This window comes from Thalassophryne amazonica, chromosome 14, assembly GCF_902500255.1.
Source record: "Thalassophryne amazonica chromosome 14, fThaAma1.1, whole genome shotgun sequence".
NCBI lineage: Eukaryota > Metazoa > Chordata > Actinopteri > Batrachoidiformes > Batrachoididae > Thalassophryne > Thalassophryne amazonica.
The window spans coordinates 95,541,244-95,603,919 of NC_047116.1; the positions used below are offsets into that span (position 1 = coordinate 95,541,244).

Sequence of the window (62,676 nt, forward strand, 5' to 3'; positions counted from 1 at the left end):
AGGTGGAGAGATTATATCTCTACACTGGCCTGGGAATGCCTCGAAATCCCCCCAGTCAGAGGTGGTCAATGTGGCCCAGGATAAGGGAAGTCTGGGATCCCCTGCTGGAGCTGTTGCCCCTGTGACCCGATCCCAGATAAGTGGTTGAAGATGTATGTATTCACATGGGCACATTACAGTAAATTCTAATTTTGTTTTAATCCTCCTCATAATAAATCTAAGCTTGAATAGATATGACACCATTTGGCAGCACTAATGTTCACATACGTAAACCATGTCGCTCTTTCCAGAACGCAGCAATCCCCTGAGACAGTGCCAACTCTGCCAGGCCCCTGCACTCACGGGGCGTGAACCCCACCAGGGCGGTGCCCTTCGTGTCCACTCCCTGCCTCCGAGCCAGCTCTGTGACCCTCGCTGTGATGAGGGAAGCTGGAGTGTGAAAGTACATGTGACCGCTGATGCTGAAAGAAGGCCACGGTTCATCTGAGCTCATGTGGGTAGGTGGGCTCCCCTTCACACTTTCCACATTACAGGCAATTTCCACAGTGCCCTCATGTGGCAGTGCAAGCACCTGCACCCCAGGCAGGCCGTCTGGGGTGGATTCCCTGATGGCTGTGGCAATGTTGCGTCCTATGGCGAGATCCTGAGTGTCGACGGTGACGTTGCAGTTCATCACGTATGGACTGGCCCCAACACCTGCAGCACATGAGCCAAGGGTGGAGGGAAAAATGAAATTACCAATCATCATTCAGAGATTTTAGAACCTCCTCCTGACTGATTTGTGGCAGAGAACCCTTTGAAAAAAAGTGTTGAAGCCAATGTGGCAGAAGAAGCCCTAGACATGAAATCAAGGTCTGCAGAGGAACCAATGGCAGGTCTTGCTTCAGTGATGGCAGAGCACTCACTCATGACAGTGAGCATGTTTGGAAAGGGAGGGGTGAGGGCTGGGCACTGAGTTACTGCAATCTGAAACTTCATTGCTACAGTTTGTGTGTGTGTGTATATATATATATATATACATATATATATATAGGGTGTCTCAAAAAATGTACCCCAAAGTATTTTGACAGCACATTTTCTGTATGATCATGTGGCTGAAGCAGGTAATTTTTCTCCCCCATGTACAGTTTTTAGTTGTTTTTCCTTTGCGATGTTTTAACCCTTTATTTTTTACACCACATGGTCAATGTAACCTCCTCGTCTGAAGTTTCCTAAGAAACAAATCATCCTTCTCCAGTTTTCCAGAAAACCACCGAACAAATTCAAGTCTCCTTGTCATTTGCTGGGGAGTTAGTTTCACTCTGAGACTGAATTTTGGATGGAAAGAGATGCAGATCAGCTCTTAGGATGTGCTGCACAGAACCTGATGATTTTCTTCTCTGAATTAGGGTCAACTGCAACTTTGTGTATATCATGAATGCTTGGTCTTGTTGGATTTGTGAAAATCTAGTGAATCTACTGGTAACTTGTTTCCCATGTAACAATAAGAAATATACTCAAAATGTTGGGAAAGTGTAGTGACACGGACCCACAACAGGGGGCGCAAATGATCGGACAATGAAAGAGTCGAATATGAACACTTTACTGTCGTGAAAGAGCACAACAAAAACACAGAGGATTACAGAATTTGAGCAAACAGTCAATCCACAAAGGTGATGTGTGGGCAGGCTCGAGGATAGAAGACGTCTGTCCTGAGAAGAACCGGAACCACACGATTTCCTCCGCCACTGAACCTGGAGAATATTGGAGCCGCCAAGTTCCGAGTCCCCAGGTGGCCACCGTCTCCGAGTGTCGGATCTGGTTCTGCTAGCGAGGAGCAAAAATAGTCACATGTGGGTGCGTGCACACCCAGTAACAACAATGGTGGGAATTCCACCTCCACCTCTAACACACTTGTGCAGCTCCTATCTAACCACTTATCTGGTTGGGGTGTGAAGCGAAGCCGTCGCTGATCACACCAAACGCCAATCTCTCAGATAGGGAACACCACAGGAAAGCGGCTGCAAAAAGAGTTCAGACTAAGACACAGTTAAGGCTGAGAATATTACCTTCACAGGTAGATGATATCTCGGCAATGAGGTGGAGATGACGTCCGGTTTTTATGGAGTGGAACGATGAAGTGTAGATGGATGACAGCTGTCATGAGATAATGAGTGACAGCTGTCACCCCCGGCTGTGTCCATGGCGGCAGCGCCCTCTCGTGCCTGAAGCCCGCACTTCAGGCAGGGCGCCCTCTGGTGGTGGGCCAGCAGTACTATTATTCTGAACACTACTGTGTATATATATATATATATATATATATATATATATATATATATATATATATATAAACTCACTGATGAACTCGTTCCATCTGCTCAAAGTGATGTTAATCAGTGAAATCACCTGCTGGAGTCAGCATCTGCAAAGAAAACCTGCCCCCTGTTGGCCCTTTCTGGAACACGTTAGACACCACTGATATACACTATAAATTTTATGTTATTATTACTTTTATTTTGTTATTTGATGTTTAAATGGATCACAATGGAAGTGTTTTCATTTTCTTGTGTCATCCCTGTATTTTTAACATATTTACAATTATATTATGTACTTACATTGAACTTACTAAATACGTTCACACACTGCTGGAACGGTGTGTGAGTCCAGAATGTAGTTATCAGCAGTTCAGTCAGTGTTGTTAGCTAATAGCTGTAGTTTCTCTAAAAATATTTGTTCTATCAATGTCCAGTTTTGGTGCCGTTCATCTTTGACCCAAAGTACATAAACATACCAAACAGCAAATGTGTTTATCTGATCGAAGCCAAACACACACACACACACACACACAAAGAGGCCACTTTGCTATTTTAATATATCACTGAAAACTTCATTGTGCAACTTTAACTCGAGGTCGTTTTATTTTGTACTGCAATCCGATGCCAAGTACTCGTAGTTACTGGTCACTCGGGAGGAGCTCGGAGTCGCGCCGCTGCTCCTCCACGTCGAAAGGAGTCAGCTGACGCGGCTCGGGCATCTTTTTCGGATGCCCCCTGGACACCTCGCTGGAGAAGTGTTCCGGGCACCTCCCATTGGGAGGAGGCCCCGGGGAAGACCCAGGACACACTGGAAGGATTGGGAACACCTTGGGGTTCCCCTGGAGGAGCTGGGGGAGGTGTGTGTGGATCGGGAGGTCTGGGAGGCTTTGCTTGAGCTGCTGCCATAGCGACCCGAATCCGGATAAAGCGGAAGAAAATGGATGGATGGATGGATTACTAATGTTTTAATTTCATTTTTGAAAATACTGTATTGTTCATTAATTGCATTTATATTTTTGTTCTGCTGTTTCTGTGAGGATTTGGTGACAACTGCACACACACGCACACACGCACACACGCACACACACACACACACACACACACACACACACACACACACACACACACACACACACACACACACACACACACACTTTCCACTTCCAGATGTAACTCCAGGTCAACATGGTAAATGGATATATAGCGCTTTTCTCTCTGCATCAGATGCTCAAAGCGCTTTACAGTAATGCCTCACATTCACCCCAATATCAGGGTGCTGCCATGCAAGGTGCTCACTACACACTGGGAGCAACTAGGGGATTAAGAACCTTGCCCAAGTGTCCTTAGTGATTTTCCAGTCAGGCTAAGATTTGAACCAAGGATCCTCTGGTTTCAAGCCCAACACTTAACCACTAGACCATCACCTCCCCCGGAGAAACATATGCTCAGCTCCTGGTGCTGCTACGTGACCTCCCTGCCTCGTACAAAGCAAAAATTACTCTGCTTCACTTCTGAGACCTGCAGGAATCATGTGTCCTCAGACCACAACAGCTGCACAACAACAACAACAACAACCATAATTAGTAGCAGTTTTACTGGAGTTATTGTTATGTTATTACTATAATAATAACAATAGTAATGGGTTATATTGTTATTTTTTATTATTATTAAGGGTGTACTTTCTTTCTGCTGTGTCTCACCTGTGAGTCCATATCGTGTCTGTGGTCGTGGTCCCATGTCAGGCCGGACTCCCTGAAGGTCGGTGGTCTTTCTGAACCAGCCCATCTCCTTCCTCCTCTGGGCCAGACCGCGTTGAAGCGGGGAGTCTGCCCAGCCAAACAGGAACGCACTCGTACCCAGGACACGCTCTGTAAGGCCCTCAGCTACAGCTGCACCCAGAGGGGGACACACACACACACACACACACACACACACACTACTTGTCAGGCAAGTGAATATCATTTCCTTGTCTCCTCTTTCCTGAAAATGACACGATGTCCACATGCAGAGCGTCCTGCTCCTCACACTGACATGTTCTGTTTGAGCCTTAAATATTCTGTCACATATGAGCAGTTAGCATTAGCATATGCTAACTATGGAGCATTAATTGCTAATCATTAGCATCAGCCACTAGCTGCACCAGGGTTGCGTATGCTAATGCTAATGACAGCTAGCATTTCTTTTTTAAATACAGCGAGTCAGTAGTCTGGTGTTCCATGTCAGCACCCTGGTGTGGATATGTTGAGGACAGCGACATGCTCCACATCTGGAAACACGGCTGATCCCAGAAAATGTTCACGTCTGCAGTTTTCAAAAATTGAAATTGACTTTTTACTCTGCAAATGTGTACAAATACCATAGCAACACTCTTGTTGCAACGTCTACTCCAAATGACATACTGTATTCGAGTGTCCTGTGGGTTCCACGTGGGTGCATGCACAAGCATGCCCAAATTTTGCATTTGTTGGACCGCCCATTTAAATAAAATGTCTGATTTTAATTACAAATACCTCAGCTGTCTGTGTCTGTTTTTGTCCTGTTCTCATTCATTTAATGTCTTCGTTGTCGTTGATGTCTGGTGAGTTTGTGTGCATGTTCCAGTACATGCCCAAAACTTTGATCAGGCATCAGACAGAGAACTTCCCAGATGGTTGTGTTGTCCTCTACGTGTTCGTAGTTTGCCATTGGACAACCAGCCGACGTTACGCCGCTTTCTCACCTTGACAGCGGAAAAACTGTCACAGCAGAATCGTGTTACAAACTTCACAAAGCTCGCCACTGTTACAGAACACTTCCTGTTTTGTTGCACCAGAGTCTTTCAAAATAAGAGCACATTTCAACTTCGATTCCACTACCAGCGCACACTGATGACATCATCACAGATAAGACGCAGAAGAGACGAGAAAAACATTGTGAAAACTCATTATTTTTTCTTTTTATGATGTGTTGGGGTCACGAAATTAATTTATGTGTTTAACCAACTTTCTTCAAAAAAAGGTGGAGGTGGGTTGATGCTCGATCAGAGGCGGTCCAACGTGTGGATTCAGTATTCATGATATTCAATGGCACCAACAGTGGTTCCAAAGGATCATGTATCCCTGTATTAATCGACACATACGAGGTCTGTTAGAAAAGCATCGGACCTTTTTATTTTTTCAAAAACCTGATGGATTTGAATCACGTGTGCTTGCATGAGCAAACCTTGAACCTTCGTGCGCATGCATGATCTTTTTCACGCCTGTCGACTGCGTCATTTCCTGGTAAGCAGCCTTTGTGTGGGACGTGTGCTGTGCACTCGGTGGATTTTCATTTCAAGGAAAAAGACGGAACGACTGGAGCAGCGCGACTGCATCAAATTTTGCCAGAAACTGGGCGACAGCCAGGTGGAAACCATTCAGACGATTCAGACGGCTGAAGCGCTACAAATCAAATCAAATCAAATCAATTTTATTTATATAGCGCCAAATCACAACAACAGTTGCCCCAAGGCGCTCTATATTGTAAGGCAAAGCCATACAATAATTACAGAAAAACCCCAACGGTCAAAACGACCCCCTGTGAGCAAGCACTTGGCTACAGTGGGAAGGAAAAACTCCCTTTTAACAGGAAGAAACCTCCAGCAGAACCAGGAGGGGCAGTCTTCTGCTGGGACTGGTTGGGGCTGAGGGAGAGAATCAAGAAAAAGACATGCTGTGGAAGAGAGCAGAGATCAATCACTAATGATTAAATGCAGAGTGGTGCATACAGAGCAAAAAGAGAAAGAAACACTCAGTGCATCATGGGAACCCCCCAGCAGTCTACGTCTATAGCAGCATAACTAAGGGATGGTTCAGGGTCACCTGATCCAGCCCTAACTATAAGCTTTAGCAAAAAGGAAAGTTTTAAGCCTAATCTTAAAAGTAGAGAGGGTGTCTGTCTCCCTGATCTGAATTGGGAGCTGGTTCCACAGGAGAGGAGCCTGAAAGCTGAAGGCTCTGCCTCCCATTCTACTCTTACAAACCCTAGGAACTACAAGTAAGCCTGCAGTCTGAGAGCGAAGCGCTCTATTGGGGTGATATCGTACTATGAGGTTCCTAAGATAAGATGGGACCTGATTATTCAAAACCTTACAAGTAAGAAGAAGAATTTTAAATTCTATTCTAGAATTAACAGGAAGCCAATGAAGAGAGGCCAATATGGGTGAGATATGCTCTCTCCTTCTAGTCCCCGTCAGTACTCTAGCTGCAGCATTTTGAATTAACTGAAGGCTTTTCAGGGAACTTTTAGGACAACCTGATAATAATGAATTACAATAGTCCAGCCTAGAGGAAATAAATGCATGAATTGGTTTTTCAGCATCACACTGAGACAAGACCTTTCTAATTTTAGAGATATTGCGCAAATGCAAAAAAGCAGTCCTACATATTTGTTTAATTTGCACATTGAAGGACATATCCTGATCAAAAATGACTCCAAGATTTCTCACAGTATTACTAGAGGTCAGGGTAATGCCATCCAGAGTAAGGATCTGGTTAGACACGATGTTTCTAAGATTTGTGGGGCCAAGTACAATAACTTCAGTTTTATCTGAGTTTAAAAGCAGGAAATTAGAGGTCATCCATGTCTTTATGTCTGTAAGACAATCCTGCAGTTTAGCTAATTAGTGTGTGTCCTCTGGCTTCATGGATAGATAAAGCTGGGTATCATCTGCGTAACAATGAAAATTTAAGCAATGCTGTCTAATAATACTGCCTAAGGGAAGCATGTATAAAGTGAATAAAATTGGTCCTAGCACAGAACCTTGTGGAACTCCATAATTAACCTTAGTCTGTGAAGAAGATTCCCCATTTACATGAACAAATTGTAATCTATTAGATAAATATGATTCAAACCACCGCAGCGCAGTGCCTTTAATACCTATGGCATGCCCTAATCTCTGTAATAAAATTTTATGGTCAACAGCATCAAAAGCAGCACTGAGGTCTAACAGAACAAGCACAGAGATGAGTCCACTGTCTGAGGCCATAAGAAGATCATTTGTAACCTTCACTAATGCTGTTTCTGTACTATGATGAATTCTAAACCCTGACTGAAACTCTTCAAATAGACCATTCCTCTGCAGATGATCAGTTAGCTGTTTTATAACTACCCTTTAAAGAATTTTTGAGAGAAAAGGAAGGTTGGAGATTGGCCTATAATTAGCTAAGATAGCTGGGTCAAGTGATGGCTTTTTAAGCAATGGTTTAATTACTGCCACCTTAAAAGCCTGTGGTACATAGCCAACTAATAAAGATAGATTGATCATATTTAAGATCAAAGCATTAATTAATGGTAGGGCTTCCTTGAGCAGCCTGGTAGGAATGGGGTCTAATAGACATGTTGATGGTTTGGAGGAAGTAACTAATGAAAATAACTCAGAACAATCGGAGAGGAAGAGTCTAACCAAATACCAGCATTACTGAAAGCAGCCAAAGATAACGATATGTCTTTGGGATGGTTATGAGTAATTTTTTCTCTAATAGTTAAAATTTTATTAGCAAAGAAAGTCACGAAGTCATTACTAGTTAAAGTTAAAGGAATACTCGGCTCAATAGAGCTCTGACTCTTTGTCAGCCTGGCTACAGTGCTGAAATGAAACCTGGGGTTGTTCTTATTTTCTTCAATTAGTGATGAGTAGTAAGATGTCCTAGCTTTACAGAGGGCTTTTTTTTATAGAGCAACAGACTCTTTTTCCAGGCTAAGTGAAGATCTTCTAAATTAGTGAGACGCCATTTCCTCTCCAACTTACGGGTTATCTGCTTTAAGCTGTGAGTTTGTGAGTTATACCACGGAGTCAGGCACTTCTGATTTAAAGCTCTCTTTTTCAGAGGAGCTACAGCATCCAAAGTTGTGCTCAATGAGGATGTAAAACTATTGACGAGATAATCTATCTCACTCACAGAGTTTAGGTAGCTACTCTGCACTGTGTTGGTATATGGCATTGGAGAACATAACAAAGAAGGAATCATATCCTTAAACCTAGTTACAGCGCTTTCCAAAAGATGTCTACTGTAATGAAACTTATTCCCCACTGCTGGGTAGTCCATTGAAGTAAATGTAAATGTTATTAAGAAATTATCAGACAGAAGGGGGTTTTCACGGAATACTGTTAAGTCTTCAATTTCCATACCATAAGTCAGAACAAGATCTAAAGTATGATTAAAGTAGTGGGTGGACTCATTTACATTTTGAGCAAAGCCAACTGAGTCTAATAATAGATTAAATGCAGTGTTGAGGCTGTCATTCTCAGCATCTGTGTGGATGTTAAAATCGCCCACTATAATTATCGTATCTGAGCTAAGCACTAAGTCAGACAAAAGGTCTGAAAATTCACAGAGAAACTCACAGTAACGACCAGGTGGACGATAGATAACAACAAATAAAACTGGTTTTTGGGACTTCCAACAGACCTCGTATACACACAGAACATCTCCCAAACACAGCCAGCTCATCTACAAACAAAGGGCGGCCTATGTTCTTCATATCACGTGTCTAATATGTAGAAATTGTGAGTTATAGTGCTAAAAACATAAAGAATTTTCTACACACACAAAAACATGTCATGATCCGTAGCGTCTGTCCAGAGTGACACAGACAGACTAAAACTGAGTTTAGTATGTTTGAAACTGTGGAGCGTCTCTTAAAACACAAAGAACCTACACACACACACACCTCACCTCGAGCCTCCGCAGCACAATCCTGCACTCCCACCTCCTCCCCCAGGGGGTAGATGGGTATGAGGTCCACAGCACCCATACATGGATGAACTCCAGCGTGCGTGCGCATGTCGATCAGCGTGCACGCCTCCTTACACGCAGACAAGACGGACTCTCCTGGAAGACATGAAACATTCAGTGCGGTCACAGTGAATAGTAAAGTGACCCACTTTCAGCATCTGCCAGGAAACGACTCATGAATTAAACACTGAAGAGCAAATTCTGACCACTTTAGAGAAAAATGAAACTCAACATGTTCAGTGCAAATAATTTGGTGAGTTCACCAAATAAAATCTGGTGTTATTTTCAGACAAACATCAGAAAACAGTAAACTTCGTTGGCATCGTCAGCAAACAGAATTGTGCTCCAGCACTGAAGCAAACAGCTTCACTGTGATCTGTGGCAGGAAAACCTTCCTGCATTTTATATTTAAGTGCCTGAGAAATCGTATAAAAAGGATTTTTTTTTTGTTCCTCTCTCACATACAGTCAGAACGGCAAAAAAACAGAGGTGATGATGAAACACGACAGATTCTTCTACATCACCGAGTCAACTCCCCGCTTCCCTCAGCAGAAGCTCAGGACTCTGAACTCACTGATGGACTCCACAGAGGACACGACAGTCAGGACGGAGCGGTTGTAGTCGTGGTCGATGAAGATGTTCAGTACGGTCGTCCCCTCGCGTCTAACGCCTGAAAGGTGATCACGAAAAAGATCAAATTTTACATTAAATATTTTAGGGTATAATATTGCATAAAATAAATAATTGAGTACTGCACTCATCGAGCGCAAACCTCCACCAACACCAGTTTACAATTCCACAAATTTTTACCTTGAAAAATATTTCCAGTTGAAAGTCCTGTTAGAAGTGACTTGCTAAAGTGACTTTTAGACTTTTTGAAGTGCTAAAGTGGATGTGATCAAATGTCAGAGGATGTACTAGTTCATAAACTTGAATAAAAGTTATGTTTTGCTTTTTCAACTTTTCAGTTTCTGAATTCTTTTTCAGATAATTTTCACAGAACATTGTTTGAAATGTCTCATTGTTTTTTGGCACTTCGTTTCTGACTGATATTTGGAAGACAAACAGGTATAAAATTGGAACCTCCATCAATTTTAGTGGTGTAGATAAATCCAGAACAGAAAAATGAGAGTGACTGAAGCACCTCTGACTGAGATATAATGCAAAATGTACACCAAATGGGCTTTTGAATATTAAATTCAAATGTCCACAATCTGGATCAGATCCAGATCAAACTTTGTCAGTTCATAAAGTATATCATCCTACATATATAAAAATATATAAATATGAAAGAAATTCCATCTTTTTTGACAGAGCTTGACTTTTTGTAAATTCACTGTGGAGTTTAAAAAGTTTTTTTAAAAAGGCGGCTCCTGGTCACTTGCCTTGGCTGTTATACACAGCCGCCTTGGCGACGGTCTGCACCACGTCTACTCTGCGAGCCTCAGAGATGTTGAGGAGACAGGCCACTAACCGTGAGCCGACAGAGCTGGAGGCCATGTGTCTGCAACAGGACAGCTTTTAGTTTACGCACCAAACATCATGAATGTGAGTCAAATTACAGCTGCAACAATTAATGGCTAAATAATCAACAGCTGATTTAATCTACAACAATTTTGATCATCGATTACCGTATTTTCCAGAGTAGTTGCACCTGCTATAAAACACCTCTTGAAGAGGAAAAACCCATAAACAAGTCATGCCTTTTTTCTTTAGTTTCAGCTGTTAATTTGGGATTTTTGTGCATTACTGCAGTCTATTTTTTATTATTGTCATTTATTATTTTATTGTAGTTTATTTTGTTTAATGATTTGATTCCTTGGAAAATTCTACATAAATCTCTATTATAGTTTTTATTATTAATAATGAAAGTGTGATATTATTTTTCATTATATAAGTCACACCGGAGTATCAATCGCAGGACCTCCCAAACTAGTAACAAAAACATGACTTATACTCTGGAAAACACATTTGGAGTCTTTTTTTTTTTTCTTTAATTTCAGCATCTTAAATGTGAATATTTTCTGGTTAATTTTATCAGCTGCTTCACAAATAACCAGCATAAAAGACATGTGAAGGTCTCACACTGGGCTCTGGATACAACCCAGTCTCAGACCAAGTTTGTGATGGTGTCACGAAAAGTGGCGGTAATAGAAAAATTTGGGGTGGGTGGGCACTGGTGTTATAGTTTAGTTAGAAATAGTGACTAAAACTTGACCACGTCATGAAAATGTGATGCATTTTGTGATAACATTAACTGATTTTTTTTTTTTGGTGCGAGGTGGGGGGTTAAATTTAAGGACATAACTGAGAAAATAGTTGATTGATTAATTTCCTGTATATTCGTTTTGCGAGTTGCTCTGTAATTTATGTCTGTAGCATGGCCCAAGCAGAGGGTCGCACCTTTGAGTCTGGTCTGCTTGACAGAGAGTCCACACAGTTGGTCAAAATCGGCCGCGGCCCCGAGTGTGATGTACATGTTCAAAACCCTCCGGGCGCTGTCGAGATGGGACACCTATACGACAGCGGTTCATGTGTAATCTGACAACCATCTGACTGCAATTTACATATTCTGATGGCAGCAAAACAGGATCCGAAACAATTTGAGTGCATACGAGGGAACCTCGAGATGGATCAGGCACAGCAAAGCCTGCCGGTATGACCTGCACGTGCCACGTATAATAATGTCCAATACTCCCCCCCTCCCTCCCAAGCGCAAAGGAACTGTTGAAATGTATGTGCCACACTTCATCATGATAATAATTATGAATTATTATCATGTACAGTGAATGTGGACAGCGGCTATCAAACCAAAAGCACCGTGCACTACTGTGCACAAGCCACCACAAATCTGAACAGGCTGTTATATCCACAACAGACCTTACAGTACAGATATTTGTCCATTCCTTCCCATGGGCGACATAAATAATGTGAACTATTGTCTCCATCATATCTGTATATAACACGGGCAGCTGCGCCTCTCTGTGGTGCACAGTGACACATCATTGCATACGTCAGACTATTAATGACATGGAACTGTTGTGTCAGGTCATGACAGCATGAATAAACATGAATCTCACCTCCAACAGCGGTCCAGGAGTGTTTCACAGCGCAGACGTGGATGTGGAGCCGAAACCGGCAGCCTGTGGTTAAAATCCTCTCACCCAAAATAAAAAAATTAAATCCCATGTGATAATCCAACTATCATGGTGTCCAGAGTTGCGTTGCACTCCTGAAGTGAGCAAAAAAGAAAAAAGAAATATTAAAGTTCCCTGTAAATGCTCCGTCTGATGCAGGGGATAGCATGGCACAATGCCAGCAAAGCGAAGCTGTCCAGTGGCACTAAGCATGCGCGCTCTTAGTAGCTCATACAAACACACACACACACACACACGGGTGAGTGATAACTGCTCCACACATATACGCAGAGCACACGTGCACCGCGTGCACGCGTGGAACACAGCGCTCCCTCCCACTCTGGTCCCGTGTTTTCCATCCAGACGTTTGGAGATCAGGCAGTCTTAGCGCCTTTTATGGCCGTCTGATGGCAGTCTGTATCCATCTACCTGTTGTCTACATGCGCTTTGGATGCCACGTGCAGGTGTGGACGAGGTACTCTTTACAGTAATGCCTCACATTCACCCTAATGTCAGGCTGTTGCCTACAAGGTGCTCACTACACCCGGGAGCAACTAGGGGATTAAAGACCTTTTTCCAAGGGCCCTTAGTGATTTCCGGTCAGGCTGGGACTTGAACCGAGGATCCTCTGGTCTCAACCCCAACGCTTAACCACTAGACCATCACCTCCCATGCAATGACGCTTTAGTTGAGACCAACCTACTCCAGACAGATTTAACTTCTTTTAACCAGGTTAGTCCCATTGAGATCGAAATCGTTTTTACAAGGGAGACCTGGGCAATTATAAAGTTTCCAATTCACCCAACCGCGTGTCTTTGGGAGGAAGCCGGAGCACCCGGAGGAAACCCACACAAACATGGGGAGAACATGCAAATTCCTCACAGAAAGGCCACAGGTGGGAATCGATCCCATTACTTTTTTGCTGTGAGGCAACAGCGCTAACCACTAAGACACCATGTTACCCAGATTTACTGTACATTACCCTACAATGTATATTTCTTATGTTCGATTTAAATGACATTCAAGAGATATTCAGCAACTTTGAAATGTTCTGAAGAAAACAGTGTAAAAGTAGTAACTGAGTTGTGTTATACTGGAGGGTTGGCGTCCTTAAACCATTATGTTGGCCTTTAAGTCTCTGGAGTCGCCTGACGCCTATCAGCGTAAAGGTCACACAACTGAATTAAGAGGTCATCCCATGAAAACCACCAGACTCTGAGTCTCCTTTTGAATATATGTTGAAAGTGCCGATCTCAAACTACATACCAGTTTTTAAATTGTGTTATGGGCTTAGTATAACTTGAATAATAAATAATAATAAACATCCAGCTTTTTTGGTCATTTGTGGTGCACATATTATATACACGCACCAAACACGAGTCTGACTTCCTGAAGCATTTCCTGCATTTTAATGTAAATAATTGTATATAATATTGTTGTTTGCTATGTCTTTATTATTTACTATTTATATTTGCATTCTATAAGTTATAAAAATGGTTTGTTAAACATGTTTGTGGTTTTCACAGTCAGATTTCATGTTTTGTGTCAATTTAGGTTCAGTGTGTTAATACAGTATGTTAGAATGAAAAAAGCTGTAAAGTCACACAGGTGAGGTTGTGCTGAAATAAATGACACCAAACAAGGCAAAATAAACAGTTTCTTAAGGCAAATTATGAAGGTGTAAGAGCCAGTTAATGGGGAATTCAGAATACAGAATAATAATTTAGTTTAAAAATGTTTAAATATGCTTAATTTTATTTTACAAAATTCATAATGAGTATATTTTCTAGAATGCATAACTTAGTAATGTAGAACTTTTACTGTGAAACGTAAATTTGGCTTGCACTACGTAATGCGTCATTTTAACATTGCATGTACGCACGTTAAGGTCAGATTGCAGCTAGATACGATGGAAGCAACACAGTTTTTTTGACCGATCTGTACTGAGCCTTTTAGTTTCTTCTGTAAATGCATTATTTGAGTTCTCTAAGTAAACATTATAAAAAAAAGACTTGGTTTCAGTCGAGTGATTCAAATACTGGTTAGACAAGCTGCAAAGGAGGTATAACGAACTTTAAAGACACAGAGTGCCTCTACATAAAGTCAAAAAAACTAGCTAATGGAGCCTTGCTGCCTGGATAACGCGGCCAAGGAGAAAAGAAGCTCGCACCTCGCTGAGAGAAATTAAGACTGAAACGGGTAACCCTTTGAATGATTCTCCTGGAAAAGGTAATGAAAAGGCTTCTTTATCTTTGAATGTTGTGAAGAAAAGACGTCATACAGATGAATGAAGGAGTTCGGACGAAAATGAAAGTTAAAAACCTGTCAGTAAAATTACGCTGGATCCACTTTAATTGCCTGTAACAACACGTGTGCATATCAGTATTGGATTCGGTCAGTGTGGAGCTTTTTGTGGTTTTGGACAGTTTGTTTGCACTCAGTTAGAGAAGAAAGGCAACTTTGAAGTAAGTGCTTTAAACTTTGTGCCTGCATACTGCACATTAACTCCGCGATTAGTAAGATGGCTGACGGAGATGACAGATGTGGCAAGGATAAATTGGAACAGGCGAGAGCACGCAAGCTAACCGAGAAGGGCGTGGAGGAAAGATTACGACGGTTCATAGCATTGAGGAAACGAACATTAGCAACTCTAACCAGCCAAATGAAAGAGATAGAGGCACTGAAGTGTGACACTCAAAATGTGGAAAATGTTCATCTTAAGATAGAGAGTGATTTTGCAAAGTCTCTAAACGAGTTTAATAGTCTCAATAGTGACGTTTGCAGTCTGCTGTCTGAAGATGAAAAAATTCTCGACCAAAATAATTGGTATGAACCTAAAATGGATCAGATAACAGGCTTCATGAAAACAACTAAAAGATGGCTGGCAGAAGTGCATGATTCCACAGAGGAGGAAAACTAGATGAACCTACTGAACAAGTGACAAATGAACAAGATACTGTTTTGCCCAGTGACAGTGTTTCACAGATAGGGGCCAGTAATGTTGCAAAAGCAAACTCTCATGTAAGTAACACCTCCAACACTTCACGTGTATCGTCCACACGTATCGTCAGGAAGCAGAACATGCCGCTCTACTGAAACGCGCAGCAGCGCTGAAGAAAAAACAACAGCTTGAATTCCAAGAAATTAGTATTAAAGCCGAAAAAGAAGAATTAGAACTGGAGACAGCGTTGGCTGAAAGTCAAGCAAAAATACAAGTGCTTAAAGAGTAGATGGCAGAAGTAGTCACGTGTCAGTGCAAAAATCAATCAGTGGGAACATAAAGAAAGAAAGAGTTAGCATATCGCTACCGCAACCTGCTACAATGAATGTTCAAGCACCAAGACAAGTGCAGCGCTCACGAATACCACAAGTGCCACAGCCAGTCTCAAACCAAAGTCCTAGAACACAAACAGGGAATGACATTGTGTCAGTCATGCAAAGGCAGAACGCAATTACTGAATTGCTTGTAAAACCACAGCAGCTTTCACAGCTACCGACAAAGGACATCTCTGTGTTCAAAGGTGATGCACTCTAGTTCAAGTCCTTCATGATGGCATTTGAACATGCCATAGAGCAGAAACAACAACCAAGAAAAACTATACTTCTTGGAGCAGTTTACAGATGGTGAGCCCCAAGAACTCGTTCGTAGTTGCGCTCACATGGCACCAAGCAAGGGCTACAAAGAAGCAAAGCGACTTCTGCATAAACATTATGGAGATGAGCTTCAGATCGTCAGTGCCTACATGGAGAAAGCACTCAAATGGCCACAAGTGAAGGCAGATGATGGGAAAGCGTTAAACGCTTATGCAATGTTCCTGATAGGATGTCGTAACTCTATGGAGGACATTGAATTTTTAGAAGAGATGGATAATCCTACCAATCTACGGGCATTGATATCCAAACTGCCCTACAAAATGAAGGAACGTTGGCAAACAGAAGCTTTCGACCTCAAAGAAAGACGTGGTGACAGGGCCAGATTTACTGATTTGGTGAACTTCATAGACCCCCAAGCTAAGATCGCAATAGATCCGCTCTTTGGTGATATATCAGATGGCCACTCGACCACAGCTGTCAAGACGAAACCAAAAAGGAAAGCAGTCTGCAAAAAAGGAAGTTCGTGGAAGCAGTTTTGCAACCATTGTTGTTTCTGAAGCCAAACAGCCTCAAGATAGGCCTGCCAAGGTCAAGCCTGCTAGCAGTGGTAAAGCGGTGAATGCCTTTGATAAACCATGTTTGTACTGTCAGCAGTCTCACGCTCTCGCCTCATGCAGTAAGATCAAAGGTCAGCCCCATCAAGAACGAGTGGAATTCCTGAAATCAAAGGGTCTATGTTTTGGATGTTTGATTCCTGGCCATCTCAGCAAATCCTGTAAATGAAAAACAGAGTGCAAAGAATGTGGATTTAAGCACCCTGACATTCTGCACAAAGAGAAGGATGATAGCTCCGCCTCACCAGGAAAGAATGATGGTGCTACTGGTAAAGAGGTGCTAGCCGTCGAGGTTCCCATCACACAAGAGTCTTGCTTGCTACTTCTCAGCACCATGGGCCAAGATGCAGCAGAAAAACAAAAGCTCATGAACAGTTTTGTTTTATCCGAACTGGAAGTGTGTGGGTTGGAGGACAGCATGTACGTTGAGTTGCCCAAGGTGTTTACTCACAGCAGCATACCTGTTCATGCTGGTAACATACCCAAGCAGTCAGATATCCAATAGTGGCCTTACCTCTGTGAAGTGAGCTTGCCAGAGATAGAAGCTGATGTAGGCCTACTTATTGGAGCTAACTGTTCAAGAGCAATGGAGCCCTGGCACATTATTAACGGCCAAGATGGAGGTCCTTACGCTGTCAAGACGGCTATTGGCTGGGTCGTAAATGGACCTATAAGAAAAAATGAAACCGAGAACAAATCACCTCATGCGTCTGTGAACAGAATCTCATTGGTGGAGACAGAGAACCTGTTGATCCAACAGTACAACACTGACTTCCTGGAACGCAATTATGATGACAAGGAAGAGCTGTCTCAGGAAGACAAACAATTTCTGCGGTCTGTAGAAAAGACAACAGTTTTTGAGAACGGGCATTACTGCATTGGATTGCCACTCAGAAATGAGAAGCTCCAGATGCCTAACAATCGTTGTGTGGCAGAGCAACGCATAGCGTCATTGCTCAGGAAATTCAAGAAGAGTCCTGAGTTCTTCAAAGATTACAAGGACTTCATGGAAGCAATCATTAGCAAGGGCTACGCGGTCCAGGTTCCAACACACCAACTGACCCGAGAGGACAACAGGGTGTTCTATATACCGCACCATGGAGTCTACCACCCAAAGAAACAAAGCTTCGGGTGGTATTTGACTGCACGTCCTCCTACCAAGATCGGTGTCAGAATAGTGAGTTGCTCCAAGGGCCCGACTTGACCAACATGTTGGTTGGTGTCCTCCTCAGATTCAGAGAAGAGCCTTTAGCAGTAATGGCAGACACTGAATCAATGTTCTATCAAGGTAATGTGCCAGAACATGATGCAGACTTACTCCGCTTTCTTTGGTGGCCCAGCGACAGACTGGATGAGCCCATGGAGGAATTCCGGATGGCAGTGCACCTTTTTGAAGCCACTTCTTCTCCAAGTGTGGCCTTGTATGCACTGAGAAGAACTGCGGAGGCTCGCAGAGACACTGCATCACCAGACGTGGTTCAGACAGTTCTGCACCATTTCTACGTAGATGACTGCCTGAAAAGTGTAGCCACAGATGACGATGCAGTGAGACTGGTCAAGGATCTTCAAGCTTTGTGCAGCAGTGGAGGGTCCACCTTAACAAAGTGGATGAGTAACAGCAGAAAGGTGTTATTGTCAATTCCTGCAGGGCACAGAGCCACTGAAGTCAGAGACCTGGATTTACAACACGACACTCTACCAGTGGAAAGGACACTTGGTGTGCAGTGGGACACAGAATCGGATACTTTCAATCAATCAATCAACTTTTTTTTTATATAGCGCCAAATCACAACAAACAGTTGCCCCAAGGCGCTTTATATTGTAAGGCAAGGCCATACAATAATTATGAAAAACCCCAACGGTCAAAACGACCCCCTGTGAGCAAGCACTTGGCTACGGTGGGAAGGAAAAACTCCCTTTTAACAGGAAGAAACCTCCAGCAGAACCAGGCTCAGGGAGGGGCAGTCTTCTGCTGAGACTGGTTGGGGCTGAGGGAAAAAACCAGGAAAAAGACATGCTGTGGAGGGGAGCAGAGATCGATCACTAATGATTAAATGCAGAGTGATGCATACAGAGCAAAAAGAGAAAGAAACAGTGCATCATGGGAACCCCCCCACAGTCTACGTCTAAAGCAGCATACCAAGGGATGGTCCAGGGTCACCTGATCCAGCCCTAACTATAAGCCTTAGCGAAAAGGAAAGTTTTAAGCCTAATCTTAAAAGTAGAGAGGGTGTCTGTCTCCCTGATCTGAATTGGGAGCTGGTTCCACAGGAGAGGAGCCTGAAAGCTGAAGGCTCTGCCTCCCATTCTACTCTTACAAACCCTAGGAACTACAAGTAAGCCTGCAGTCTGAGAGCGAAGCGCTCTATTGGGGTGATATGGTACTACGAGGTCCCTAAGATAAGATGGGACCTGATTATTCAAAACCTTATAAGTAAGAAGAAGAATTTTAAATTCTATTCTAGAATGAACAGGAAGCCAATGAAGAGAGGCCAACACGGGTGAAATATGCTCTCTCCTGCTAGTCCCCGTCAGTACTCTAGCTGCAGCATTTTGAATTAACTGAAGGCTTTTTAGGGAACTTTTAGGACAACCTGATAATAATGAATTACAATAGTCCAGCCTAGAGGAAATAAATGCATGAATTAGTTTTTCAGCATCACTCTGAGACAAGACCTTTCTGATTTTAGAGATATTGCGTAAATGCAAAAAGGCAGTCCTACATATTTGTTTAATATGCGCTTTGAATGACATATCCTGATCAAAAATGACTCCAAGATTTCTCACAGTATTACTAGAGGTCAGGGAAATGCCATCCAGAGTAAAGATCTGGTTAGACACCATGCTTCTAAGATTTGTGGGGCCAAGTACAATAACTTCAGTTTTATCTGAGTTTAAAAGCAGGAAATTAGAGGTCATCCATGTCTTTATGTCTGTAAGACAATCCTGCAGTTTAGCTAATTGGTGTGTGTCCTCTGGCTTCATGGACAGATAAAGCTGGGTATCATCTGCGTAACAATGAAAATTTAAGCAATACCGTCTAATAATACTGCCTAAAGGAAGCATGTATAAAGTGAATAAAATTGGTCCTAGCACAGAACCTTGTGGAACTCCATAATTAACTTTAGTCTGTGAAGAAGATTCCCCATTTGCATGAACAAACTGTAATCTATTAGACAAATATGATTCAAACCACTGCAGCGCAGTGCCTTTAATACCTATGACTTTCACGTACAAAATAAAGCTGCAAGACAAGCCAGTGACCAGAAGAGGAATCTTGTCAATCGTCAACTCCATCTATGATTCTCTTGGCTTTCTGGCTCCGGTTATCTTGCCTGCTAAGCTTTTGTTGAAAGATCTCTGTAAAGAACATCTTGGCTGGGATGAAAACATTGATGGAAAGCATGCTGAAGACTGAAGCAGATGGCTCAAAGATGTTACTTACCTTTCCAACTTCCATGTGAATAGATGTTTGAAACCCACCAACTTTGGATGCACTACTGCAGCGCAGTTACATCATTTTTCGGATGCCTCAGAGTACGCCTACGGCACTGTGTCTTACCTACTGCTGGAGAATGAGCATGGCGAGAAACACTGTGCTTTCCTTATGGGAAAATCAAGAGTGTCCCCACTGAAGAGAGTCACAATCCCTAGGCTTGAGTTGACCGCGGCAGTAGTCGCTGTGAAGGTTGACAAGATCTTGCACCAAGAACTGTAAATTCCACTGCAACAATCTGTCTTCTGGACAGACAGCACTACGGTGCTCAGATACATCAACAGTGAAACGGCACGTTTCAAAACGTTTGTTGCTAACAGAGTTTCTTTGATCCGAGAAGCAACCAAGCTCTCACAATGGATGAATGTCAGAACAAATGAAAATCCTGCAGATCAAGCCAGCAGAGGCCTGAAGGCGAAGAGTTTGGTCGAAGGAGGAATGTGAGTAAGTGGGCCAGATTTTCTACCAAATAAAAAGGATTGGCTGGAACAGCCTGTGCGAAAGAAGGAAAGCCTAAAAGATGACCCGGAGGTCAAGAACACAGTCGCTGTCCACACAGTCAAAGTTGAAGAAAGTATGGCACCAACGAACCAGCTACTTACCTATAACTTGGACTGGAATACACTGAAACGATCAGTGGCTTGGATTGTAAAGGTAAAGGATGCTCTGAGGAAATGCAAAGAATGCAAAGAGGCGTTAAGAACAATCAGCCAAACTGAAATTGACCCTGAAAAACAAAGAAAAATGTTAGAACAACATATGAAGAAATTTCAAACCAAAAAGACATCACTTACCTTGGATGATCTGGACGCTGCTGAAACAGAAATAATACAGTTCAGTCAAAGACAGCATTTTGAGGAAGAAATCAAGGTCCTGCAGAAAGGAAATCAACTCAGTCACAACAGTTTGCTGCATAAACTGGATCCAATTCTTCAAGATGACACCTTGAGAGTAGGTGGAAGACTTAACAAGTCTGCTATGCTGGAAAGTGCCAAACATCCAGTGATTCTTTCTAAACATAGCAAAGTTGCCACCTTGATCTTGACGGACATGCATCAAAGAACAGGCCACTGTGGACGCAATTATGTGTTGGCAAAATGAGACCGAAATATTGGATTCCACAAGCCAATTCTGCAATCATGAAGATCATCGGTCCAATGCACGGTGTGCCGTAGGATGACTGGTAGGTTGGTTGAGCAAAAGATGGCAAGCTTACCTGAAGATCGCCTCCTTCCAGACCAGCCTCCTTTCACGAACACCGGCGTCAATTACTTCGGCCCGTTTGAGGTAAAATGGGGCCGGGGTACTGTCAAGAGATACGGGGTAATGTTCACTTGCCTCACTCTCCAAGCCGTGCACATCAAAGTTGTTGACAGCCTTGACACGGACTCCTGCATAAATGCCATTTGTCATTTTATATGTAGGAGAGGTCAAGTTACCACCATGAGGTCAGACAATGGCATGTGGCAATACTTCTTCAGGAACGACAGAAATGGCTGAAGCCTAGAAGAAATTTCATGACAGGTGACATAGTGCTTTTGGTGGACAGTTCCTCCCCTCGCAACTCCTAGGTCATGGGGAAGATAGTTGAAACACTGCCAGACTCAAGTGGAGCAGTGAGAAGAGTGAAACTGAAGACCAAAACCAGCACGCTGGAACGACCTGTGAACAAGCTATGCCTGCTTCAAGAAGCTAGGCCAGAAGACTAACGAAGAAGGACAAGTTGATATTTGTGGACATTCTTTAGTTTAAGTAGTTTGGCTCTTAATGTTTTAAGTTTATAATTGCATAGTTTTCCAGCCTAACCAATTAGGGGCCGGACAATGTAAGAGCCAGTTAATGGGGAATTCATATAGAATAATAATTTAGTTTAAAAATGTTTAAATATGCTTAATTTTATTTTAAGAAATTCATAATGAGTATATTTTCTAGAATGCATAACTTAGTAATGTAGAACTTTTACTGTGAAACGTAAATTTGGCTTCCACTACGTAATGCGTCATTTTAACATTGCATGTACGCACGTTAAGGTCAGATTGCAGCTAGATACGATGGAAGCAACACAGTTTTTTTGACCGATCTGTACCAAGCCTTTTAATTTCTTCTGTAAATGTATTATTTGAGTTCTCTAAGTAAACATTATAAAAGAAGACTTGGTTTCAGTCGTGTGATTCAAATACTGGTTGTTAGACAAGCTGCAAAGGAGGTATAATGAACTTTGAAGACACAGAGTGCCTCTACAGAAGGTAAAACCAAAAGTAGTTAAAAATGGCCAATTATACCCTGGACCCCAGAGGTTTAAAGAGCAAATAAATAAATCCAAAATTATTTGTATAAGTTGAGCTAATACCAAAAAATGGGGTGTTAAAAGTCCAAGCCTGGCATCACTGCATGTCGAGTACTTATCTCACTCTGTTTTTAAAACTTGCTCACTTAATCTCCTGTTTTTTTTTTCTCTTCACTAAAACGGCGCCTACCGTAATACCGTAATGAAAATGTGGTTTAGAAACCAAGGCTACGGTTCAGCGGTGTGGTTCGGGACAAGTTACCCACACAACCTTACGGCTTTACCGTAATGTTTGTAAATATGTGCCTGAGGATTTGACCAGGGTGTTTTCCTATAATATCTAATAAATATGAAGCTTTTTTAGTAAAATAATGTGGTTTGTATGTCTAACACATAAACAATACATCAGGCCTTAAACTATAACTAATGGACCTCATGTGGCCCACGGGCCACCGGTTTGAGAATGAAAAAGCTCATTTGACAGACATTGGGAAGGCTGTTTTGGAGTATCCTTGTGAGTAGATGTGATGTTCGCCTCATATTTAAATATTTAATAGTTAAAGTGGTGTAATCTGACCAGCTGTGCGCACACATGTTCAAAGTCCAACCTGAAACTAAAACATAAAACAGGACATACAAAACATTCCAAGCACCTAAATATCAGTACGTAACTTTATCATACTTGCATAAAATGATTCCACTTTAGAGAGTCAGGGAGTGCGCTGTCTTCAGCTGCACCACGTCGAAAAACAGCGAACTTGCGCAAGAACTGACGTCAACACTTTAACACGTGACTCTTCAGTGTCAAGATGGTTCACTCCTCCTGCCAAACGTCTTTTGTTCCAAACTTGAGTTAATTTCCACCAGGACGAAATTAATAAAATCCCCAGTGAGAAAACACGAGATTCCGATTTGCAATGTTATTGGTCTTTACACATTATAAGATACCAAGCAAATATTCTGAAACAGTCAGAAAAAAATACTTAATAAAGTCAAATGACTAAATACGTCAAAATTTTGAGCCAGACATTTTTTTTATAAGGATTTATTTAAAATTTACTTTATCATCTCTTATTTTCATGTCAGGTTTCTGACAGTGAAGTTATTGTTGTTATTATTATTATTTACGGACTTATTACAACAAACCGTACATATGCTTATTACCCATTTTTAAAGTTGAAGGAGGTTCAGTTTGACACTAAATAAAATGTAAGTCAAGACAAAAAGGCTGTGATTATTTATTTATTTTTCGTTCTTTCATGTTGAAGTTATTCGACTGTTAAATGTTCATAATTAGGACATTTTTGCTTTTAAAAGCTGCTTTGTGAGTGTGCTTCAACAGTGGGAATTTTTACTATTTATTAAGTATTTCATTATTTTTTTACTTAAAAAATATTTTACATGTTAGTGTCAGATGTGGCACCAACAGATACTTAATACAAAAAAAAAAAAAAAAAAAAACCTGACCAGATTTGGGATTAGAAATAAATAAATAAATAAATTATAATAAATGGCAACACTAAATAGCTTAAACATAAATTAAGAAAATAATTTGATCAGGTTTACAAGTTTGCCTCTGAATCACACTAAATTAGAGTAGAGTACTGGGTTAGGGAGGAGTTTCCTCCAGTTGAAACCTCTCCTTATGGTTCTTTTTCCCCAGCTAACTGTCATATTAAGTTTAGGGGTAATCCGTGTACATATTTAAATGTGTCGATAAAGTCCCCCCCCCCCCGTAGTCTCCTGTAGAGTAGAGAGGCTAGTTGTAGGGTTTTCAACCTTTCTTCATATGGCAGGTCACATTGTCCCAGCACTCTCTTGGATGCTCATCTCTGGACACTTTCCACTAAATCTGCTAGTTTCCATGTGCAAGGTGCCCAAATCAGCGCCTCGTACTCATGTGTAGTCATATCAGTGACTTATACAGAATGTTGAAAACTTGTTTGTCCACATATTCAAATGATCTGCACAGTAGACCCACTATTTGGTAACTTTGAAACAATGGATGCAATACAGCTTTCAAATGTCAAGTCTTGCTTCACAGTGATCCCTAGGTCCCTTTCTTCTTGCGTAAATTCAAGGACTTGTTTTGCAGACTGATCCACCATATTGTATTTATAATCAGGATGTTTTGTGCTAATCCTTAATACTGCACATTTATCAGGGTGAAACTTAGTTGCCAGTTGTCTGCCCAGTTTTGCAGCATTCTACAGTCCCTGGTTTCACACACAGTGCAGTATACTTTTGTGTCATCTGCAAAAAGCTTTAAGTTGCTCAACACTGCGTTGGGCATGTTGTTGACAAACAATGTAAACAACACTGGTCCGAGCACAGGAGAAGGAGTTATGATCTGACCCACTGTAGCTTCCCCCTGATGCAGTGGCGATCAACTTTGCTAATTGGTACTGAATCGAACACCTTTCAGAAATCCAAATAAAGAACATGGACAGGTAAGTCATGGTCCATCCATTTTGTCCAGTCTTCTAGGCCCTCCTCCAGTGGTGGTAGAGCTCCCTGATAGAAACCCATGCTGGTGCTTCATAAAGAGAATGTTTTCTTTCATGTGCTGCACAGTTTCGTTCCTGATGATGCCTTCTAAAATCTCCCCTGTTACTGTTGCTAGGTTCCTTTTGATTCCCCTTTTTGAATATGGGTGTTATCCCACTTTACATCTCCATAGACGTACACTAAACGAACGCGGAAGCGACGGAGTGAATACTCTTGTTGTCGGAAACAGACACGCGCAGAACGATGAGTTTGTTTAATTCCTACTTAATGGCGCCACGTTGTGGTGTGTAGAAAAACGTAAACGTTTAGCCCGAAGTAAGTGGTAGTTTTTTCGAGTAAGCTTCAGTTTAAAACATTAGGAGGCCTGATTTTTTTTGTTGTTTGTTTGTTTTTAACGCAGACGTCGTGATGCTGCGTTGCTTGTCCCGGCTAACGCTTGTTAGCTAACGTCGGAGTGAAAAAACGCCAAATCATTTTCTTATTTTAGAGCTCATGATCATCGTCCGAGCCGTAGCGGTAGTTACTCTGACAGCAGCGGCCAAAGCGATGAGCTCTACGGCGGGGATGATGTCCTCCGAGCGGCCGGGGCTGCGTGCATCAGCGAGCCGAGACACGCGCCCCGCGAGCCCGCGTCAGCTGCAGCGGCTGCTCGCTGTGCCCGGATCCGACCGGAACCGAACCAACGACCTGCTGCTGCTCCGGCCTGACGTTTGCACCAATGGCCACACACAGCCCGGCTCAGAGGACCGAGACGTGTGCAACAACAGGCACGTTGTGTTCTTTCACGGAGACATTCAGGTACATTGAAACAGGTTCATACTAAACCAGCTGATCACGTGGGCCGGTACCGGGGGCGTGTCTCTCTCCCTCAGGCTGAGGTCCTTCACCAGAGGCCTTCTGGACAGAGACCTCCAGGTAGACCTCTACCTGGAAGTTCCAGGTAGAGGTGCTGCTATGGCGCTCTGATCGCTTCCCCGTCTTTTATGATAAAATAATACGGAATTTATGTGGAAATGATTGTTGTACAAAAGCTTCAGCTATCTGTCACTGAGATAGATGACGACTGGAGGCAGTTTGAAGCAGAAACGAGGTGATAATCAGTGAATAGCTAATAGCGTTCAGAAATGACAGTGAAGACAGGGCGATCCGATTTTTAGAGGGGACCGTTCAGTCAGCAACACCAGTATTTCTCAGGAGATGCTGGTTTGTGTCCTGCGATAGTCCGTCAGCCTGTCCAGGTCGTACACCGTCTCTCGAACCAGCGACAGTCTGAAGCACAGCGTCATGGCTGCGGCTGTGGGCAGTAACAGGAAGCATTGTTTTTTAAAACTCATTTAAGCTTGCACAGTAAAACCTGCATTTTTCAGAGAAACCAAAATGAGCACATTAAAAAAAGATCCTGCTGTTTATGAAATTTTGTGTCCAAACGATATAAACAGTGTAATACATCAGATTATTATATTGGCTGCGATGCTATGCGCACTCTGATTGGCTGATTACCAGTCAGATATTTTCCCATATCAGACCAGTTTTCATGACAGTCTGTCTGGAACGAATATTTTCATTCCAAACCAGGAAGCTAAAAACACGATTAGAAAAACCAAGTCGGACATTAACGTACTTCATAAATATCTAAACATTGTTGGAAAAAAAACCAGATTGAAAGTTTGTTAAGCAAGTTCTTCACGGAGGTGAAGAAAGTGAACAAGCCCAACACCGTCAGCAGCATATTCAGGTGATACTGTAAGTTTGAGTGTTTATATATAATAAACAAATTATTAACCTGCTCGGTCTGTACGGGGAAATATCAGACCTCTCACTTTCAGCACGTGTTGGGTTTTCTTGTGGAAGTTGTCAAAACACTATCATGCTTATCTCAACATGGATGATGCTTGCAACTTGAAGTCAAGTCTGCACCAACCTTGGGTCCTGGTCTGGATGGCAACCACCCAGGCAGACAGCCAGTCCATCCTCACATCTCTAATGTAGCCATCTGTCCGCCGCAGCCAGATGACGTGTGTTCGTCACCTGCACAGAATTGAAATGTTCTTGGCCATCTGTCGTTTTGTGTAGGGGTTGGAATTTGATTGCTGATGTACTCGTGACTACATCCCATCCAGAGACAATCTCCAAACAGTCATGGACATAAATTGCCAGAATATTATTGTCCCAATGAAAAGCACTGGTACGGGGGTCACCCTGGACATAATGCCAGTCTGTCATGGGGACAACGCAAGTACATCATCATTAAATAAGAAGTTTTGATATCACTGAACTCTCATTCTCTTGGTGTGTTTGCCGTGTGAGCCGTAATTTTACATGTTTACAAAAGTAAACAGATGTATTGTTTAGATTTCTTTAGAAACTAAGTGAAATTTGAAAAGCCGCACAGCTTTAATTCCATGATGAGCCTTGATTTTCCTGTGGATTCATTTGTCACCAAAATTAATTGCAGTCATTAATAATCTGCTGTATCATTAATGATTGTGAAGCTTTTCCTGATTACTTCCCGCTGCGTGCACGTTACCGTTTTGTTTGTGTGTGCAGAACTTCCAGGAGGAGATGTCTCTGCAGCCTGATGGAGCACAATGGCTTTCCTGGAGCCTGGAACAAGTCACCCTGAGCCTCGGCCGCCGCTTTCCCGACCAGCACATTTGGGTGGTCAGAGCCTCTCATATGTACCTCCACAAGTTCAGCTGCTACAGCAACTTTGTGGAGAGCAACCTGTTTGGGGCGCCGGATCACTCACCGTACTCACCTGACTTTGGAGCCTTTCACCACCTCAGGTGATTGGCCTCCTGCTCATCTGTGTATCAGGTTTCTGAAGGATGTCTGATGGAATTGGAAGAAAATCCAGTGTCAAAATCCAAGATTTCACTGGTCTCAGATCAGAAATACTGTAATTTTCCAGTAGGTGTATTGTGCTGTCAGTACTCTGCAGTACTGCGTTTTCTGAACAGTATTTCTGTTGGCAGGAGCCTGATGAGTCACGGCATGGAGCGGGCCAACCTTCCAAACCCCCTCACACCACAAGGAAGCACCGACAGCATCTCCTCAGGGTTTTCCTTGACCCTGGTGGGCTTCAGCAAAGGCTGCGTGGTGCTGAACCAGATGGTGTACGAGCTGGCCGGCGCTCTGAAGGACCCGCAGATGTCTCACTTCGTTAAATGCATCTCGGACATGTACTGGCTGGACGGAGGCCACCCGGGCGGCAGCGAGACCTGGGTGACAGACAAGCAGGCGCTGAAGGAGCTGGCGGTCAGCGGAGTGGAGATTCACACCCACGTGACCCCGTACGAGGTGTGCGACCCGATGCGGGCCTGGGTCGGCTGTGAGCACAGACAGTTCATCAAGATGCTGCAAGAGTTCGGCGCCCATCCGAGCCAGAAGCTGCACTTTGAGCACGAGCCCCCGTCCATCGAGAACCACTTCAGGGTCATCCAGGAGTTTTGATTTTGGATTAGATTACAAATAATATGACATGTGGCAGCACAGTGGATGAGTGGTTAGCACTGTTGCCTCAGAAGGTCATGGGATCGATTCCCACCTGTGTCCTTTCTGTGTGGAGTTTGCGTGTTCTCCCCGTGTTTGTGTGGGTTCCCCCCAGGTGCTCTGGCTTCCTCCCACATTTAAAAACATGTAGTTTAGGTGGACTGGAAACTTTAAAAATTGTCCGTAGGTGTGAATGTGATTGTTTCTGTATGTGACCCTGTGACAGACTGGCGTCCTGTCCAGGGTGAACCCCGCTTCACACCCTGTGACTGCTGGAATAGGCTCCAGCCCCCGCGACCCTGAATTGGAGTGTTTGAAGATGAGTGTCAGTTTGAAACTTGGTTTTTAAAACCAGTTCATCACTTTAGAATTCTGAGAATATAACACGAGGGACTCGTTCATTGCTTTTACATCATTCTTCACCGTTGTAAAGGCTCAGATTTACAACTTGTGGTATATGTTTATGTATTTCCGTTTTCATATTGACACGTGCACTTCGGCTCCGTTCATTAGATCTCAGTCGGTCCACTTTAAGCTGTAATGTGAACGTAACCAAAGTCTGAGCTGGAAAAGCAAATACTGAAATCAGACCAATCTTATAAAACACTTTGTTTTCTGGTGATGAAGCTTTAATTTAGTCAAAGGATCAGATACAGATCTGCATGTTGATTTGGCACAAGTTTTAACACCAGATGCTCTTCTGGAAGTAACGCTACATTACATGGAGAATGGACACAGGTGGGCTTGAACCTACAAAGTGCACTGACCCCTCGGCCACCACGCTGCCTCATGTAAGCATGGATTCAGTCGCTGCCCAAAATATGCAGTTGTGATCAAAAGTTTACATACCCTGGCAGAATTGTTTTTTTTTTTGGCCATTTTTCAGAGCCTATGAATAACAAAAACCTTTTTTCCCCTCATGGTTAGTGGTCAGGTGAAGTCATTTATTGTCAAACATCTGTGTTTACTCTCTTTAAATCATAAACTACCCAAATGACCCTGATCAAAAGTTTACATCCCCCTGTTCTTAATACCATGTGGAGTCATTTGGGTCATTTCTGTTATGATTTTTAAAAAGAGTAACAGTTGTTTGACATTAAGTGGCTTCACACAACCACTAACCATGAGGGGGAAGAAAAGTTTTGTGTTATGCATATTATCTGAAAAATGGGCAAAAAGGGGGGTATGTAAACCCTTGAGCACTGCTTATACAGGACATATGTGAGGTTGGGCTATAAATATTTGGACAATGGCTGTTCTTGCCAGTCTCTTGGAGCAGACACAGCAGTGAAATCGCAGATTCAAGCTTTAATTTAAGTGTATTTTACATCCCTATTAAGTAAACTGTGTAAGAACTTCAGACCACCTCGTATTCATGAAATGCTTAAGTGTTTTTGTTTTTTAAATGATGCACTACTGTTGACTTGAGTCCGGTTAGACCATTATCTGAACTCACTGTACTGAATCTGGCTTTAATCTCTTCACAGGCCTGAACCTCAGAACATACTGTGTTCCATCAGTTGTTTCTCACAACAAAGCACCTTATTTAGTGAAAAACTTTTCTTATAACTTATGAGGTTTCTTCTCGTCAATGTAATGTGTAGTCATGTTTTCAGGCTGCCGTCTGTACTTTGTCGTGTAGTTGAGTTTTTGACCAGCTGCGACAAGGACAGCATGTGTATGAATGTGATCACTGCTGTACGTCAACACTATGTTTGCACTAAAGCTTATTGGCACTGAATGTAACTCCAGATAATTCCATTATCTCTATGCTTTGCGGCTTCAAGGACGCTACAAATAAAACTGTCTTAAAGGGACGGCGTTAAAACACAGATTTTTATGTCACAGATCATCACTGGATTTTCTGGAGTATAAGTTGCATTTTTTTTTTTTTTTTTTTTAACTAGTTTGCTAGTTTGGGAGGCTATGCGACTTAAACGTATACCAAAAATAAATACATTTTTAAAAAATGCATTTGTTCATAATTACAGTAATTATGTCAGACTTTCACAGGAATCAAAGCATGCATTAGACAAGAAGAAGTGCATGATAACAATGAACAAAAAATCTCAAGCTAATAAGATAATGCAGAAAGAAAGTTGCAACTTGTACTCTGGAAAATCTATGATTCCGTTTAATAATAAATTTAACCACAGACGCTGCTGGTCTGAGCTCTCCTCAGCCAGCAGGTGGCAGCAGTGTGGAAGTAAAGACACCGACTGGAACAGAATTAAAATTAAATCACAAACACTACATGGCAAATACTCTACAATCTTTAATGAGCTTTCTCAGTTTGCTTTGTAGTGCGTAAGTTATTAGCCTGCTGTTGATCAGAATACAATATAGATTTTTTTTTTTCCATTTCAAATGCAATCAAAATGCTCATAACATTAAAAAATACAATAAAATGCAAAATAGACAAACATCTCAAAGTTTTTTTTGTGCTTGTGGTTGGTTGGGGGTTGACAGTATCCATCAGTGTCGCTGTGGTCAAAATAATGTGACATCAGTCGGTGCGCAAGAACAACAGCATGACTGACAGCTGCACAAAAAAAAAAAAAAACAGCGGCATAGTAAATCTCATTGGATTGAAACAATAGCAGCAAACAAGCGGCCTTTGTCCGACTGATTCAAGCGTTCCCATCATCCTGATGGGTCGAGTGACATCACTGCACTGCAAAGAAAAGAACCAAACTTCAAAGTAAAAATACCATGTCAAGTCAAAATCATTGTTTCCCACAGCAGCAGGAAGGCAGCAGCTTCACGTATGTACACAAGCCAGCTTGAGAAATTCCATCTTGAGAAACTTCCTGCGCGGCGTTGTGTCATTTCTGCTTATGTTGAGATGAAAAAGTTGTCAAAAGTTTTCTGCACGCATTAAAAATGTGAAGTTTCAAACTTAATTTCTTACCGCAACAAAAACACTACGATCTTATGACATTAAAAATCTGAAGATGGGAATCTTTTTAGTGTGGTGTTCCAGTTTTTACAGGATGACAGCACACGCTCGTGCACGGCCGTGTCTGGAGGTGCACGGCTCCCACACAGAGGCAACGGCGCTGGCTGGTGGCTGCTCGTGCGACCCTTCAGAACAACGAACACACACTGTGCTCTTGGTTTTGATGCCTCACAATGACAAAGAGAATGTTTAATCAGCACCAGAGCTGCCAGCAAACCGTGGCGTAAATCAGCACCTCGTACTTCACATTAGACGGCGGTTTAGTGTCACGTGTGCCTTTGTGTCGCCTCCATCTGTCTCTTGCTTCATTGTCCAAAAAGCTTTCTGTCCAACATTTCAAAATTCCACTGAAAATTTAAATCAAAATGACTCGTCTCTCCACTTCAAACATCACAGTTCCACCATCAAACCAAATCCACACTTTCAACTTTTCCATTTATCATTCATCACCTGGCAACCAAAACGATCCTTTAATCATTTAAATAACACACCATGACCTCTAACCTCTTGTAGGAGACAAGCGCAACATTTACGTACACATAAGAGAGTCCAGCACAAATGTGAGAGGGCTGTCAGAGCAGCCAGAGGCTTTATGACATCACACCAGGTAACTTTGGTGACAGGGTGAGCTAGACTAAAGCTCCCAGACACTGAAATGTACAAAAAAAACCCCAAATAGTTCAGCTTTGCTTCTTGGTTCAATATGTGCTTATTACGCAAGTGCTAAAACAACGTTCCTCTTCTGGCAAAGAGGAAGTGACGGGTCTTTCAGGAAATCACTCGAGTTAAGATGCGGCTCTGCAATAGACGGGATGAGTCACTGCTGTCTGAGACGCCACACGCTCGTCCTGCTTTATAATGCCATGACACCATTTCACTTCAGGTCTCCTTTTATAAATATAACCCAACAATAAGATCAACTCACTAAACAAACAGCGTGTTCAATTCAAAGGGTCCCGACGCGGGTTGGAGTTATTAAAACCAGTTATCTAAAACCCTGAGCTAAGATTAAAATCTTATTTACACAAAAAACGACCTGTGAATGTGAGGACTGTGTGATTATTTTGAAAAGAGGAAGTAAAACACAGCGAGCAGCAGTGGGTTTAACGAGCTAAACCTTAGCTAGGCGGCACCAACCAAAACTCGCTGTTGATGTCCGACAGCTTGAACTGCTTTTGCACAGAACTGCATCACACGAGCAGAGTTTGAAACTGAAGGTGAACACATGAGCTGACACAAATATCAACAGTTACAAATCAACGTTAGGCATCAAAATATATCATTAGCTTGGCCCATATTTGGACGTTAACAGTTAAAAAAAAAACAAAAAAAAACGAGATGAGCATCTGTAATGATCATGTGCACGGTGCAGGAATTACCAGCACGTCTTGAACTTCTGATTTCAAGTGTTCAGTATCTTTTGGCCTTCAGTCAAGTGAAATATGAAGAACTTAAAACTGTGGTACACAGTACTGAGACAAACATGATGACATCATAAAGGCAATCAAACCATTTGTTTACAAATACATGTCTCTGTAGCACCATACGTTCTGGAGATCTGCTTTAAAAATGCACCTTTTGGACTATATTGACAACTTTGACCAATCTGCTTCAACGTGTGGTTATCTGGAGACACTCACTCGAGGGGTATTCCGACCACGTCTAGTGAAAACCGGCATGCCAACTGCTCCCACTGACACTCAAGGTCAAGAAGATGCATCAAGTCTTTGTTCGAGGATCCCTCGTGATTTAAGGGAAACTTTAAGCGGCTCAGTGGAAGTTGTTGCACGCACCATTTCTCCAATCACAGCCAGAGTTTGCAACTCGGTGTTATCTTGGTGGTTCCCCTCACTTGAGCCTCACTGTACAAACTGTACCATAGTGTCAAAGCCTCTCTTCAAAGACTGATTTGACTAACGTAAAATAGACACGCAACACTTGAAATCAAATCATCTTTTTTTGGGTGCTGACTTGAGGGACAAGTGCAGACGGGGTTGAGTCATTGCAGCTCTGGTTATTAAAACCAGACCCGCTGACAAAACGTGCCGTTAACTCCTACAGACTGGTCCTCCCGGAACTACAGCCAACACCAGGCTGCGGGAGCTCATCATCATGATTTGAACTCTTTAACATGCTGTGACAGTGAAACAGTCAAAAAAAAGACCAAACAGACTAAATAGCTGGTTATCTTTGGTTTGAGCGGTCTGTGTTAGTAAAGAAGGTTTAGTTCCGTCGCTGTGCTACTTTTCTGAATGCTTAAAAGAAATAAAAGCCTTGTGGAAGGAGCGGGCGAGCCCGCCTTACCCTCCGCTCCCTCCCCTCTGTCTTTTTTTTTTCCCATTTCAAATATCACCGTCTCCGACAGAAATCGTCTCCTCGTCGTAGCGGAACCTTTTCGCTTGAGAGTGGAGTGACTGCAGGAAGTTCTCCTTGTCTTCCAGGTTTTCGGGTGAAGCTGCCCACTTGGTGCCGCAGCTCCTCTCGCGGGCGGAGCGGGGAGTGGCGGGTTCTGGGCTCTGGTACAGCTGCAGCTGCCACAGCCACGGGTGGCTCAGGCACTCCGCGGCGCTGGGCCGGTCCCTGTCGACACCACACAGAAACACGGTCAAAACAATTAAACGTTACTTTTTGAGATAGTCAGGATTTAGTCATCGCTGCAAAATATCAAAATGAAACACTGAGTGATTATCTGTAAAGCAGCGCTCACACGTGGCGGTTTGGCACAGGTTTGGAAAAACTGGTTAAACTCGGACTGGTTCTGAGAACACTGAATAAATTCCAAGTGTCCAGTTGGACTTGCGGCTGTGCAGAGCAAACACTGGAGTCCGGCCAGGAGTTACACCGGGCTTATCCCAGGCTGTCCTGAGCCGAGTGCCGATTGATCCGAGGTGGCCGGGAGTGTGATCGAGCTCCACAAAAAACTGATGCCCCAAAGGTATCCAGGTGAAGCTGTTTTGGGGAGGGGAAAAAAAAAATAAAAAAAAATAAAAAAATCAGCCGAGGTTTGACGAGTTGGAACTCATCACAATGCTAAACTCAGCCAAGTATCGGAGAAGCTGCAGTGGATCCAGTTGAGACCTGCTTTGGGATTTGGCAGGTTTTCCACCGAATTCCTACACAGAGGAACTTGCATCTCCTTTAGTTCCCAACTGGCCCCCAGCAAAGGACTAATCGGGACCCCTGACATGATCAGGTCTGCACAGAGCGGCTTCATCATCTAAAATAAAACATTACACATCTGTGGGACTGAACATGGAGGAGAAAGAACATAAAAACACCTCCAGCTGCACTCAGACTTCATTCTGATTCCTGACAGCGTTTTTATTCACGTTTCTTACTCGGGCGCTTTGACCAGCAGCTTGCGGATGAAATTGATGGCCAGCTCCGACACCCTGGAGAAGGCGTCCCTGGTGTAGTCCACGTTGACCTGGGACACGTTAAGATACGTCTCCTGCTTGTCGGCTCCAGCAAATGGAGACTCGCCCGTCACCAGCATGTAGGCGATCACACCCACACTCCTGTGAGACAAACACACAACTCAGCGAGCATCATCACGTTCATGTCATCATCATGAAAACAAGTGAAAAGTTGTTTTTTGTGTTGATCTGATCCATCAGAGTTTACCAAATTGTAGTCTGTGCATTTTTATTATCTGAACTTTTAATTTGGAGAATGAACAGATCATCAGATTTATAATTGTTGAGTTATCCAACAAACCAGAGAAGAAGGACTCATTCAGTCACTGCATTTTACCGGGTACACTGGTGAAGCCTCTGAGAAAAATATAACTTTCCTCAAGAAAAACAAAAAATAAATAAGCAAATTGTGTGTGTGTGTGTCTCTCACCACAGGTCTGTTGCTGTTGTTATGGGCTCATAATTTAGGATTTCTGGAGCTGCATGAAAAAAGATTCTCAATTTGTCATACAAGCAGGATATCTTCTTGTCAATTTAAAAAAAATAATAATTTTACTGCTACTTTTATGCTTCTATTATTTTATCTACTTTCACTTCTATCCTTATATATTAGGGGAGGTGATGGTCTAGTGGTTAATCGTTGTGCTCCTCGGTTTAAAACCCAGCCAGACCACTAAATCACTAAGGGCTCTTGGACAAGGTCCTTAATCCCCGAATAGCTCCTGGTGTGCAGTGAGCACCTTGCGTGGCAGCACCCTGACATCGGAGTGCGTCTGTGTGAATGTGAGGCATCATTGTAAAGTGCTATGGGCTTCTGATGCAGGTAGAAAAGTGCTAAACAAAGTAAAAATAACATTTCTGCAAACATCTCTGTGGTTCTGAGTGTTTATTGACAAAGTTGTATCAGTTACAATTCTGATCACTTTGTCATTGATCTGCGTGTTTGACTGTTAATAATGTCAAACTGTGCTCTGTGCGTCATCAAAGCATGTTTATGATCAGCACCTTACCCACATACTCAGGTGTGCCGAGAATCTCTCTCAGCTCTCCAACCGCGCCCAGTCTACGTGCCAGACCAAAGTCTACGATCTTTATGTCTCCAGGAGGAGAGAGGCTGGTCAGCAGAATGTTCTGTGGCTAACAACAGGAAGAACAATGGAACAATCACAATTAAAATCACACAAGTGCTTGACAGCCTTTCCTTAAAAAGAAAAAAAAAAGTGTTCAAATTAAATAAATCAGAGGATTTATCGTTCAGCAGATACGTGTAAGAATCATATTTCTGAAAAGTCATTTTCTTCAAAAAAGCTGTTAGACACATGAATTTTTAAAAAAAATTTCGGGGGGGGGGGGGGGGGGGGGTAATGTTGAAGTCATTGTTCCATTCTGGAGGTTTCCCATCTTCATGCACTGACACCCACAAGTCAGTGCAGTTTGCTGGTTTGTGGCCTGAGCCACACACAAACAGCTGCTTGGTAAGAGAGTGAGGACGAGTGTCCAACCAAAGCGCATGGCTGACTTAAAAAACAAAAACAAAAGTACTACCTGTACTACTAAACCCTGACACCCCAAACACCATCACACATGTTCTACAGCATGCACATACACAATCCATCTGAAACACATGAGAATGTTGCCTGAAGTTAATTTGAAATCCTCCCAGTCCACAGTTCATTTAACAAGTACAACACTGAAATGAACCAAGATTCTGGAAATATATGACACAAAATACATATTTCTGGGTGCCATCTTGAATAAAATGGTTGCAATCTTGAAAATTGTACGAGCTAATGGCTTTTTTTTTTCTCCAAAAACTAGACCAAGAAGTACCATTGTGCCAAATTTGGTGCTTGCATCACAAAATGAAAGAGTCTCATGATGTATGGTTTCATCTGCTGTAGTATTACTGTCCCCATCAGGATTACCAGCCCTCAACATTGAGTACAGAGTTTACTGCAAAATATTTTCAGAAATAAATACAAATGAACCAGTTTTGTAGTAGAACATTTAGTAGTCACCCCAATTACTGCACCTCGTTGAATGGAACATTTCATCTGTCACCTCATGAAATATTCTTTCCATTGCATGAATGAAAAAAACATTCATTATGTGTTTTATATAACACCTAAAATACGAGGTCTGTCAATAAAGTAACGGTCCTTTTTATTTTTTTCAAAAACTATATGGATTTCATTCATATGTTTTTACGTCAGACATGCTTGAACCCTCGTGCGCATGCGTGAGTTTTTCCACGCCTGTCGGTGATGTCATTCGCCTGTGAGCACGCCTTGAGAAGGAGTGGTCCCGCCCCGTCGTCGGATTTTCATTGTCTGGAAATGGCGGAATGAAAAGGACTTTTTTCCCCATCAGAATTTTTTCAGAAGCTGTTAGAGACTGGCACCTGGAAACCATTCGAAAAATTTATCTGGCTTTCGGTGAAAATTTTACGGGCTTCACAGAGAATAAGGACTGTTACTACAGCTTTAAGGACCCCTTTAAGGACACTCGGCGAGCCGCGCTCCGAGCTGCGATGACGCGGCACAAGCCACTGGACCATTTCTAAACGGATGGCTCTGTGGATACGAGACCGTCGTGTGCTCTTTCTCTGGTTATCACAAGAGCTGGACATCAGCCATTTTCCGGCAGATTTCACTTTTAACAAGAGATTCTGTCATGGAAAGCCGCGCGAAAGCTTCACGCATCACGACCGATTCGCTTTGGAAGCGAGACAAAGGAACACCTCCGTTTCGGCGTGTCAGAGGACAAGTTTGGACATGTCCAGCTCTCCACAATTTCACTGATACTTACTGGACTGGTAAGCATTGAAAGCCGAGATAGACATGTCCAAACTTGTCCTCTGACACGCCGAAACGGAGGTGTTCCTTTGTCTCGCTTCCAAAGCGAATCGGTCTTTATGCGCGAAGCCTCCGCGTAAAAGAGGTTTGTTGAGGTCTTTATCCGACAGCATTTCTACTTCAGCTAGAGACGTCCCAGCGAATACTGCAAATGCCCCCAGACGGCTTACAGCATACTGGATGTGTTTTTGTGTGTGGTAAAAGAATGAGCAGCGTCAATAAGCTCATTTGAAATCTTGTCTGTCACAAAAACAAACCCCAGCATGCTTTTTTTAAACTAAGCGCCTTCACAACTAGTGTACAAAACATATAGAACCAAAATTGGGTAAACGGAACCAAAATTACACAATAAATGGAACAAAATAGCAAATGGGATGAATATTCAACATCATGTGACATACAAACCTCCAATCAAATGACAAGGATCTATTTTGGTGCTAAATAATAAAACACAATATGATTACACTCTATGTTATTGGTACACTTTGATGAATCTACAGTGAAACAGTTTTCCATGCGAACAACAGTTTCTTACAAATGGTCATACAATTTAATGCTAATGTTGACACATTGGTCCCAATTTTGATTCATTCTTTTATAACAATGCAAGGTTGACGATGAAGTAACTGAAGTTAATTACAGGAGGTGGCTCCACCCATCAAGACTAACTGTCCAATAAGGTCATCTGGCAGAATTTTGTTAGCAGATAACACTTTAATGGTAATAACAAAAACCCTGAAATATATACAGTAGTGTTCAGAATAATAGTAGTGCTATGTGACTAAAAAGATTAATCCGGGTTTTGAGTATATTTCTTATTGTTACATGGGAAACAAGGTACCAGTAGATTCAGTAGATTCTCACAAATCCAACAAGACCAAGCATTCATGATATGCACACTCTTAAGGCTATGAAATTGGGCAATTAGTAAAAAAAAAAAGTAGAAAAGGGGTTGTTCACAATAATAGTAGTGTGGCATTCAGTCAGTGAGTTTGTCAATTTTGTGGAACAAACAGGTGTGAATCAGGTGTCCCCTATTTAAGGATGAAGCCAGCACCTATTGAACATGCTTTTCTCTTTGAAAGCCTGAGGAAAATGGGACGTTCAAGACATTGTTCAGAAGAACAGTGTAGTTTGATTAAAAAGTTGATTGGAGAGGGGAAAACCTATACGCAGGTGCAAAAAATTATAGGCTGTTCATCTACAATGATCTCCAATGCTTTAAAATGGACAAAAAAAAAAAAAAGACACGTGGAAGAAAACGGAAAACAACCATCAAAATGGATAGAAGAATAACAAGAATGGCAAAGGCTCATCCATTGATCAGCTCCAGGATGATCAAAGACAGCCTGGAGTTACCTGTAAGTGCTGTGACAGTTAGAAGACGCCTGTGTGAAGCTAATTTATTTGCAAGAATCCCCGGCAAAGTCCCTCTGTTAAATAAAAGACATGTGCAGAAGAGGTTACAATTTGCCAAAGAACACATCAACTGGCCTAAAGAGAAATGGAGGAATATTTTGTGGACTGATGAGAGTAAAATTGTTCTTCTTGGGTCCAAGGGCCACAGAGAGTTTGAGAGACGACCCCCAAACTCTGAATTCAAGCCACAGTTCACAGTGAAGACAGTGAAGCATTGTGGTGCAAGCATCATGATATGGGCATGTTTCTCCTACTATGGTGTTGGGCCTATATATCACATACCAGGTATCATGGATCAGTCTGGATATGTCAGAATACTTGAAGAGGTCATGTTGCCTTATGCTGAAGAGGACATGCCCTTGAAATGAGTGTTTCAACAAGACAATGACCCCAAGCACACTAGTAAACCAGCAAAATCTTGGTTCCAAACCAACAAAATTAATGCCTCGCAGATGTGAAGAAATCATGAAAAACTGTGGTTATATAACTAAATACTAGTTTAGTGATTCACAGGATTGCTAAAAAAAAGCAGTTTGAACATAATAGTTTTGAGTTTGTAGTGTCAACAGCAGATGCTACTATTATTGTGAACACCCCCTTTTCTACTTTTTTTTTTACTAATTGCCCAATTTCATAGCTTTAAGAGTGTGCATATCATGAATGCTTGGTCTTGTTGGATTTGTGAGAATCTACTGAATCTACTGGTACCTTGTTTCCCATGTAACAATAAGAAATACACTCAAAACCTGGATTAATCTTTTTAGGTCACATAGCACTACTATTATTCTGAACACTACTGTAGGTAGATGCATAGACCTACACTATTTTATCATCCTACATCAATAGCAGAAATGGAATATAATATTCCTCACCATCTGTTCATTCGTATATAATTACATGCAACAATTAACTGATACGTTTTCATGAGCTTAAAATGATCCTTTCATATCTGCATGGGAGCAGACAACCTCGTGGGCGTCGCCATGCTGCACTCCCCTGCTGATACAGTAACCCAAAAGACCTATACTTTCTCAGTCTTCTGCAGAAGACTGAAGAAAAAAAACATGGTCTCAGCGTTCGCTAGGATTGGGTATCAATAAGATTTTATCGATATCGATACCATTAACCATTCCCTTATTGATACCACCACTTGTGAATTTTTTTGTAAACTAAAAGTAGGCTTTACAGGTTTTCTATGTCTGTGGGTCAAAGAGCTTTTTCTTATCTTGCACCCGCTCTGTGGAATGGTCTTCCTGCGACCGTGAGGCAGTCCAAGCCCCTGGACATTTTTAAGTCAAGACTTAAAGCCTATTTTTATTCTCTTTTTTATGAATAGTTATTATTTTTTATCTGTTTTATTATTTTACTTCTGTTAATTATGTTTGAATTTTTTTTTTTTTTTTTATGTTGAATTGTTCTATGTGAGGCTCCGTGAGACAGCTTTTTTGTGATTTGCCACTTTATAAGCCGATTAAACTGAAACTGAATTGAAACTGGACAGCATTTTATTGAGACATAAAGTAAATAAATATGAAATTGGTCACTGGATCTTTAAACTCTGGACATAATAAACTCTACATGGTGGATCCTTGATCTCTGGACAGAAACAGAAAAACAAAATCTGTAGTTTGTCAAAAGCATTTCCTTTCAGACATTAATGGCAATACATCTGAGCTGAGCTCTTACAGCACGTCAGGATGTAATTTATAAAGAATACAGCATGTCTCATTTTGGGAGGAAGAAAAAAAACGTTTTAGTCGATTGTAGTTTCTGGTCTGTATTACAGCGTTTGGAAAGAGGTGTCATTTTATTTAAAGCGGCAATTAAGCGGTTATTAATTCTGACCGGACTCTGTCTCAGCAGAGAGCCGCGTAGCGTTTAGAGCTGTGTCCACTGAATGGAGGACGATTCTCGTTTCTTGACTGCAACAAGACAAGAGTCCCAGTTAGTGACTCCACCAGTGCTTCATTGGTTCACGCTTCAAAGTGGAGTCGCGCTGCAGAAGCGGTTGATTACAGAGCCGCTGTAGGGTCTGTAATTTACGTAGAGGAATGACCATTTTCGCGCCAAACACCCTCAAAAACAACGGCCTCTTTGAAGGACCAATAAGGGAATCGTTAAGCACAAAGGCTACTGATATCGATGGATCGAATAATTTCTTAAAGATACCCAACCCTAGTCCTCGCGCTCCTTCATACGGTCTCCTACGTGCTCATGCAGGCTAACAAGTTTGAGAACCCTCGTTTTTAGGAACTGGAGGATCACACATATTGCTTATCACAAGAGAAGACAAGGAGCTTGAATCCCCGCCAGCAAAGATGCTAAAAACATGACCAATCACCACATAATGCAATCTGCAACCTCACCACTAGATGACAGTAAATGCTGCACACTGTAGCTTTAAACCTGCTATACATAAGGTGAGGTCAAGAGCTGCTTTGTGCGTTCACATGATGGAGTGTCCTTTAAGGGTGTGAACAGTGTTTACTTTACTGTGTAAAGACGTCGACACACACCTTGAGGTCTAAGTGCACCAGGTTGCTCTGGTGGAGGTGGTGAACTCCTTCCAGGGTTTGCCTGATCAGACGGGTGATGTGGACTTCTGGCAGCAGTTCATCAGAGACACACTGGTCAAATATCTCTCCACCTGCGGCACTGAGCAAAGGGGAAGCGAACACAGTCAGGCCCAAGAACATCAGGCAGCTTGACCAAGAAAAACACCAACTCTTACCGAGCATATCCGTCTAATTTCTAGTCAAACTATCACATCGATTCTTCATATGGGACATGATCACAAATATTTCAGGAAGACATAAGGACTGGATTTTAGATTTAAATAAAGTCTTTGAAGCATCTCCTTTTATGGCATATCAGAGATGGAACAAACTTTTTTGACTCACCCTAAGTTTTTGTAAAAGATGCAATGCTTCCTAATACACATGAAAACTGTTTCATTTGTGAGAAAATGTTGTTCTCCTGGAAAACTGTTTCACTGTAAATTCAAAGTGTACATACATACATACACATATACATACGTATATATAAACTTATGATACAAGCTTGCAAAGCAGAACTATCAGGAAAAACCTGCCGGCATTGATGAGACAAATTCATAACATCTGATAAACACGATTCACATGGATTGAAAAATTTGGAACAGGCTCAAGTGGAACTGGTTTTTGATTCCTAATCCTATTTAGCACATTTTAAGAAATCTGAAGTGTGTTTTCACTTGGTCTACTGGGAGATTTGTTTTTTTGTTTGTTTACATGAAAAAAAAAAAAAAAAAAACTTAAATTAACAAATCTGCCAATGATATAAGTGAAAATTAATTTAAGGTTTCTTAAATTATAGTCTTGTAATTTCTGGAGCAGTAATTGGCCAGTATTTAGAAATAGTACATCTTTTTACAAACACAGCAGTTTACAAATGTTCTGGTGTCAAAAAACTTTGTTTCTTCTCAAATGATTTGTATCCAAGATGCTTTCATCCTGGAAATTTACTTGTTAAGTGATTGTGTCTTATGTTAGGTATAGATTAGATATATTGTTTAGAAATCACACACATTGGTAAGGTGTGTATATTTTATTTTTGGTAAGCAGTGTGACTCTGTAGTCCTGCATTCAGCATGACGAGGTGCGTGTCCTGGCAAAGTGTTCTTAAGCAACACACAAAACGTTTTTCGCTGCTGACTCACTGTATTTAAAAAGGTTATTACCCGTTCCCCTTATGGCATATCTGCAGTTCTCCAAACTACCTTTGGTCTGAGGAAGGTGTTTTGTCCAACAGGTATTTAAGGTGTGGTTGGAAAATTACAGCATTCAGTCGGTATTTATGTCCTTATTTATTTCGGTCACAAGCTGATACGTCTGAAAAACCAAAAACAAATGAAAGCTTACTGTAAATAAGACACCATAAGAGGTTGCATGGTTTATTTTATGGATGGTTTTTAAATGTGTTGTCTTTATGTTTTTAGCTCATCTTACTCTGTACTTATGGATAAGTATTATTTATTGTATTATATATTATCAGTGGTGGGCAACAGCTAACCACAAAGTTAGCTCTGATAACCATTTATCCAATAACTGAAAAGTTAACTTTTATGACAATAAACTGCTAAAACATTTATCTTTATTACAGATAACCAAAAACTTTTAGTATTGATTTGGACGCGGCCACATCAGATTTACACTGTCGGCTTCTAATAAACCGGTTTCACTTTAAGTGCTGCAGGGGCTGCTGGGTAAATTCAAGGATCACAAACACACAAGAACGAATGAAAAATGAATGAAAGATGTCATCGTCTTTCAAAAGCAGTAAAACACAGTATTAGAAGTCACAGTTTATCTCAGTATTAGATACACCGTCATTTACAAACTAAAAGCTGCTGATTTTTTCACATGCTTTCAACCCTGCAGCTTAAACAACCGAAATACACGTAGTAACACACCTAGTAAATATAAATTCTTACCTGTTAGTTTCAGTGGGATTCATCTGAAAAAAATAATCATCCAGAGATGATCCAAAATGGTCTAAACGGTGAAGAAACATCTGTACACAGCTGCACCGTGAGAGCTCCTGTCTCCCACCGAGTCTTGGTGATACCGTCAGCCACAAAGAAATAAAATAAAAGTGTTAAAATTAGTCCATTTTGTTTTTGTGTAGAGCGGACTATATTTCTTCTTCTTTCGGATCCAATGGCGGACAGCACCAGCTTAAAGTGCATTTACTGCCACCTACTGGGCTGGTGACTGATGGCTGAGATTTTACAAAATCTTAACTCCTGGCAGCCAGTGACATTTGTTTAGATGCGATGAAGTAACCCAGTGTCCTTTAGATATTTAAATAATTCTTTTTGCACGATGTATGATGCAGCAGATTTCTAAGGGACAAGGGATGGAAACACTAACATCCGAAGTGAACCTGAACTACACTACCCACAATGCTCCCTGCACCAACCGGCCAATCACGGTTTGCACTTAATGACATCATCAGGAAGTGACGCCAGTCTGCCATAAATAAACACAGTAGACGGACTAAAATGTTTGATTTTAGGGTGTACAAACGTTTCTGACTGTTAAACTTTGCTCACTTTACCAGCAAAAAAAAAAAAAAAAAAAGTTATCAGAACTAAATTTATGGGAAAGATAACTGGTCCAATGAAATTTTTAAAACTTATCTGAAAAGCTAATCCGCTAACAAAAACATTTGCTTTGATAATTATCTGATATTGGATTAGCTGAACTGTGCCCACCACTGTATATTATAGATGTTAAGGGCTGAGCAAAACATTTTATTGTACACTGTACTTTTAAGTGTTAAAGTGAAACGTGAACTTGATCTGTGTTATATCATACTTTAAGTTTAAATTGAATAGTTTCGATCTGGGTCACCAACCTGTTCCTGGAGGGCACCTGCCCTGCATGTTTTCCATCTCTCCCTGTTCCACTCTCAGACAGTTTTAAGGTAAGTTGTACTCAGTCTATCAAGAGCTGGAAATTAGGGAGCTGTGGAAACCATGTAGGGCAGGGGCTCACCAGGAACAGGGCTGGTGACCCCTGGTTTAGATACACACCATCTAAAGCAGCTTAACAGCAGCATGTAGTTTGAGTTGGGCTTCTAGGCTCAAACCTCATCACTTATTACTTGTGATATTGAGGAGTGATGATGTGATATACACATTTCCCTCAGTCGGCACCCACATGTGGATGTTGGGGTTGAGGCAGAGCTGACAACAGGCAGTGATGTTGACACAACAGACTGACAGGCAGAGGGCACAGCCGGGAGACCTACATCTTAAACAGGCCACCCAATTTGAAGGGAGTGTTTTTAATACAATGCCGAGTCAGAAAAAGTTGGGATGACATGGAACTGCAAATAAAGATAAAATATTAACAACAACAATAATACAGTGATCCTTACATTTACTGTGACTGCTATCCACTGCAGACAGTATGAGCAGTATGAGGTATTTCATGTTTTGCCAAGTCAGCTTCCTTTCATTTGTTTCATAGCCATTTCAGCATTTAAAGCCTGCAACACATTCCAAATAAGTTGGGATACAAAACCATTTATCAATTTATAATGTTGCCATTTCTGCTCACTCCACTTAAAAGGTGTTTTAGAAAATGAGGATACTAAGCAATGAAGTGTTTCGGGAGTTAGTTTGGCCCATTCTTTTGGCACGCACGTCTTACCATGTATGGGGTCATCATTGCTGCATTTTTTTGTTTCTAAAAAAAAATTTAATTCTCCATACATTCTCTGTTGGAAATGAGTCAGGACCTCAGACAGGCCAGGATCCATATACTCTTAGTCATGCCTTTGAAGCATGTGCAGAATGTGATTTTGCACTGTCTTCTTGAAAAATGCATAGACATTCCTAGAAAAGCCGTGATCTTGAAGGCAGTATTTGGTCGGTCTAAAACCTCAATGTACTTTTCTGCAATAATAATGCCATCACATACATGTAAATAACCTTTACAAAGAGCACTGACACAACCTCACACCATGACAGACCCTGGCTTTTGGACTTATTGGTGATAACAGTCTGGGTGGTCCTTTTCATCTTTGGCCTGGAGCACATACTGTCCAGTTCTTCAAAAATAAATAAATAAATAAAAATAAAATAAAAAGCCCAGGGCAATAAACGCAGCTTCTGGCTCAGGTTAACACACAGTAAGGGTCACTTTTTGGACAGTAACATGTTAAGTAGCATTAGTGAATGTAACTCAGAATTGTAGAGCTTGGCAAGGGTCCCGTGACCATGTGGTTATATCAGCTATTGATGAATGACCGTTCTTGATGCCGTGCAATCTGAAGGACTGGCATCCACAGGTGTTCATCTTAGGCTTGCACCCTTTCCCTTTACGCTCAAATTCCTCCAGATTCCTTGAATCATTTTATAATTAGGGATGGGTATTGATAAGATTTTATCAATATCGATGCCATTATCGATTCTGCTTATTGATCCGATTCCTTATCGATACCTCGTGAATTTTGTACTAAAAGTAGGCTTTACAGGTTTTCTATGTATTTCATTGAGTCTTAAAGTAAATAAATATGAAATTGATCCTTGATCTCTGGACATAAATAAAAATAAACAAAATGGTGTTTCGCTTTGAAGTTATTAATTCAGACTGGACTCTATCGTTCTAACTTGACTCGGCAGAGAGCCACGCAGCGTTTGGAGCTGTGTGAACAGAACGGAGGACGATTCTCGTTTCTTTCTCGCAACAAGACAGGAGTCCCAGTTAGTAACTTTAATCCACACAAAAGTGACTCACGATTGACATATTCAGGGATGAAAGTGGTGAAAAACAAAAAAAAGCTGAAACCCAAAATTACTCCCCAACACCACCTGCACGAAAATGTTTGAATTCTAGAAGCTCTGAAATGCAATCTGGGACTATTCCAGACAATAAACTGCAGTGAGTGCAGCATCCATTTAGTGAGGAAAAAAAAACAACTTTCCTTATTCAAATTCATTCCAGTAGTATTCTGCTCTTACTAGGATGCAGCAGTTTTCTAGTTTGGCAGATAATTCTGGAGGAAATCACTGAAGAAATTAACAAACTGAAAACATGGTTTGAACAAAACAAACTGTCATTGAACTTAAATAAGGCAGAAATGAAATGGAGGAGTAAGAGTCACTAGGTGTTTACAGGAAACACATTTATTTCTGTATGTATGTATGTATGTTCATTGTTAGTTGCTTTTATATTTTCTGTTGCATTTCTATTCAGGTTCTTTTTGTCTCTTTCTCTAAAATTGTATATAATAAGTATATATTGTATATAATAATCATTAGATTATTAATATATAAACAAAAATAAATGTAAGAAATATTACAATTTGAAAACAAATGCACCCGAACGTGATGACGGCTGCAACTGCTTAATGCTAACTTAACATTGAAAATGCCATAGACATGCTAAAGCATTAGCATTGCTCCCGTTTTTAAGTTATAAAATACATCTATCAACTGTTTCAGAAGACCATAACAGGTCGGTTTAACATAGAAAAGGTAAATAATACTCACAGACGTATGCTCTTTAGGGTTTTAGCGGGGCAAAATTAAGCGAAAGAAAGAAAGAATAAATGAAGCAATAGATTGAAGCATTGCTTCAATCTGCGAACCACTGCTTCGATTGGTTCAAGGTTCAAAGCAAAGCCACGCTGCAGAAAAGTTGATTACAGACCCGCTGCAGAATCTGTAATCAATGTAGAGAAATTATAATTTCCCTGACAAACACCCCCCAAAACAACAGCCACTCTGAAGGACCAATAACAGAATCGTTAAGCACAAAGCTTATTGATGTCGGTGGATCGAATCATTTTTTAATGATACCCGAAAGGAACCGGTTCTCGATACCCATCCCTATTTATATTTTGGACTGTAGAGAGGGAACTATGCAAATATCATCCAGTCTTTCTTTGACGTACATTGGTTTTAAACATTTCAATAATTTTCTCATGAATTTGTTGTGCAGATCTCTATCCATTTTTGTTCCTCAAAGGCTCAGCCTTTTGTGGATACTTCTTTTGTATAATTACCTGTTGACATCATCTGTTTGAAATAGCATTTAATTTTATGTTTTTGTTTTTTTTTAACCTCATTACCTAAATTGTCCCATTCCAATTTTTTGGGATGTGTCGCAGGTGTGAAATTCAGGAATAATTTATATTAATAAATGAAATGAAGTTAACCACACAAAGTAAGAAATATCTCGGGGTCATACAGTTTGCAATGAAGCAGAAGTCAAAGTAAACGTAAGTGTCACTGTGTTGGTTTTATCTTCCTATATTTATTTTCTCCAAGTGCCAGGCCGTGTGAGTATTTTCTTTTGTCCCCTGCCTATAGAACAGCGCACCAGACCCTTTACAGTCTCCTTGCAGGTGGTGAGCCCATGAAGGTGACACTGGAAGATCATCATCATCATCACAATCATCACCTAAAAGACATTAAAACTTTAAACATTAAACATTAAGTAGAAATTTTTTTGTTGACTCACTATTCCAGTATCAAGACAATGTCGTGGTCCGTCTCGTAAGCAGCGAATAGTTTGACCACACGAGCGTTGTTGCGTGCCATCTCCAGGACGGCCATCTCATGAATGACTTCTGCCCTGCAGTCGCGACCTCGCCGCCGCTTCCGTAGGAACTTGGCTGCAAACACTTTACCTGTGATCTTCTCCACGCAGCGCTTCACCACAGCAAACTTTCCCCTAGAAAGAAAAGACGCAGGACACATGGTTAAAGGTGTTTCAGGTGCCTTCAAGAACTGAGCAGTGAAAATATTTAAAAATCTGATGGTCCGTTTCACCTGGGGCAGCCTGTCAATGTATGTGCTGTGCGCTTGCTCGCTGCAGCCCTTTGCAACAGCGATATATGTTTTTATGTATTTCCATGTGAGGACAGCAAGCAGACACCTGTGCATCACAGTGGACAGTTGTAAGGACATATCCGTCAAAACACAGTATGTGTTCCCCAGCCGTGATGCCCAGAACCAGAGATCTCAACAGCTGCTGCTGCCAGCAGCCACAATGTTCGTGTCTATCACCTGGAATCTGGCCAACACCTGCTGCGAGAGGGATTGAACAGGCTCTCAAAGCGCACACGCTGTCTTTCAGCCGCTGATGTGTGTGAATAATTGTAGCGACAGGTGTACGTGGCGTTGGAGGCAGCTTTGATTTTTCACAAATGGCATGCAATTCCTCCTTCGTGTGTTAGTCAGCTTCAATCATGTTCTGTGTGTAGGGGCCCTTACTCTTGGATGATCCTCAATCTTTATAACAATCCTGGTCCAAAGTAGATTAAAACTGAGACATTTTGTTCACACCCAGGTGATAGGCACACAAGACTCAAAACAATACACAATACTCCACAAGTGTCATCATGTACATCAGCATGTAATGATCATTACAGTCTCTCTCTCTATATATATATATATACATATATATATATATATGAATAAAGGTATGGAAAATCCTTTTTCGTATGGCCAAGTGATCTTCTTGAATTCGAGTATCAAAATAAGAACTCTGCAATGACATCATGCTGCTGGTTCAGAGCCAAATACGAGTGCTGTTTGGCAGCTGATGTCTAACGGCTGCATCAGTATCAATTCACTCATAAATTATAAGGTGTTTTCATCACTGTGGTAACTTCATATTATTCCAAACAAGCGGCTATGAATAAAGCACTTAACAGGACTGTAGTGCCAAAATCATCTTGGCTGAAGAACCTGAACAGCAACAATCCAGTTTCACAGAACAATTAAAACCATCCTGTGCCTGCACGGCGGCATCCATCACACTCTCACGAGTCAGTAATTGTGGTAAACTGTTCTGTTTATCATCATGGCTGCACATGGGGAGCCATAATGTACTTACCACCACACTGTCCACAGAACAACATCTATATTCCCGTCTGAAGCAAAACCATCTTCACTTTTCCACAGTCTTCTGAAGAACACACCACCAGAGAGGATGTTTAAAAAAGTAATAGAACGCGTGCTGCACCGTTATGTTACTTTGACACAACTAGTGGCAGAAAAAAAAAAGACCCCAGTGAAATGTTCATGCACATTAGTCATCTCTGATAGCATTCACACACACCTTCTTACTGTATGTGTTACAGTTTCAGAAATATCAGTTGATTATTAACTTCAGATTCAGTAATCTCTAATTAAACAGATTAGTAATTTTAACCATGCAACAATTCTCAAATAACCCAAAATATCTTTCTTTTAATCTTTAGGTTAATATTGATCAGGGCTGGTAACCAGATTGAAGATAAGGTAAGAATTAACAAAGCAGGTGAAGGTTTCTGCACCATCTAATTAAGTTATTTTAAAATTCAAAACATCCAAAAGTAAACCTTTGACTCTGAAATCATAATGAATTCTGCACCCATGTGAAGGCAAACCATCATGGAAAGGAAAAGGATCAAACCAGTTATAACTCAGAACCCCACAATTTGCAACCATCTGTCTTGGAGGCTGCCAAGGTACGACTGGAAAAAACAGTTTTTACAAATGTGCTCCCTAAAATTGGACTTTAACCGCAGAAACTAGGCTGACTATGAAAATTGGGAGGACATATTGCAGGAGGTTTTGAGTTTTGTTTGGCCACACGAGCTCAACTCTGAATTTCGTACAACACTGCAAACTAAGAATTTTTCTTTTAAAGTGTACATCAGCTTCAAGAATCCAATGTAATTTTTTTCCAGGTGGGGAGAGAATGATACATTCTCAGTTCCATGTCGATCACTTTTAACATAGTGGATGGTCTCAAGGTAAAAATGATGATTTTGGCTATCCCTGGATGGAAACAAACCTCTTCAGTAAGCTGCCAGGTTCTGACCACAGTTTTTACAGGCTCGGTTAGGAGCTAAGAAGGAACCAAAAAAATAAAAACCCAAAACTGACTTTCAACACAGTTCATTAAAATTTGACCTAGATTTCAGTTAAAGTAGGTTGTTATCAAAGGTTTTAGGCAACATACTGCTGAATGCTTGGCCCTGCCCCACACACACACGCCCACCCAGTCACGAAAAACACAAATTATAAGCACACAAAACAAAACTTTTACAAATAATCATCCTGACCCTGATGAGTGAAACTTTTGAAAATCTTTGCAGAGTCAATATGTCTGTCAGATGGTCAACATTCTAATTTCATATATAAATCTATTTTGTTTTGTGAAAGAATCTGAAAGAAAGATTTTAAAAGAATCAAGCCATTAAACTCTGAACATGTGAAATAACTGCTTAATGATCATAATTGATGTAATTGTTAGATGCGTCAGCAGCTCAGACATGACATAATGAGAGAGCAGTATGAACTGAAACTGACACACCGCAAATTTAAAAACGATTCTGGATTCCATAAAAGGTCAAAGGGTGGAATACATTTAGCCTAATGCTACCGTTCATCATGTTCCTGATGAAAAAGTGCTCACAAACAGCTGATAGAGACAGAGAGATAAAAGTAGAACTAGACAGTGTCATTTCTTCTTTCTCACCGAGCTGAAAGTCGTGCTCGTTTCCTAAGTCCTGATATGAACACAACACGTTATTTCAAATACACGTTCCTCATCTCAAAAATCACATACAAAAAACCGTATAACTAAATAAATACACGAGCCATGTCGACTTTAAAATGAAGGGTTGGAACCAGCTCAAGAACCAAAAACTTTCTTTTTTTATGTTCCTTAATGATGTTATATTTTTCATTCTTTTACAAGAAATCTTGTACGCGGAGTTCGTTTTACGTCTTCCTCTGAACATCATGCACATCTTTTAATGTTACAGAGAAATATCCCAGCAGCAGTCAAGTCACAGAAAATGTGGTGTGGTGTCCCTTGGTTCTAATGAGAGGAGCTATATTGTGCAGCAATTATACAAAAGCATGATTTTGAAGAGTGCAGTGGTTCATCATGGGCCCTTCATCTATGGTTAGCAACCCGACTTGTCCTTGGCAAGCCTCTGCCTGCTTACAAGGGCCCATTCAGACGCTTTGAGCTCAAACCAGAAAAGGTTCTCCATCTGTTACATTCTGAGAAACCAACACCCCGACTCACCGCACCCAGTGAGTCAAAACCTCACACATCATCAAGAAACCAACATTTCTCAAGAATGTGTGAAGGTGACTTTTTTTTTTTAGTCTTAGTCATTTGTCAAATGTTCTTTTAAGATTTAGTCACATTTGGTCATTCACATACCATTTTTATTTCGTCATGTTTAAGTCGACTAGTCAGTAAGTAAGACCCTTCGGCTGCTCCCTTGTTTTCACTCAGTCACCACAGCAAATCCAAGGTGCATCTTTCTGCACAGGTTTTATGCCGGATGCCCTTCATGAAGCAACTCCACATAACATGGAGAAATGTGGCAGGGGTGGGGTTTGAACCTGGAACCTTCCACACTGAAACCAAGCACACTAACCACTTGGTAACCACCTCTGCCCATGTTTCAGTTGACTAAAAGTCTGTTACTTTTAGTCTATTTTTAGTCAAAATAGGACTGAATGTATTTTAGTCTTGTTTCAGTCAAGACATTTTAGTCTTTTTGATAAATAAAAAAAAAAAAACATTAAATTATTTTAGATGACCATTTCAGTCAATATAGCGTTTTACACATCTCAAATGCTGAGTGTTATTATCTGACAAAGTTTCTGTGTAGGCTCTCAGTTGTCCAGGTGGTTTCCATAGTAGAGAAGCTTGAATCTTCGCAGCCCAGTCCAGTCGAAGATTCAAGCTTCTCTACTATTATCTGACAAAATACACATGTTGAATGACGGGAGGTTTGTGGTGTTTTCCCCCAGTATTTTAATTCCCTGAGGTTTCCCATCAGGTACAATGAGACATTTGGTTTTCTTGTAAATCCAGAGCGCTGTAGGAGTGCAGGGCTTTTGCAATTAAACATTTGTTGGATATAGTTTTTCTATTTGCACATTCAGAATTGGCTGGAAATTTATTAAAGCTAAGCAGAATAAAATAAAAGAAATAATTCAGATTTTGTATAACGAATTTTTCGCTCACATCAGATAAAATGTCCCATCTGATGGCAATGTATTTCCATTAAAACCCAGAGCAGTCTGGACGTCCACAGTAACAGAGGTACAAATTAAAGTTCCGCGCTGACACTCACAGATTCAAGGATAGTGGGGCCAGAGTCATTTCTGTGATTAAAAGGCCGACATTTATTTTTGTCAAACTGTGCTCAGACAGACCCACAGCCGTAACATGCACCTGTTAAATCAGACAGCAGTGTAGAGCCCGGGTGATATAAGCCCTTTTCAAAGTACTCACTATCGGCCGAAATTTTGCCGATAGAATGCCGACAATTTCATAAAAAGAACAGTTACTGAAATAATGTTTGTGTCCACAATGTAAAATGTCCTTGCACTGTTTGCCCAGTAGATGGAGCTCTCACTCCATTCAACTGAGAGCTGCTTACACCCCTGCTTAAATGTGTTCATCACCGGCCCCCGTAGTTCGCCGTCACACTGCACTGATCGTCTGACAAAAGCATATTAGTCAGTTTATAAGGATGTTGTTTGTAATAACTTTGCGATTACATTCACCCCACATTTCTCCCGTTTCAGTTCAACTCAGTTTGATTAACTCAGTTTATGTAGTAATGTGTCAAACGTGCTTCATTGCGTCGGTCACGCTTTTTATTAAGCCCACGTTGTGTAGACCTTATTTCTAGCATGAAAAACTTTCGTTTACTGCTAAGAGGTTGAAACATTCAGATTCACTGGTTGTCCGGAAGGGTTGGAATTACTGCCGTTCGCCATTAACCCTCTGGGGCCGACACTGTTGTATATGACGGCTGGGACCAAGCTTTACTAAATTGTAAACTTTTTAATGATATGAGATAGAAACTTACTTTTTGCTGAAAAGTTAACTCTGCGGACTTTCAATCCAGATTTACCTCACGTGATATGGCAAAGATCTTTTTCAGGAGTGATATCTTACTAGTTGGCCTGTTTGAATAGCCCCTAACTGCTCCAACTGCATTTTTGCATTTTTTGAACTTGAAAATTCTTATCAGTTATAAAGTTAATCAATATGAGGACAAAGCTTCAGCTTTTAGCTCATACCTTTTTTGTTAAGGATCCAAAAAAGAACATTTTATTCATTTAAAAAAAAATTAATATTGGCTGATTTATCGGCTATCGGCAAATCAGCCGATTTATCAAATATCGGCATTTTGTTTATCCAAATATCGTTATCGGCATTGGCTTTAAAAAAAATCCATATCAGTCGGGCTCTACAGCAGTGCAAAAGGATTTGACATTTTTCTGCTTTCACTCTTTCCTCTCATATTTTAAAAGTTTTTTGCAGAGCGCACACTGATTACATTTCAGTAATGGATCAAATACATTTGGCAGAAAAGTCCACAAATTTACAACACAGAGTCAGAAAAACAGGAAAGTACACAACTTACCTTTGCACTGGAAGTTGTTTAGAAAGAAAAGTTTGTTGAGGGTCAAATTACTCCAGAATAAAGCATAATCCAGTGACAGAGACCTTTAAAACTGTCACGCACGTCATTGCATGACACAGAGTTACAGAGCTGCTGAAGCATAAATCAGGCTTTAAATTAATTAAATAAATCATAAATTGTAAATTTATGTAAATTTGATAGCTTAACTATTTTTAGATTTATTGTTAATAGTAGCTGTACGTGGATGACGTGTTAACTGACTTAAATAAATAAATAATGTTGAAAACATAAAAGGTTCGTTCAGTAGTTTAGCACAACTGGCCCCAAAATGGCTCCATGTTCTCAGTTGTCAGTACTCTCTGTGTAAAGGGACTCTAGGCAGGATGACACCCCCCCCCCGCAGACAGGAGATGGACACAACAACAAAACGGCGACAACGTTATTTTAAAAACTGATTTTTGAATGTTTTGATTGCACAGGACGACCAGCTGATACCGTGTCCATAGGTGGCCACAAAGAACAGAAGAACACAGCAGAACGTTCCAAACTCTGCAACGTTGTTCAAACGCCTTCAACGTTTGTGCAGAGAATGCAATCATCCAACACTGCTAGTTTTTATTCAATTTAATTATGACATTGGAAACTTTAGTTTTAACTGTGCTCATTTGCACAGTGGATACAAACTTGTGAATTGAATTTATTTAATGATTTCAGTTTTTTTGAGTAATGCTGCTCTGCACTTTTTTTTAAATAGTTCCCTCCCAATGATTTACTTAAACATATTTTGAAAGGTTTTTAAGAGATATTACTTTAACATTTAATTTTGCAGCAACTGTTTAAATTTCAGTGCAAACATTTAGCATCACCTGGACTACTAATACTTAGTATCACGACTGGTCTTGAACCTACGTATAAACATATGGAGGTTCATTTCAAACTCTAAGACGACTTTCCTGTGCTCACCTCATGCATTTACGGTGGTTGTGGTTAAAGATTACAGTCCAAAGTCCAACGTTAGTGTAGTTAATGTGCACTGAACTGCACTGGCTCTTTGATCAACCCAAGAAACACACAGATCCTAGTGTATAAAACTGTAACCCAGTGAACACTCCACTTTTCACTGCCATGTCCAGTGCTGTTAAGAATGAGAATTAAGGAGCGCTCACTATCTACACTATTAGATTAGATTAGACACAACTTTATTGATCCCTTGGGAAGACTCCCTCAGGGAAAATGAAGTCCCAGCAGCACTGTATAGCAGCACACAGGGTAAGAAGCACACAGAGTATCAAAAGTGAAAGGTAAAAAAAAAAAAAAAAGATCAATTTATTATCAATTGTGACTATCATCAGATTTTTTTTTTTATTGATGTCTTTATCGATTTCTGATCCATTTTCTGTCTGCAAAAATGTCAATCTACACAGATTTTCAGCATCAATGCAGCAGTTTTCCTTTTTGCTTGATTCAGAGTTTGGCATCATGCTGTGTGATGTCATGTGCAAGACCGAACTGTCAGAAAAATAAGGCAGCATTAACGAGAGCAACTGATAACGTCTGAAACATACGCTTCTGAGGAACTGAAAAATGTGTCATCAGTTTTCCACCCACATACATAAATGTTGCTGCATCACTTAATCAGCATACATGTAGCATGTTCAGTCACCAGGTTCATGGATGTTTTTTTTTTTAAGATACAAAAATATCTTTAAAACAAATATATTCATTCTTTTTTTATAACCATTTACTCCTATCAAGAGTCTCGGGGGAGCTGGAGCCTATCACAGCACTCACAGGGTGAGAGGCAGGGTGCACCCTGGACAGAGAGCTGTGTCGCCGACCCAACTGTCCCCCCTAAAAATCGGTCCACCCTACCTTCACTGTGCATGCGTCATCAGCCGCAGTTCATGAATTATCACCTCGTTTCTGCTTCAAACTGCCTCCAGTCATCATCCGTCTCAGTGACAGATATCTGAAGCTTTTGTACAACAATCATTTCCACATAAATTCAGCATTATTTTATCAGAAAAGATGGAGGAAGTGATCAGAGCGCCGCGGCTACATGAGCTGCTAGTTAATGTGTTCACTGCACGTCGATCATTTCAAAGTATCACCAAGTATTGTTTCGTTTCTGCTTCAAACTGACTTTAGAATGATTTAAGAGGTTTTACTTTGTCATCTGATGGTTAATAGTCACATTAATCCATTTGATCGCTTTGGGTGAAGACACTCGGTCTCAGATGAGCGGCTGAGCTCCGAAATGACGCCTGCGCAGTGGAGGCAGGGCGGACTGTTCAGTCTATGACACCTGTAGTCCTATTTACCACTGGTGTGTATGTGCCTTTATTTTTTTTTATGATTTTTGTGGCATGAGTATGTTTCCAAATGAAGATGCCTCTGATCCATAATGAGACCAACTTAATATCGGAGCTGTTGTGGCAGCGTCACGGACAGCGCTCTTTCCTGGGTGCCGCCTCAGTGGAGGCCACTCGGCTGTTCAGCGTGTTCACTTTCTGTGGTTATAAACTAAACTTCTGGCTCTAGTTTAGTTTTCTTTTCTTTTTTCCTGTCACAATCAACAAAGAAAAATGAAATGTCAGGAAATAAGGGACAGTCAGAGTCCACAACTGTGCTGTGGTAAAAAGACACAACTTAGTTCAATAAGTAACCAGGTTTTCATTGTGTAAGTTACATGTTATTCTTGAAGGGGTGTGTTTGAGAAGAAAAGGGTCTCTCTGCTGTTTTCTTGTTTGCATGATTTTGTTCTTTTTATTGTGCCTATACAAAGTAGTATGTTTGTATAGTAATGTTTAACCCTGTTATTGCCGTGCATTAGGGCTGCCACAAATTATTATTATTATTATTTTTGCGATTAGTCAACTAATTGGATCAGACGTAAACTGCAGCGTATCGCACCAGCATGCAGCTTTAACCATCAGATGACAAGTTAAAACCTCTTAAATCATTCTAAAGTCAGTTTTACGCAGAAACAAGGCGATAATCGGTGAATTGCTGCTGACGCCCTGAAATGACGTAGGTGCAGCAGCACGACAGATTCAGGCATGGTGTTGCTGCACTCTGATAGCTCCCATCTTTTATTATGAAATAATACCAAATTTATGTGGAAATGATTGTTGTACAAAAGCTTCAGATATCGGTCACTGAGACAGATGATGACTGGAAGCAGTTTGAAAAAGAAACGAGGTGATAATCAGTGAATTGCTGCTGATGCTCAGAAATGACGCATGCACAGTGAAGGCAAGCCATGATATTGTTTGGGCATAACTTTTCCGGTGACATCGCAGCTGACCCAGATTACCTCTACTGAGCATGTGGGTCAAAGACAGAAAGGCAACAGAAGATACAGCAGCAGCTTTGAGAGAAAAAAAAAAAAAAAAAGATGACGGTGATTATTAAATTAGTTGCCAACGATTTTGATAGTTGACGTAATTGTGATTAGTGGACTAATTGTGACAGCCCTACCGTGCATGCGTGTGCTTGGGACATTTAGAGTTCAACGAAAAATAGGGCTCCACTGGAAGCCACTGTGTAATTCAAACCCTGCTAAAAGTTATAATACAGAATGTTTCCGAAAAATTTATATCATCTCATAACTGGACCAATTTTCTATCAAATTATCTCAAATTTTAGCAACATGTGTAGAAACATCTCAAAATTCTATGTTTACTGGGGGTTTTTTTTCTTTTCAGGTATACAAATGTCATTCACTGGTTTGCTCGAACACAGTTGAACTAGACTGCACAGCGTGCACGTGTGAGAGAATAAACAAAAAAATGCAACAACTTCAATGCAGATTTGGATTTGGCACAAAAAGTTCAAAGAGGAAGGCTGTGTGCCGCGTCACAGGCGGTCGGCATATTGAGAACTTGTCAAATCTTTTATGAAAATCACATAACCTTTGAATTTCTCATTCAAATTTTGATGAATAAACCTTATTTTGCTCAACGTTATCCCTGTTAAGTTTTATTTGCCTGGACTATGTAGTTACTCAGATAATTACATCTCAAATGATATCTAATTCTTTGTACATAACCCACCCTAATTAACACAAATATGCACGGACAATCAATCAATCAATCAATTTTTTTTTATATAGCGCCAAATCACAACAAACAGTTGCCCCAAGGCGCTTTATATTGTAAGGCAAGGCCATACAATAATTATGTAAAACCTCAACGGTCAAAACGACCCCCTGTGAGCAAGCACTTGGCTACAGTGGGAAGGAAAAACTCCCTTTTAACAGGAAGAAACCTCCAGCCGGACAGAAACGCATATTATCAATACAGACAGTTACGTTGAATAATCATCAAAGTAGTTGATTCTATTTTGCTTCTGAGGTCTACTTTGCAGTTTGGAGTACTTTACTGTACCTAGAATCTCACAGCTCAAGTCATGTTAAACAACTTTGTATACAATGATTGAATCTCTCAGGGAGTCTTCTCCATTTATTCAGCATTAGCTTGAATCTTATAAAGAGTTTTAAATTGGATTTTTATGGTCTTTTAAAATACTTTTTACTACTATTATTGTTTGTTTGAGAAGCAGAGGTGGTGGCCAAGTGGTTAGTGCACTTGGTTTCGGTGCTGAAGGTTCCTGGTTCAAACTCCACCCCTGCTACATTTCTCCATGTAATATGGAGTTGCGTCAGGAAGGACATCCGTCGTAAAACTTGTGCCAAATCAACATGGAGATCCACCTTTGATTTGCAGCGACCCTGAACGAAGTGGCTATGGGTACGTACATCCGTATCTTCTGCGGGACTGCTAAAGGTACGGAGCCGCGCTGCATTGAACACAGCAACAGCTGCAGCAGGACGCCTCAGCTCAGCAGCTTGAACAGCGCAGATCCGTGTAACTTTCAACACTAATATTTGGGAATGTGTGTGTGTCAGAGTAAGTTTAATACTTTTCTGACATAATTTAATGTAAATTAATTTTATTGGCTTGATATCCAGGTCAAAATGGCATTTTAACATGTATTCTGCGAGCATTTTTCTGAGTGTGTTCAGTCATGAATCCCCATTGACAATGCATTAACATTTGGGTACTTCATCAATATTTTGCCCGGTTAGGAGACGTCATGTCGCTGTCCATGAAGGGACGTTTTCGTTTAGTGTGCAGCATTAGGAGTGCGCTCTCTAGTTCTGATATACAGCTCCATGGGTTCACTGAAGATATGGACAATGTACGGATATATGGACAATGTACGGATGAGTTTTGAAGCCTTGCTGGACCTTTAGCTGCATATGGTACGGGGACAGACATATTTGCGCATTCTGATTGGTTGGTAAGACACCCTCCGTATCTTTAGAACGGTCATTGTAGATATAGGGGTCCGTAGCCGGAGCCACTGGGAGCAGACAAGGGAGCAGCTGAAGGGATAAACGGTTACTGTTGGTTTTAGTCTGCCACTGTTTTGATCATGTATCCCCGTTCTCAAGTTTGGGAAACTTGCACTTTTATTGTGTTTATCCTTTTATGTTTATACAAAGTCAAATAACACTGAATTCAAATTATTTATGCAAAACAGTACTTCTGAAGATAAACAGTGTTTATAGCGATCGTCCCCATTTAGATGTAGCATCGCCCCTGAACAGACGTTTAAATGACGTTAAACTGTGTTCTATATAAAGGACACCCACCTGCCCAGCTCTCCAGTGACGTCATAAAGCGTCTCCATGGGCTCCGTGCTGATGGACGTCTGGATGTCGCACAACAGAGCCGCGCTGCGGCTGTCCAGCCGCCGCCGAGCCATCGATCACCGCCGGCCGGGGCCAAAACAAACAAACACACACAAACAAACAAACAAAAACTAACCCACAAACGCAGCTCTTAACCAAGCAGGGCAGCTAACACGGCTAACATGTTCCAGCTCGACGCTCGACAGGCGGAAGCGAGCGGCAGCAGCTCGGCGACAAACTTTATCATCGTCCGCTGCCGGTTAGCTCGAAACAGCTAGCGTTAGCTCCGGAATCCCGCTATAACGTCAAAGAGCCGGCGACAAAAACTCAACTGATCCAGAGAGACGCTGCTGCTGCTGCTGCTGCTGAAGATTCGACGTCTCACCGACTTCAGCCGGTGACTTTCCACTGTTTTTTTATTTATTTATTTTTTTAAATTCGCTTTGACACTTTGTAATCTGGACACGTCACCGCGCGGCGCGTGCGCACTGTGACGTGGAGTGGGGCCGGTGTCCGTGGAATCTGTCACTTCACGGCGAGGGACAAAACTTAAATATATAGCGCATATTATAAAGCGCAAAATCACAATAAAAGCCGCCTCACATAAAACAGTTCAACATAAAAATTAAAATGAATAAATAAAAATAAAAAAATGAAGTACATAATTAAAAACAGAAGTAAAAGAATAAAACTGATAAAAATAAAAACTATTCATAAGAAAGAGAATAAAAAATAGGCTTTAAGTCTTTACATAAAAATGTCCACGGACTCCGCCTGCCTCACGGTCGCAGGATGCCTTTGAACACGCACGTTTGTGTCTCTGCAGTTTCTTAATTGGCAAAATATACAATTTTTTTGTTTGAACTTTTATTTTACTTAACATGAACACCAAACACATCTGTGCATGAATCTGGTCTCTCTCTCTCTCTCTCACACACACACACACATACACACACACACACACACACACACACACACACTCTGGCTGGGATTACAGACCTCGGTGATTTGTGTCGGGGAATCGAACTGAGAATCCTTTGGTCACGCCACGTCAGACCATCGCTTCCCTATCAAAGAAACAAAAAATTCTCTGGAGGTGTGTATATTACATGAGCCACACACCAGGTTCAGTTCTGTGGGGCCAATTAAAGGGGAACTATGCAACATTTTTACCTTAATTTTACCGTTTTTGAGTAACTGTAATTGCAAAATGACTTGTTTTGGGGAGAATGCATCTCGTAGCAGAAAACCAGCCTTGCAACTTTAGGGACACCGACTTAGTGTTGTTCTTTGAATGAGTCTCATGTTCATATTCATGTCATGGCGGAGCCGGAGTCGCAGACTGAACGGTGTGCCCCTAAAAATCAGTCCGCCTTTTGCATCTGTCCATGTGTCATTTCAGACCACAGCAGCACGTCTGAGACAGTTTCTTCACCCAAAGTGATCAAATGGATTAATGGGATTATTAACCATCAGATGATAAAGGTAAAACCTCTTAAAACATTCTAAGATCAGTTTTAAGCAGAAACGAGGCCATTTTAAGCAGAAACAAGGCAAATTCTGTGATGCTTTGAAATGTCAGATGCACAGTGAACACCAGCTAGCAGCTCATTTAGCCGCGGCACTCTGATCGCTTTCACCACCTTTTATGATGAAATAATCCTGAATTTATGTGGAAATGATTGTTGTACTAAAGCTTCAGATATCTGTTGCTGACATAGATGATGAATGGAGGCAGTTTTAAGCAGAAACGAGGTGATAATCAATGAACTGCATCATCAGGGGGGACCAATTTGTAGGGGGACTGGTCGGTTGGCAACACCGGCAAAAAACGCAAAGAAATGTGCTGCCGGAGGACACGAGGAAGAGAAAAAGAGCGTGTTACGGAGCGAGGGGTCTCACACACAGGTCAGCCTCGGGCAGGCTTTCTTGGAATAGCGAGAGCTGAAAGATAAAGAAGTGTGCAAAACAGATGCAGACCTGCTATCTTGCTGCTGCACTTGAAAGTATATGGAGATAAAGTCTCTGTGTGTTTCTGTGTATTGTGGGTTTCTTGACACGGTTCCACAGATTGCATTCACTGACTCTTGAAAATGAGCCGATGGAAGGAAATCCCAGACGATCTGGGTTTAAGGATCTGCTGCAACCTTCATCCACCTTCACAGCTGTTGGATTGGAAGCCATCACCTCCTCTGCCTGATCCCCCTTTGAGGACTTGTTTCACCAGAACTATGTTCACTGTGGTGTGTTGGGCCTTCATGGTTACTGTAGCAGCCACAGGTCACAGAAGGTCCCCACCATATTTCACCCCAACATATGATCCCCTACTTGATCCATTATCCAGCTGTCACAATACGGACGAGGGGTTGGATTTTGACACCTACTAAGCATGGGAACGTTTTAATTTAAATTGTAGATTTTTCTCCTTCCTTGACTTTTAGAGTTTCACTTTAATCCACCCCAACTGACAGAGGAGGTCATGTGACTATTCCTGATTGTTAACAGTTTAATCTTTTAGGAATGTTTGAGATTTTTCTCAAGCCAGAGGAAAGTTTGTGCGAGAGTCCTAGTACTTGCCAAATTCATTCATTAATAATAATAATAAAAATGATTCTATGTTTCTTTGACAGTACAAAATACATCTTTTCAAAAGAGCCTATCATGATGTCACAAAGGCAGATTGATACCTGTCATCTTCTGAAGGTAGTGGTTGTTACTGCATCTGCTGTTAGTGCCAGTTCAAGTATTTTTCCTTCACATTTCTAAATTCATACTTTTTTTTTCTTACTTATTTTACATTTAAACATTTCAACATTTACTGGAAATGCTGGAAGCTGAAGTTTAGTAGGGCTATCTTTGTCTCGCTATGTTACTGTAGTTTTATTGAAGTGAAGCTCATATAAATCAGGGTCATGTGTCACGAATGGAAACTTACCATTTGTTCTCTTTTATTACAATCCTGATGGTGAAACGGAGACACATGTAGCTTTGCACAGAGTGGAAGTCTGAAAACTGAAGCAGAGTGAGACTTCATCATCTGCAGCAGCAAAGCCTTATTACGTATAAAAAAAAAGTCAAATTGACCAGATATTTTAATGTGAAGGTGCACTGCATATGCCAGAGATTTGCCACTTAATTGAACAGGAGGTGATGTGAAGATATGGCAGAAACTGACGGGATTTTTTTTTTTTTAAGGA

At 41.2% G+C, this 62,676-nt stretch overlaps 3 protein-coding genes across 7 annotated transcripts in view; 1 reads left to right on the forward strand and 2 right to left on the reverse strand.

Annotated features, from left to right (window-relative positions):
- ftcdnl1 (formiminotransferase cyclodeaminase N-terminal like 1) overlaps positions 1 to 23,020 on the reverse strand; it is a 23,475-nt gene extending 455 nt beyond the window's left edge. Inside the window, exons 1-9 of one of the 5 annotated variants that reach the window (XM_034186886.1) lie at positions 22,860 to 23,020; positions 21,107 to 21,196; positions 20,685 to 20,701; positions 20,493 to 20,556; positions 10,435 to 10,553; positions 9,624 to 9,719; positions 8,990 to 9,145; positions 3,995 to 4,183; positions 1 to 696 (exon numbers count right to left, since the gene is read on the reverse strand). The exon at positions 1 to 696 is cut by the window's left edge and continues 455 nt beyond it. In XM_034186886.1, coding sequence (XP_034042777.1) covers positions 260 to 696; positions 3,995 to 4,183; positions 8,990 to 9,145; positions 9,624 to 9,719; positions 10,435 to 10,549 — 993 coding nt within the window. In that variant the 5' untranslated portion in view covers positions 10,550 to 10,553; positions 20,493 to 20,556; positions 20,685 to 20,701; positions 21,107 to 21,196; positions 22,860 to 23,020 and the 3' untranslated portion in view covers positions 1 to 259. Of the gene's footprint in view, positions 697 to 3,994; positions 4,184 to 8,989; positions 9,146 to 9,623; positions 9,720 to 10,434; positions 10,554 to 20,492; positions 20,557 to 20,684; positions 20,705 to 21,106; positions 21,232 to 22,859 lie in introns of those variants that run through there. The other 4 variants (XM_034186885.1, XM_034186887.1, XM_034186889.1 and 1 more) reach the window with 4 other exon arrangements.
- A 1,920-nt stretch (positions 23,021 to 24,940) lies between these two features.
- c14h2orf69 (chromosome 14 C2orf69 homolog) lies at positions 24,941 to 28,271 on the forward strand. Its single transcript, XM_034186883.1, has 3 exons — positions 24,941 to 25,483; positions 27,233 to 27,471; positions 27,661 to 28,271. Exons 1-3 carry the CDS (start codon positions 25,178 to 25,180, stop codon positions 28,136 to 28,138), a joined length of 1,023 nt encoding a protein of 340 aa, XP_034042774.1. The 5' UTR covers positions 24,941 to 25,177; the 3' UTR covers positions 28,139 to 28,271.
- A 2,166-nt stretch (positions 28,272 to 30,437) lies between these two features.
- Positions 30,438 to 59,864, reverse strand: stk17b (serine/threonine kinase 17b (apoptosis-inducing)). The gene is made up of 7 exons (XM_034186882.1): positions 59,441 to 59,864; positions 47,841 to 48,053; positions 41,343 to 41,481; positions 35,563 to 35,689; positions 34,983 to 35,031; positions 34,475 to 34,654; positions 30,438 to 33,716 (listed from the first exon to the last, which is right to left on the reverse strand). Exons 1-7 carry the CDS (start codon positions 59,551 to 59,553, stop codon positions 33,479 to 33,481), a joined length of 1,059 nt encoding a protein of 352 aa, XP_034042773.1. The 5' UTR covers positions 59,554 to 59,864; the 3' UTR covers positions 30,438 to 33,478.
- Positions 59,865 to 62,676: the final 2,812 nt, after the last annotated feature.

Bases quoted from the DNA above. Each gene is read 5' to 3' on its own strand.
- c14h2orf69 (XM_034186883.1), top strand. From the start codon at position 25,178: ATGATCATCGTCCGAGCCGTAGCGGTAGTTACTCTGACAGCAGCGGCC. The intron at 25,484-27,232 runs GTACATTGAAAC...TTGTGTGTGCAG, and splicing joins TCTTTCACGGAGACATTCAG to AACTTCCAGGAGGAGATGTC. The intron at 27,472-27,660 runs GTGATTGGCCTC...TTCTGTTGGCAG, and splicing joins GGAGCCTTTCACCACCTCAG to GAGCCTGATGAGTCACGGCA.
- stk17b (XM_034186882.1), bottom strand. From the start codon at position 59,553: ATGGCTCGGCGGCGGCTGGACAGCCGCAGCGCGGCTCTGTTGTGCGAC. The intron at 41,482-47,840 runs GTGAGTCAACAA...CCCTTTGCTCAG, and splicing joins ATTGTCTTGATACTGGAATA to TGCCGCAGGTGGAGAGATAT. The intron at 35,690-41,342 runs GTGTGTGTCGAC...TCCTGTTGTTAG, and splicing joins TGGTGCACTTAGACCTCAAG to CCACAGAACATTCTGCTGAC.